This window comes from Oryza glaberrima, chromosome 9 (genome assembly GCF_000147395.1).
Source record: "Oryza glaberrima chromosome 9, OglaRS2, whole genome shotgun sequence".
Classification (NCBI taxonomy): domain Eukaryota; kingdom Viridiplantae; phylum Streptophyta; class Magnoliopsida; order Poales; family Poaceae; genus Oryza; species Oryza glaberrima.
The window spans coordinates 6,717,322-6,787,248 of NC_068334.1; the positions used below are offsets into that span (position 1 = coordinate 6,717,322).

The 69,927-nt window shown below is 42.2% G+C and overlaps 6 protein-coding genes across 9 annotated transcripts; 3 read left to right on the plus strand and 3 right to left on the minus strand.

The window, feature by feature from the left end:
- Positions 1-1,309: 1,309 nt before the first annotated feature.
- LOC127785218 (flowering time control protein FPA) lies at positions 1,310-8,826 on the minus strand. Of its 2 annotated transcripts, none has more exons than XM_052312648.1 (5): positions 8,682-8,826; positions 8,211-8,573; positions 4,486-5,696; positions 2,561-4,011; positions 1,310-1,593 (listed from the first exon to the last, which is right to left on the minus strand). In XM_052312648.1, the coding sequence occupies exons 2-4, from the start codon at positions 8,571-8,573 to the stop codon at positions 2,568-2,570; spliced, it is 3,018 nt and encodes a 1,005-aa protein (XP_052168608.1). In that variant the 5' UTR covers positions 8,682-8,826; the 3' UTR covers positions 1,310-1,593; positions 2,561-2,567. The 2 variants fall into 2 exon arrangements, with proteins under 2 accessions (XP_052168608.1, XP_052168607.1); XM_052312647.1 differs by having other exon boundaries at positions 8,675-8,826.
- A 14,953-nt stretch (positions 8,827-23,779) lies between these two features.
- Positions 23,780-29,920, plus strand: LOC127785225 (protein PHR1-LIKE 2-like). Its single transcript, XM_052312657.1, has 6 exons — positions 23,780-24,230; positions 27,060-27,136; positions 27,210-27,264; positions 28,664-28,733; positions 28,861-28,930; positions 29,328-29,920. Exons 1-6 carry the CDS (start codon positions 24,059-24,061, stop codon positions 29,634-29,636), a joined length of 753 nt encoding a protein of 250 aa, XP_052168617.1. The 5' UTR covers positions 23,780-24,058; the 3' UTR covers positions 29,637-29,920.
- A 4,382-nt stretch (positions 29,921-34,302) lies between these two features.
- LOC127785224 (myb family transcription factor PHL7-like) lies at positions 34,303-38,083 on the plus strand. Of its 2 annotated transcripts, XM_052312655.1 has the most exons (8): positions 34,303-34,577; positions 35,530-35,749; positions 35,958-36,034; positions 36,125-36,167; positions 36,255-36,312; positions 36,900-36,969; positions 37,180-37,546; positions 37,649-38,083. In XM_052312655.1, exons 2-8 carry the CDS (start codon positions 35,608-35,610, stop codon positions 37,654-37,656), a joined length of 765 nt encoding a protein of 254 aa, XP_052168615.1. In that variant the 5' UTR covers positions 34,303-34,577; positions 35,530-35,607; the 3' UTR covers positions 37,657-38,083. The 2 variants fall into 2 exon arrangements, with proteins under 2 accessions (XP_052168615.1, XP_052168614.1); XM_052312654.1 differs by having other exon boundaries at positions 34,304-34,577; positions 37,180-38,083.
- A 772-nt stretch (positions 38,084-38,855) lies between these two features.
- LOC127785323 (chromosome transmission fidelity protein 8) lies at positions 38,856-40,018 on the plus strand. The gene is made up of 3 exons (XM_052312759.1): positions 38,856-39,133; positions 39,223-39,406; positions 39,694-40,018. The coding sequence occupies exons 1-3, from the start codon at positions 38,972-38,974 to the stop codon at positions 39,765-39,767; spliced, it is 420 nt and encodes a 139-aa protein (XP_052168719.1). The 5' UTR covers positions 38,856-38,971; the 3' UTR covers positions 39,768-40,018.
- Positions 40,019-40,051: 33 nt separating this feature from the next.
- On the minus strand, positions 40,052-45,274 carry LOC127785322 (two pore potassium channel c). Its single transcript, XM_052312758.1, has 2 exons — positions 43,814-45,274; positions 40,052-41,244 (listed from the first exon to the last, which is right to left on the minus strand). Exons 1-2 carry the CDS (start codon positions 44,989-44,991, stop codon positions 41,055-41,057), a joined length of 1,368 nt encoding a protein of 455 aa, XP_052168718.1. The 5' UTR covers positions 44,992-45,274; the 3' UTR covers positions 40,052-41,054.
- A 9,857-nt stretch (positions 45,275-55,131) lies between these two features.
- LOC127785472 (transcription initiation factor TFIID subunit 15-like) lies at positions 55,132-59,555 on the minus strand. Of its 2 annotated transcripts, none has more exons than XM_052312930.1 (8): positions 59,443-59,555; positions 58,868-58,991; positions 58,416-58,753; positions 58,099-58,299; positions 57,222-57,305; positions 56,250-56,331; positions 56,054-56,177; positions 55,132-55,759 (listed from the first exon to the last, which is right to left on the minus strand). In XM_052312930.1, exons 2-8 carry the CDS (start codon positions 58,982-58,984, stop codon positions 55,527-55,529), a joined length of 1,179 nt encoding a protein of 392 aa, XP_052168890.1. In that variant the 5' UTR covers positions 58,985-58,991; positions 59,443-59,555; the 3' UTR covers positions 55,132-55,526. The 2 variants fall into 2 exon arrangements, with proteins under 2 accessions (XP_052168890.1, XP_052168888.1); XM_052312928.1 differs by having other exon boundaries at positions 55,160-55,759; positions 56,051-56,177.
- Positions 59,556-69,927: the final 10,372 nt, after the last annotated feature.

A 69,927-nucleotide genomic window follows, 5' to 3' on the forward strand; every position in this document is an offset into this window, starting at 1 on the left:
CTTTTTGGAAGACAATGCAAGAACAGTGAACATCCCTCGACACAATATTTTTTAATTTTTTTCATAATTATTTGGAAGACAATGGAACATCCCTCGAGGATTAGAATCCATTTCCGTCGTTGAGTTATGCAAGTGTATAACTGGCTCAAATCATGATATGCAAAATTAAATGGCTGTATGTATTTATAGTTGGTGTAAAGATAGAAAGCTACTCCTTATATTTCCTTGCATTATCATCGTATGAAATTCCTAGGTTTCAAACGGCCTAACATTATCAGCACAATTTGTACAAGAAAGTTTCTCGTTGATGTGTCGTCTACTCGTTCTCCTTGTTCTTTTTTTAAGGGTTTTGTACAGTATATGAAGGACGAAAAATGTCCTCCATAATTTTATATTTCTGCAAGAATCTTATATCCAGAACTTCTGGCTTGCTGCTAGGTTTCCTCTCATACCCAAGAAATAAATAAATAAAAATCCTCTCATAAAAAAAAGGACCAGGCAACAATCGCCTGAATCACCCGTACGAATTTGCCTTGCTTTCAGCAAACAAAGCAGAATTAAATAAATCTCAAAGCACTGAAGCCACACATAGGGCCATCATTGGGTTGAGACCAAGAGTACTTAAAACAATAGTACATAAAAAAAAGGAAAGTGAGAAAGATTGGCTGCTGCAATGCTGTTCCATGGAACTCTGAACTCTGATACTACAGATGAACACTTTTAACAAGCTAAAGTTTGCAGTAACAGCAAATATATAGGCTATGCACTTTAGCAGACAGACCATACATGGCAGAGAGATAAAGCTGGTGTGCACTGAAAGTAGTGAAAGAATTTACAGCACACAAAGGTTAATAAAGCTCCCACCCCTGCATCATGGGAAACCCCTTAATAAAATCTGAAGGATAGGCATCCCAGGGAGTACTCCAAATTCCATAGCAGCAAGCTTGTTTCAGTACAGTAGACAGTAGAATGGCATATGCATTTCCCTCTTCTTGCACTTCAATCTTACCTGCGGAGGACATCTTTTGGGATGCTCTGTTCACAGTCTAGTTCATAATAACTGCCCACAAAATTGTTGTATTCAATGAGATATACTACCTAGTCCCAAAATAAGTTTGCTTTTGTACATGAATCTAGACAGTGTACAAAGTAAACTTATTTTGAGACGAAGGTAGTATACACTACTAGTATTCCTCATGAATGGAGGCGTACACCACACTGTCAAAAAACATACAGGCGAACAGCGGAAACATGCAAAAGGAATTTCAGAGAGACGACACATCGATGAGACGAATGCATGATGTATGAATGCAAAAAGGGAAGTGGTATTCATGGGTCTATGCATTGATTAACACAAAAACAGAGAGAAAAGATGAACGGTGCAATCTTATACAGACAAGACAACGGAGGTGGTTGCCACCTAGGAGTAAGCTTTCAAAATTAAACTGCAATGCTAATTCATAGCAGAACCTATGTTAACAAAACATCCGGTATAGGTATGGGTGCCCACCAGCAGTTTCAGACTCTCAGGCTCTTCAGTAATAAGGAGAAAATATCACCATATGATCCTTGCAGGCTGCAAATTTCCTTAACCTGTCATGACAGGTAATATAACTGTTGTAAGTGGTGATTGCAGCAAATAAAGGTGGTTCTTGTTTCTACTACTGACATGGAATGCTGAAATTGAAGAGCGGGTTCAGACTATGGCATTTGAAAATATCATCAGCATAAGCACAAATGATGTATTGAAAATTTCTTAGTTTAAATCAAGCATACTAAATATATCTCACTAAAGTTGTCCTGCTTTTGCCACAATTACTACATAAACATGAGAAAGTAAATAAAATAGCTCCAACTCATAATTGCCCAAGTCCCACTAGTTTACGAATATATATATACTCAGACGAATTAAATGTATCACATACAGAGAGGGATTGCATCCTGCTTCTTCAACAAATATCTTTTCCCCTTAAAATTTATATGTTAATAACAGGGTTTTCACTTTTGATTTCGCTTAAAATCTCAGCCATTTCGGTAGCACTGAAATTCCAGAAAATTCGGGATTTTCGGCACTTTTTGGACTGATTTTTTTTTTTGAAAAAATTAACACAACTTGACTGAATTTGAATAAACTTTTACCAAATTAAAAAAAAGAGAGAAAAACTGGAAAAATTCGGCTGAGAGAATGACTGGCCAGGGGGTTCGAAAATAATGAAATTGTTTCTGAAATTTTGAACCGAAATTTCATTCACTGGTTAATTGACAGCCAGGGTTCCAAACATAATTCTATCTAGCAGGTGACAGAAATACAATACTTGTGTAAAGACAGGCATTAAGAGTAAAAATGATAATGCAATGTCCTTGATGTTTGATTATCATGTAAAAGTTTGGAAAACAATGACCAAACGAACAATACAAGGCAAGAGTTTCTCCTAAACAATATACAAACCATTTAGCAATTACATTGATGGCATAAACGATTTGGTTCAAATAGGACAATGATTCATATTCTTGTGTAAATGGTACAGAAATTAAAAGAGATCTTTAGGCAAACAATTACCTCGCATCTACTTCTGGCCACCAGGTTTAGATTGTTGCTGTATCTGCTGAAGTAGGGTTGCTGCCAACTGCAATGTTGCTTGAAGGCGCTTTTGAGGGTCTCCGTGATGGTCTTCCTGAGCAGACGGTTGCTGGCTAGTCTGTGGTCCAGAGGGAAGTGCAGGTTGCGCTTGTAGAGCACTTGATGTGTGCTGCCTAAGGGGTGGAGGGCCTTCAGGAAGAGGAGGGACGAACGATCTCAAAGGCATGGAAGAATGAGCTGGATTTCCCGAAGGATGCATAGGGGGTAAAGGCAAAGTGTTGTGAGAAGGCATAGGAGCATTCGGTGTATGCATAATGGATGGATTTGGTGGCACTGAACCTTGAACTGGTGGCGCATGAACCTGTAACTGTGATGCAGATGGCGGAGCAGGTGGCAATGAGTTTTGGACAGGGATAGAACCTGAGCTGTGTGGCATCATTGAAGAATGTCCATGTGGATTCCGTATGAATCCTGATTCTTTGTTTAAGCTCTCCACAGGCTCTTTTCCTGGTTGGTTTTGTTGTGCAAGAAGAGTGGCCAATTGTGCAAGTTGCTCTGGTGGAAGTGATAATGGGAGAGATGGAGGTTGTTGAGGTCTAACTACCTGCTGTGATGCAGGTTGCATGGGAGGGTAGGACATGTTTGATGCCTCATCTGCAACTGGTGCATACCCTGATGTACTCACTTTTGGTACTCCTTGAGGAGCAAATGAGTATGCCTCTGGTGTCCTATCAGTTGATGTATGTGGGATCGCACTCTCAGCCAAATAATTCAAATTTCCAGAACCTGGACTTGGATTGTAAATGTTATCTGACCATCTTGAGGGCAATACATCTGGGTGTTGCTGCTGCTTGTCATGTGCTATCTCCCTGTGGGAGTCAGGTGGATGCTTTTGATGAGCTAATTCAGATCCTAGATATGAAGGAGCATTTCCAAACTTGTAAGGCGGAACCAAATGTGCACTTGCTGGATTATAGCTTCCAGGCGACAACCCGAGATAATCTGAACCCTGAGGAAGTGGCCTGATATCTGGTGGGTTGATTCTTCTCAATGCATCTAGATCCTCATGAGCACGAACATCATGGTTCAAATGACTCACAAATGTTTCTGGTTTGCGAGTTGGCGAGGAAACTTCTGGATCTGACTGCTCAAACTTCAGAATGACTCCAGATATGCTGACTTTACCTGGAACCCTCAGTACTTGTTCAGAGAAGTCTGAGGGTGGAACAAGAAATAAGCTGCTCCTTTCTCCAAGTTTACAAACTGCTGCACGCTGCTTATCACCAAGGTAATTCATGAATTCATTATAGGCTGCCATGTCAGCATCATTTTCTGGAACAAAAAACACCACCCAGCTGCTGGCAGCTTGGTAATAGTGCTTAGAGAGCATCTCCAGGCTTGTCCTAGCAGTGCAATCCAAAAATTCGGGCCTGAAAGTATGAAATCAACAGCGGTTTAAAACTAAATGTTGAACTTAGAGATGCTCAAATCTAGAACAATAGAACAGAGCATAAACACCAAAGGCATCTCATCAGATACAACCAAAAGAATGCAGATAGAAATTGATCAACTAGATTATGTAGTTTGGACCGTGAAGGCAAACGTCTGTATTTATTAAGATTATGAGTAGAGGCAAATGGTGCAGAGATATAATTAAATCAAGAACAACGTGAACAAAACATAGCTCTACAAAAGCCTTCATCAGGTGCAAACAAAAGCATGCAGTATAAATTAGATGTAAAAGGCAAAACGATATCTATGATATATTTGCTATGTATTATATATCTTGAACCATGAAGGAAATTTTGTGATTTTTATTAAGACGATAAGCAGAGCTAATGTTGTAGATGTCAATAATGATACTCAGAATGAACAAGAAAATACAGTGAAGAACCCAGACTTACAGCATGAAGTTAAGAACCTTCCCAACAGGGAAGCATCGCGCTCGGCAAATTGGTGTGCCTCCCTTTGCTATTGTACCATCCCATTTCCATTCTTCCTTGAGAAGGGGTTCATGGTATTCAGGAGTTGATCTTTCCACTTCTACATGCCTAGAAAAGCTGTCCTGTGCATGCCCTGGTATATGCCTATCTACAAGTGGAGTTGGATTCCTTAAAGGATCAACATGATTTCTACCATGCATAGGAGCAAGTTGATAGCCTCTGGGGTGTATGTCATCATCTGGCACACCATAGAAGGGCCTCCTTGGGTAAGCAGAGCCAACCTTCCCTCGATCAAATTCAGAGAAAGGGTATTCAGGAAGTTCAGAGTCATGTGCTTCACCAGTCCTCAGCTTCTTTGAAAATGGGTATGGATCTTCCCTAGCATACCGAGAATCCTCTAATGGTAAGGCTCCCTGAGATCGCTCGAATGGAATGTTGTGCCATGGTGCATCACCAGCAGGGCTACGCCTATGCTGTTCATATGGGTCCTCAGACATCCTTCTTTCTGGACCGAGCCCTCGTATCCTAAAAGGTTCAAAATTAGATCTAGGATCAGGCTCTACTCCAGGTCCATATCGCAAATAATTATCCCTGCTGAAACCCACATCATCATGATCTCTAGAAAGTCTCTTAGGGCCATAATGTGGAGATGGCATGTACATATCTCTTGGAGGACTATCAAAAGGCCTAGCCCTAGGAAAATCTTCAAAATCTTGCTCCCTGAATATAGGTCTAACACTAGAGTTTAAATGGGGGGAATATGGGGCATCTAAGGAACCTTTTCCAAATTCTGCTGAAACACTGTCACTCCGAGAAAAGCAAATGCTAACTCGAGGGTTATTGAAAAGATTTCCCTGCAGTGTTTCCTTCGCCCTGCATGCCGCTGCAATAGTAGTGTACTGGACAAATGCATAAGTACGCCCTGGGAATGTAGTTATCTTGACAACCTCACCAAAAGGTGAAAAGGCTTCCCAGAGAGTTGCCTCATCTACCTTCAGACCAACAGGAAAACCTATCCATAATACTTCACTAGGTTCTGCTGGCCTGCTTCTTTTGGATTTATCAGTTGATTTTTCAGGACTTGATTGCTGATTCCTTCCTCGTTCAGTAAAACGTCTTTGATCAGCATGTTGTGAGTATCTGTCATCCATAGAGCTACTTGAACCTTTATCCTGTAAATTCAAATATTTCAGGTCCAGAGTAGCAAATGGATCATGATGAACACAGATACCATAAGTACTTGTATGCTCATATTGCTATTTAACTGACAAGCTCTAGGACATAAGATTGGTCTGCTCTACCTATGTCCATGCTGCTTCTGATCAATTAGCCCTACCAGATGCAGTTTAAAACAATATGAATGATAAGAAATAATCAGTCAAACAACCACATAGAACCGCAATCACAGCCTGCTGTTTCAAACTTGGAATAAGGCCACAAAAGGAGAGTTGGGATCAACTCTATCAAGTGCTAGAATCCATTTTTCATTTGATACTCATAAATCACAAGGACAACAATGTAGAAATTTGGTACTTCTGCTGTTGTGAATATCATCTGTAATAATATCATATTTGTTCTATAATTTCTATATCATGAACAAGACTTCTGTTATAGTGTTATGGCACTTTTGGGTCATCTTTAATGGCAGGTTTTTAACTAGGAGTTTTGTATGAAGTCTTTTTTTTGGGGAAAAAAAACTCAAGCCAGTTTGATATTGATGATGAAATTGGGTGAGATATAGTTCCATCATCTGAAATGAACCTTTGGCTCAATATTAGTATAACAACATAAGATTGTATGGTGTATCAAACTAGATTGTATGGTGTATCAAACTTTACGAAGGTATAGTTCCATATTTACAACATCACGAGACAGTTCAATATTGATGCTGCATTGATTAAGATATAGTTCCATCATCTGACATGAATCTTTGGCTCAGTTTTAGCATCAAGGTGGTATGGTGTATCACTGATCAAACTTTATGGAAATAGAGCTATTTACAACAATTCAACTACCCAAAAAGCTCGATTGATAACCTGTGATCAATTGCAAAACTGTCTCATACACTATGTGAATTCAAGCCACAAAGCTAGTCAAGACAAACGTATGCATTTCCATGCCACAAATAAACCAAAGCACTACTAACAAAGTAACAAACCCTGCTTTTAATAGGGATATAGATGAACCTATATATTATTGCAATGGTTAGCATGTATCGCGACATAAAGGGTGAGAAAGGTGAAGATTAATCTGTTAGATTAAGCCTGTGCAAGTGGCAACATCTCGTAGTCCTTGTCCTTCAGACCAAACTAAACATTGATAATTTCAATCAAATTTGCTGAACCACTGTTATTTTCTGTCATTTAATAGAATGCATCAGGATTCAAATGATATTATTTTCTTGTCATGACATGAAGGGTGAGAAAGGTGAAGATTGATCTGTTAGATTCAGCCATGTGCAAGTGGCAACTTCAACATGGTCCTTCAGACCAAACTAAATATTGAGCATTTCAATCACATTTCCTAAACTAGTGCTGTTATTTTCTGTCAATTAATAGAATGCCTAAGGATTTAAATGAGACTATTCTGGTTGCACAATAATAGCAAAAAGCTCTTGTGAGTGCCTGTGGTAATTTATGGAAACCAAGTCCTGCACCGGTATACCATAGCAAAGTGGTTGTCATATGCATTCTCTATTTAACCAAGCAAGGAGAGATTATCTTCTTCATAATAGAATTTGAGTTCCATCTCAAACTTAAAACATAAGCTGCAGAAGATGAGAAAGGGTACCGACTAGCCCAAAAATATTAATGTGGACATGCCAAGATTATTAAATGATCTTGACGTTCTGGGATTTCGGAAGGCCTTCATTGATGTCTCATGAGCTGTTTAAATTTGCTTATATGTGCGCAAAACTGAATATCCAGATAGTTTCATATGCAATATATTTTCCCCAAATTTTTATCACTCAGGCAGTCAGGCCACAGCAATGTACTGCATCAGATCTAAAATCCCTGTTTTTGGAGCTTTGGTGTTATGGAAGTTAACTCCTTGTAGATTCAGAGACTTGAGACATCAGCTAACTGTTGTGCTTATCACAATTAGTGAACTTTGAATATTTGATTGAGTTCGAGAACTTTAGTTCCCAGTGGGATAACAAGGGAAAACCATGTAATAGTAGTCCTAACTATCTGCAATCTGAGTTGTCAGTCTTCCTCTCTGTAGAGCATTCGACCTTTTATTGGTCGGTGATGAACAAACATAGTGGGAATGAACTATCCGTTTCAGTGAAACCAAAGGTCTGACAAGTCTCTTTGTATGAAAGACTCGTATGATAGCAAGGATGCGGATAAATGAACAAAATTAAGGTTCTGTGTTATCCGAGCATGCCTGAGAACGGAGAACTTATAGTTCATTGTTCAAGCATACTAGGTTGATCCTGTTTTGGTCTGATTTTTGACTAAGAGCAAAACTCCAAACCAATTTTAACTTATCGCGACACTTGGTCTGTTGTGAAACATAGTTTTTGCTTTATTTTTCGGCGATTCGTGTTTGCAACCATGACAAGATAAGCACAATTCATTGGTGGATACTGGTGATTTTGAGACAGGGAATATGATGAACAATTCGGTAAAAGCGCGGCAAACCGTGGCGAAGGGGGCGGGAGGAGGACGATCGACACTAACCCCCTTGGAAAATTCGATCCTAATGGGCGCCCCGCGGAGGTGGATCCCCTGCAGCTCCCGCACCGCCGCCACGGCGTCCTCCTCCCGCGCGAACGTCACGAACGCGAAGCTCCGGCCGGGGTCACGGGAGATGCCCTCGACGTCGCCGCACCGGAGGAAGAGCTCCGAGAGGTCGGCCGCGGCGACGCCCGGGGAGAGGCTGCCCACCCACAGGTGCCGCGACGGCGGTGCCACCCCCCACCCGGAGGAGGAGCGCCGCGGCGGCGGGTCATCGCGGGCGGCGGAGAAGCGGGACCCCCCGCCGCCGCCGAACCTCCCCCTCCCTCCTCCTCCTCCTCCGCCGCGGCCTCGAGGTCTCCCCATCTGCAAGAACCAAGAAGCCGAACCGCGATTTCGTCAGGGAAACCGCATTCCCGTCAACAGCAGCGGGTAGTGGATCGAGCGTGGGAGGGAGCAGAGGGCACCGTGTACTTCGGTTCGGCGGCGGATGGATTAGGGTTTTCGCCGGCGGCGATGGGTTGGATGGGTTAGGGTTTCGCCTCCGGGGAGATGGATGGGTGCTCTCTCTCTCTCTCTCTCTCTGCAATTGTTTTTCCATTTTTTTTCTTGCTGCCCTTTACTATTTTTCCCTTCCGTGTTTTTTTTCGTTTGCCGAGAAAATGGATGCAAGCATGGCTTATCACTGGACAATAATTAATGCATATCAAATCTTATAAGCTTACAATATCATATCTATACTCCATCCATCTCAAAATATAAAGAGTTTTGATTACATGAAACACATACTAGTTTATCCAGATTCGTATTACTAGAATGTGTCACATTCAACAAAAACTTCTTATGTTTTGAGATGAAGGGAGTACGATTTATTGAATACTACAAATCAACACCATTCCCACAATATTTCAACATTTCTATCTATCATATTTATAAAACTTAGAATATATCCATCCATATATTTTGGAGTTAAGCGCATGCATGCTAATATTATAGAAAGAGATTTTTTACCATCCTTGAGGGCATGCGGTACCAAATCATGGTCATCGATTTGGCAGCATCGGACGACTGGAATTTGTTCATACCGCGTGGTACCGTATACCTAGATTGAGGCGGTACTGTAGGTGGGAGGATAGAATTGTACTTTCACATTCTCTTCCGCATTAGTGCATCACCACGCGCAGCAGCGAGAGAAGGGGCTCCTCTTCCGCGTCTCTTCCGCCCGCATCTGTCTGCGTCTCTTCCTTCTCAACACACGTTGCAAATGAGAGATGGAGCCCGTTCCAAGTTCAGATCCATCTCAGATGAGGGGGAAAGCATATCTTCATCAAGCACTCCCGATCAGATCCCTCCATCCGGTCATGCTTGCTCCTCTCGTCGATCTGTGGAAGCGAATCGGCCGCACGCGGGGTGGGGATTGGGGAGGTGTGAATTTGGCGTGGTCAATGTCACCTGCTGCATCGTGATAAGTCGTCGAGCGAGCCGCTACGGCTAGGGTGCTGCCGAATAATGGAGATTGAGGGCCTACTGAATGGAGAGTGAGGCCACCGCCGAAGCTTCAGGTTCATATTTTTGCATGTTTTCGTTGCTGCTGCGGATGGAATTAGCTATAAGAAGCTGATGGTTTTAGGAGGAAGCATAGGTAAAGGTGATGATTTTAGTCTCAAGGTCTATGTTCTTAATTTGTGTGATGGATGACAGGATGAACATCATTATTTTGTCTGGTAATATGTACTGCCTCCCTTTGATGTAATCTCGTCAAAACTATATGTACTAGCAGTTTGTGCTGTTATACTATCTCCCTCTGTTCAATGGACAGTATCAAGTTTGGTTTGAAATTAGCTAATTGCATCATACCATCCAGCGGCAGCTACGGCTCCACTGGAATTTAACTTCAATTACTAATAAAATCAATTCGCATAATCACCACCCAAAGACACACGACTTCAATTATTAATAGCAGGCACCATATTGCCTAAACACAACATGCGTATTCACCAATTCCTTACTAATATCTATCCGCCGGCGGCGGCGGCGGAACTGAGAAAAGGGGTCGGCGTTGGGCTCGGGCACTCCCAGCGGTGGTGTCACCTTGCTTTTAGCAATTTGGGCGAGAACTCATGACAGACGGAAAGGGATTTGCGGCGCTCTATATCGCTATTGGTGATTTGGGTGGTGCCGATTGGAAGGACCAATGAACGATAATATTGTCTATTGACTTATTTTTCCAATCATGCCCCTGCTTAATCAATGGCTAGATTATATTGGTACCTCATGGTACCTAGTACTTCATGGTACCTCATGGTACTTCCTCAAGGATGGTAAAAGAGCTCTTATAGAAATGATGGATATGTATATCAAATGATGTGAGATGATCTGCCATGCCATGTTTACATGTTGAGTTCTAAAATATAATAAAATATAGATGATGTGCTATACTTGTATAACATTTAAAATACTTTAGGCATTAATTGCTACTGAATGATGATGTGTTACACTCATATATTGAGTTTAGTAGCTAGTGAGCATCAATTATATAGAAGATATGATTTTTTTTTTTTACAGTCTGGGTGCATTTTAGGTGGAATATTTTCAAGTTCCACTAGCCTACGGTGAAAACTCCACTAGGAGGGTTAAATTCACAAACAACCCCATATAAAAAAACACATAGTTAAATAAGATGAATGCATTCAGCGCAATTAGACTCTTGGTATTGTCATGCTACAATTTTTTTTGCAACTAAAAGAACATTTTCGGAAAAAATGTTTAGAGGAGCTTTCTTTCTTGCTTAATCCATATTTATTGGCTGCACTCTTTTTATCATTTTAACTAAATTTTGGCACCTCTTCTAACACTATCCATAATACTCCTTTTCATATGAGGCCCATATATCTTGCGATATGTAGTAAGTTCTTAGTTTAATAGAAAATTAAATGCGTTATGTGTTTTAAGGGTTATTTGTTCTTGCCAAATCAAGTTTGGCTTTAAGATCAATATTTTGTATTGTGAGGAGATATAACAATCATCTACACACAAAAGAGATATTTTTTTTAAATAAAGCCATTGCACACACTACCAATCTGTTTTGGTCCCTAATAAATGATAGCAACACATTTAGTACAGTACAATCTTACTAGTTGAATCAAGTGTTTAAAGGAATCTGCTTGTAAAAGATATAAACATATGATAGATCTAAAAAAATAGGTTGTATACACCCTAAATGATAATTATATCACACGTAGTCTACTAAAATCATGGATCTGAAGAAATGTGATTGTAAAATCCTTACACACAATAGATATAAGAGAACGGGTTGAATCCACTCTAAATGATTGTAATACCACAAACAAATCATTAATCAAATCATAGATCTAAAGGAATATGGTTGCAAATCCTAAACATAATTGATTTTGAAGAAAGTTGCATGAGTATGGTGAAGCAAAAACCTGTTCCATGATAACTTCAGCACGCATCATCCAAGTTCCTCTGCTTCACTCTGCATATATATATTCACATTAAAATTGTGATATTCAATCGATGTGCTGCAACCTATTCATGGTGATGGAAATGGGAAATGTAGGGAGGCTAGCAAGGGTGTATGCACGTGTAGTAGAGAAGGAAAGAAGGGCAAGGTTGGACATTGGACAAGGCAGTGGTGAGGGGAGATAAGGTGCTTTTAATCCCTTATGCTGTCATTGCCAGTGCATCTAACTTTGGAATCATAGATATTAACAAAAATTGTTGCCATATTAACTGATCAGTTTTTCTTTTTTCTTTAGTCACAAATAATGGTTCATTTTTGGATTTTCTTTTTTGAGGGGAAACACATGTCTTTTCATATCTAAACATAATAAGGCACATGATTCCTTACATCATGACTACTTCACAGGATTCATTTCATCACATTATATCTTGTCTGGAGAAATGACATGAAAAATAAACAGGCGATATTAGAAGATGATTCTTTGGAAATTAAGGAGCTGTCACAAGTGAATGCTACATGCATTGTGTTTGATGAATTTGGGTAAGTATGTATTTGCATGCTGAAAATGATAGGTGGCTAGGAATAAATGTCATTTATTAATATATGGCAATTTAGTGCCCCCGGCAAAGGATAAAATGAAATTATGGGCTGTTTGAAAACTGTAGTGTGATGATACACTAGTAAAGCTTTGCTTCATATAGCAACAATTATCAATGATATCAAGATACCTGAGTTTTGGCTGTGCCTTGATGTTGATTGTTGAGACCAAAAGGGAGGGGGCCAAAAAGGAAATGGTTAATTGGATCTATGTCATTGCAAATTTGGTCAATTAGGAAAAATGTCTTTTATATCTGTGATACTTGTTGCATGTCATTGTAATTTTGTAAAATTGAAACTATGTCATTGCCGTTGAATATTTTGTCAACCTCCGTCTAAGGACATGCTTTCTTCCTCCTTGGTCTTATGTGTGTCACTATAATTTTGTAAAATTGAAACCATGTCATTGTAGTTGAATATTTTGTCAGCCTCCATCTAAGAACATACTTTCTTCCTCCTTGGTCTTCTTCTTCCTTTGCAGATGGGGAGGAGATGGGCTGGCCGCAGATGTGGTCTCGTATTTGAGCACGCATGAAGGGAGGGAGGGGGAGATTGTCACGCCCTGAAGTTTCCCCCTTTTCTTGCTACAAAAAAAATTGGTTAAATAAATTGCTCGAAGAAATTGTTTAATTAACCTAGAGTTGAATCCCTAATTAATCAATGCAATTAATAATCGGAAATGGCGTGATGGAATTTTTCTTGAGTTCCCCATGTTGCAATATATTAACAGGATTTTTAGTGGAATTTTCAGAGCCTTGTAAATAATTTTTACCAATTAAAAATCACCAAAGTGCAATTTTAAATCCCAGGGAATTCATTTTTCCTTTTTCCCTTTTATTTTCCTCATTTTCCCTCTTCTTGGGACATCGGCCCAGTCCACCTCGCCTCACCCCGCGCTCGGCCTCCCCTTGTTGGGCCGGCCCATTTCCCCTTCCCCCTCCCTCCGGGACGCCAACAGGTGGGTCCCACCTGTCGGGGTCATCCCCTTCCTCCAGCCGCCCGCGCCCCGGCGGCAACCACCCACGCCGCCGCCTTTCCCTCCTCCCCGCGCCCACTCCGCGCCCCACTCCGCGCCCTACGCCCACGTCGCCGCCCCTCCCCCGCTCCTCCCGCCCTCGCACGCGCCCAAAAATGGGCGGGATTCATTTTGAATCCCACCCCACTCTCTCTCTCTCTCTCCACCCCACATCGCTGGCCAAATCGGTCACCTCCTCGGCCACGTCCGCCCCCTCCCGTACCTATAAATCACTCCCTCGAGCCCCCTCGACCTTTTTCCGCTCTTGCCGCGCTTGCCCGTGCACTCCGCCGCTCTCCCCACGCCACACCCGAGCTCCGCCGCCGCCGCCCATCTCCGGCCATGCGCCATCGCCGCTAAGGCCTCCGCCGCGCCAAGCCGCCGCCGCCGTTAGCTCCGCCGCCGTGAGTGCTACCTCGGCCACCGCTCGCTTGCCGCCAAACGTCGCCGAAGCGCCGCCTCCCTCGCACGCCGGTGAGCTCTCCATTTCCGCTCAACTCCGGCCGGCCGTTCTAGTCGCCGTGGTCATCCTTCCCTTCTCCTAACCTGGTCATCGCCTTTCCCAGGTTGTGCCCGACCCCGTCCACCGTTCTCCGAACCGCCGCCGCCGCTCGTCTCTTCCCGCGCCGATCGCCGTCATCGCCTCGGTAAGGGATCCCCTCTCCTTCTTCCTTTCCTCCCTCCCATGAGCGCCGCCACCCTCCGCGTGTGCACCGTCGCCTTCGGCTGACGCCGCCACCTTTCGCGCCGTCCGCGCCGCCTCCCGCGCCGCCGCTTGCCGTCGTCGGCGGTCGTGCGCCGTCGCCGCCTCGCCATGGCCGGCTGGCTTGAGCCGTGCCGAGCCAGCAGCCGCACCCCCTCCCCCGCCTTGTGCTGCTACCCTAGTGGGGCCCACCAACCGGTGGACCACCCCGCCCACTTTTAGCCACTGCCCGTGGGGCCCACGTGCCGGCGCCCCCTCCCTCTCCCCTTGTGCCGCTGACATGCGGGGCCCGCCTACCGAGCCGCCCCCCCTCGCTGACGTCAGCCCTAGGTAATATTGCGCAATAAAAGTTATTTAGGCTTTTCTTTATTAGTAAAAATACAGTTTATCATCTAAAATTCATAAGTAATTCATCCGAGCTCCGTTTAAGTCCATTCAAGTCTTAGTAAATTCATAAAAATCCCTAGAATCCATTAAAAATGGTTTTGTTTCCTGTTTCAGTAGTCTTATAGTGTGTTTTGCTTTTGTGCTCTGTTTGTCGCGTAGATTTCGGCCATTTCGTCGATCCGCGGTTTCTCGAAGACGTTGCTGTGGTCTCATCAGTGCGAGAGCAAGGCAAGTCATGCATTACAATTGATCATATTGTACCCAATTTACAAATATCCCGCATATATTGTTTACCTTATGCCATTGATAACTTGGGTATCAGTAAGATTAGATGTTGGTTTAGGAAATGCTTAGCCATGCCTAGTTCAACTAGTACACAAATGGGGATCACATTATTACATAGACTTTGACTAATAGCATAGTTTTGGATTGGTGCCACCGCAATGGTGTTAGTTAATTAAAATACACTAAATGGTGGGCTGTGGGTGCATGGTTTTGCTGGTCGCACCCATGGCAATTAAGGACCGGTTCACGGGAAACCCTGAGAGACTTACCGTGCTTACCACAAGCGGGAGTGGGTAACTGCTTGATCTGAAGTATAGCTTGACCCTTTCCTAGGCACCGGTGGCGAGGGTGGGCGTGATGGAGTTGGGTCGGGCGGGGTGTCCAGTTGTCCAGCTGCCGGATTTACCGCGGCACAAGAGGGGACCGCCCACTGCCCGTTGGGGGTCGGGGTGAAACCTTAGCGTGGTGTGAATGGTTAGGGGAGGGTTATGCGGAGGGTCTTATCACGATTTCCCCCTTTGCAGTATCATGGTGATACTTCGGGGCATGGTGACATGTGTGGAATCGTTTCTTCTGGGTACAGTTATACACCTCTGGCCAGAGTAAAACTATTCGAATAGTCGTGCCCGCGGTTATGGGCGATCAACCAGATTCACCGTGATTAGTCTCACCCTAGTTTAGCTTAATGAACTGGTGTAGTTCAGGTGGTTGGTTGAGCCTGTTGCAACGTGGTGTAGCGTTGGACAGTGATTGGTTAATATTGCTTAATCTACTACAATTGTTTTACTGCTTTCAACTTCTGTTTTTAAATGCATGCTTTATTGCAAAAGAACCCTTAGCCTCCTTTGGTTATATCCTGCATCATACCTCCTCTTCCGGTATGACTTGTTGAGTACAGTGGGTAGTACTCAGTCTTGCTCTCTTTTCCCCCACACCAGAGCTGAAGATCTTCCAAGTTGGAGCTGTCTTGTTAGGGTTGGTTTCGTCGCTGCCGTCAAGGGATGCCTGTGGAGTGGAGTCGCCCTGCTGTAGAAGTCAAGCGTCCAAGTTTAGTTCGTTTTATCTTTTCCGCTACATTTGTAATCTTTTCTATTTTTTGTAAGACGTGGATCTGTATGTCAACAATTGTCGTTTGTGTACCCTGGCTGGTCCTGGACAGGGATTTATTGCACATTCAGCTTAGAAATTCTGGTTCGTGAATTTCTGGGCGTGATAGAGATGAGCAGGACGGAGTCATCGAGAAGCAGCAGGGAGCAGTGGCGGTTCGACGACAAGAGGCTAGTGGTGCAGACGTCGACGATCATGTGGCATATGCACCAGAATGACGCCGACGCCATGATGAAGCTATTGGAGGAGGATTCCGTGCTCATGAATGCTCATGACTACAACAACTGCACGCCGCGCTCCGTGGCTGGCACAACATCGCCGAGTGCCTAATCGCTAACGGAGACGATGTCGTGGGTTGGATTTGGGCGTGATGTGGCTTGGGTTCTGTTTGTATGGTGTATCAAAATGATTCAGATTAGGGATTGGGTTTAGCTATTTCTGGATTTTGTTCGGATTGGATATTCTTTTTTGTTCCGCGATGATTCGATGCTTGTTTGACAAATTTGCAGCTTCTTCTTTGAAGCTATGCTTAGTTATCAAATGAGTGTTCCTACAATGAATCCATTGTCGAGTTTTAGCCTTGTTTGCTGATGAGGACATCACTTCATCGGATACACACATAACTTCACAAGTTCCAATAACAAGTCAAAATCTGGTTCGGCCTCCAAAGGCAGAGACAACATTGACTTCGAACGGACCTAACGCCTTCATACCAACTCCGATTTGGGTGATCTAGTACTTGTTGGAAAGCCTATCTCCTCACCTTTCAAACCCATCTGATATCATATCAAAATTCATCCTAAATCAATGGGAATTGTCAAAATAATATTGTGTTATTGCTGAAACCGAACTTGTGCCTTGGGCCTTGTAATAGACTAGTCCCATCTCAGAAGTGTCTCTATCCACCTCCACGAACCAACACCTATCTCTAGCTTTATTTTCATCTATAAATAGCTTTGTACACCTAAAAACAATTGGGTTTTATTTAGTTGAATTTTTCCAAGTGCCATTTACCTTGTCTCTAATCCTTGTTCGATTAGTTGGCGACTATAGATTCAGAGACCCCAATAGTTGGTGTGTTGATTTGCCGGGTAGATTATATCTACCACTTCAATTGCAACTACTTCGTTGTGCTTAATTATCTATTCGCAATATTTAGATCGTATATTATCTTGTTCTTGCACTGTTCTCTCGTTTGCATTGCAGGGATTATCAACCACGCGTCACGGTTGGTATGACATCGTTTGTGGTGTAGTGATTGCACGACGTCCTGAACCTGTTCTGGTTGGTAGCCACGTCGCAAATATCACATTCGATAAAAGCGAGAGTTATCCTCTCACCAGAAGATCAGGCCCGAGAGAGAGTGTCATCGGTTGGTATCAGATCGTCAATTGCTTGGTGAGGATTATGTGCTGGGTGTTGTTCTACAGTGTTTCTAGATGAGCTCATCTATGTGCCTATCATTGAGATTAGATTGATATCTCTACTGACAGCCAGACATGATGTGCACATGAAAAATAGAAGATCAGCCTTCTATACGGTGGTTTTGTTTCTGAAATCTTGAAATTGTTGCGTGACCATTTCCTTCCTGCCGAGATTTCCTTTGATCGCTATCTCGTTTGATTTGGTACCAACCTCTCCTTCCATATCAACCAACGGATGAATATTTCCGTAGCAGTACACATGCGCATGCATTCCACTATGTCCACCGAGTAGCCGCTTTTCTTTTCGGTTTTCTTTAAATTGGTTTGTAATTTTATAAGCCGATTGTTGGCTTCTCCTTGCGCACAACAGCTGCTTGTAAAAAAAAGAGAGAAACAAAAAGAAAAGAAAAGGCAGAAGGTGAAAAAAAGAAGAAAGAAAGAAAAGAGCTGCACCAAAATTTTCAGTAAAAAGAAAAATTAATAAAAAAGCGTGGAATTTTTTTCAAGTTGTTGGATTTCCTAGAGGGAGTTATTTAATATAATCGGCTTGTTATAGTCCGAGTGTTGATCAGTTGCTTTTTTTGAGCTAGGGTTGAGTGTAGACCAGGGCCGTTCCTAGGCCATGGCGAGAGGGGCGACGGAGGCCTCCAAACCATGTATATGTGTATGTTTTGTTTGAGACCCATTAGAGACTAGGGCAGCAGTCAACACAAGAGTATGCACGTAATCCTCGCGTATCTTGCAGTCTTGCCTCCATTCCTCGTCTTCTCGTTCCTCTCACAACCCCAGCTCCCCAAGCGACTGCACTAAATCCAGAAATGAAGAATAATAGCCCAATTTCGAACAAGTTTGTCTTTAATTTCTTCAATGTGCAATGGAACTTTCTCTCGTGCGCGATTAAAACAGTATGGCTTATTAGCGCATAATTAATTAGAAGTATCAGCTATAAAAACTTACATAAATGACAAATATATATTTTTAAATAACTTTCATGTACAAAGCTCGAAAAACATACATATAAAAAATGAGGGATTATAAATTACAAACATTACCCACCCCAAAGAGTGTAGACAGCCAATAGCACTTACCTGTAGTATGGCAGTGTTTAGTAACACAGGCTCTATTTTCTATCCTCCTACGACTGAGCCACTCATCAGCATCACCCAAAATTTTTAAATGCAAACTTATAGTCCGTTCTAAGTTCCACTAGTTGTTGGTACGGTATCATTACTCGATCTCATTTTGTTTTGTCTTGAAGAAACTCCAAACTTTATCTAATTAATTAATCAAACAAGAATCCTACGATGAATTAAGCCCATGAATCCTGGAGTGATAATTCGTCCCGATACAGTGATATATATTATCGGATAATCATTTTTTTTATTGCATCATTAATTAAACCACTTCGATGCTCATTGGAGCTGTAGCCTGTAGACCCCAATTTTTTTATTTATAGTAATTAATAATTTACAAATTAAATATGTGGTAAATAAGAGCTCCTATTTAGTAAAATAGGATGGACGCTAACTCTAATAGCGTCCAGGAGTGGACGCTGTTCACCTCGACGTCCACCTCTGGACGTTGTTCATCTCAGCGTCCACTGCCTGGCGCCGCCTCCTAACCTATATTCCATAAAATACAAAAAGAAAAAACTACGTATACCCATATATCTCGTCGTTAACACAAACAACTGGAGTATTTGGTAGGCGACGCTCGCCTCCCAGGCAGGATCGGACTAAGCGGCAGCCCTTGAAATTTTCCGTTTGTCGCCTGCCGCCCTCGGCATCTCGCTGTAATGAAGGCATGAAGCTTCCGTCCATGAAGCTTTCGTTTCCGTCGTTCACCTGTGCCGTCGATGGCAGGCCCAGGCTGGGAACAGGCACAATGAGTTCTTGTGCGTTAATCGTTATTGAAGAAGCTCACGCACTGCCTCGCAACTCAGATGAAATACAGATGTAACTATTTTTGTGGGTATTCACATGAAGCAGAAGAAAAATAAGTCCATTCATATAATTGAGTATTTCGGATTTCAGAATACGTGCATGCTTCCAAACTTCACACTACAGAAGAATATCACAACAGTACCAAACAATAGATCATATGACTATGGGCGTGTAAGTAATTCAGTACTAGTACACATAGAACCAATCAAACAGAAAAGAGTCATAGAAGGTCTGAAACTCTCATGAATACACATACATATGCTTCTAAACTAAAACACATCTTTGAGCTACAACAGCACCATTAACTACAACCCCAGGCAAAAATTATAACTTAGATTTCCACTACTAATCCTAAAATTACTTGTCGTTTCCAAAAGAACTGATAGATATGGTTCTTGTGTCCTTGGCGGATATCGCCATATCAGGCTCCCGACAAGGCGGGGACGGCAGCGGCTTCCCACTTCCCAGTCTCCTGTTGGATCGGCGGCAGTAAGCCAATAACTGCCCTAGGCCATAGCCTCGAATCCTCGATGCCGCACCAGTTCTCCCTACAGGGATTCCTCGCTTCTATTTCTCGTATATAGAATGGATATGGCTTTGGGATAGTTAGGCTGCACAACATAGCTGGACGCTGAGGTGAACGACGTCCAGACCTGGTCGCTATGGAAAGCAACGTCCTTTTTTGGATGCTATTAGAATTAGCGTCCATCCTATTTTGCTAAATATAGGATATTTGCTAAATACCAGTCGTTCGTAAGAATATTTTATCCTCTGTATCAAGAGAGAAATATTATTTCCGCTCTAAAGTAAATAAAGGACTTACGTAAGAATTTCATATGATTTAAATCCTATAGGAAATTTTTCTATTAGCCCTTTGATTCAAAGGATTGAAGTTTTTCAAATCCTATGTAATGACACATTGCATGTGGATTTTAGAGGAAACTTAGCAAGAGCTCCAACCTCTTGAAAAATTTCCTTTGAGTCTATCTCCCGCATCTAATTCCTGTGTTTTTTCTTGCGGTCTAATCAAATGATCATTCCTGAGTTTTTTATGTGTTTTGCAATCCTCTGTTTTACACTTCAATTCCTATCAGAATCATGTGTTTCTCCCTTTTTCTCTGTTTTTTCAACCCTACGATTCAAAGGGATCCTAAAAAAAGCAATTTTTACATTTGAAAAACATATCTTCTACGCTATACGCATAGTTGATCATAAGTAACTACGTTTTGAAACAGAGAGGGAGTAGTGGCCGATGATATACGCTTAGAAATATACAAGGCCGACGGTTTTTATAGGTGGCCGATGGTATAAACACCTAGGTAAAAATTAGGATCTTGTAGGGTACGAATTTTTATTATTTTTAAACTTTTTAATGATTTAATTTACAAAATAGATCATTACTTATTTCTAAATCATCTTTTTGGCCACACAACCCCAAAACAATAACAGCAATTTGTCTTACCACGTGGCGTGACCAAAAGTTTAAGATTTGAAAATAAGTTTAGAATTGGTTTATTTTTTAATTGAAAATTAAAAAGGTTCAAGAAAATATAAATAGAAAATCGTAGTGTGCTACCTTCTTTCACATTCTCTTTCTGTCTATGATTTTGATAACGTGACAATGTTAGGAGACTGCATGTGACACTGTTGACATACAAAATGGTTTTTTTGGTTTGTTAAGTTCATAGAAAAATCTATGCATCAATCATTAATTATATCTTTTTTAAAAGGGCAAAAGCTTTGCATCGTTTGTATTGATAGGGAAGGATAATATATGCAAAACACATCAAATTTTAATAAGCTTATTATTTTGTCTTTTGTATATATTTCCCTGGTCGAGTCAATCTCCTGTAAAAAAATATGACATCAGCATCTTTGGCATATATTCTCTTCTAAATATTTCTAACTCAACTTTAGCTCTATATATACGTAGTTTGTGTTCTTCCCTTCTTTTCCAACTCACCTATCTCTTTTTTCCGCGTGCACATTTTTCAAACAGCTAAACAGTTTTTTTTAAGTTTCCTATAAAAAAGTTGCTTTAAAAATCATATTAATCTATTTTTTAAAAAAAATAGTTAATATTTAATTAATCATGTGCTAATGAGTCGTTCTGTTCTGTGTGCCTGGGAGATGAGTTCCCAACTCATCGAGAAGAATATAGCCGTAGAGTCAGCCCATCGAACTTAATTTGGAGCTTAGCTCCCATCCTCAATTGTCTACATACCACCTCTATCATATATAGCTAGAGGCATCACCGTACAAGCAATCTTCACAAAATAGTGGTCCCTAACAAAATATCCATAATTTGCATTTTGTACATTTTCCATTTTCATACCAGTCTCACCTGGACTACATACATCCTCCCAACAATCATATACTTGATTCTTTTCTCATGGTTTGACCCCAACACCCAAGTACCCAACACAAATTAAGACAACACAATCGGAAGCTCACACGTTGTTTGTCACACATTGTTTACCGTTTAGCAGTTTAAAAAGCGTGCGTGCGAAAATGAGAGAGATAAGTTAAAAACCCCATGGCAACACAGCTTTTAGTCGACACGACAAACAAATTCCGATGTAATCAGGCTGATAGCTTTATTACTAATTTAGGTCTATTGTATATACACTCTTAGCAAGGTGAAAGAGACCATTTGAAGCACCACATTTCCTGCATTTGTACGCGTTGAAACACACATGACGTCTGGATATGGACATTGAGCATGTGCAAAGCCGATGTAAGCAAGGGTTTTTACAAATTAAATAACACGCGAAAGAAAATTAAACAAATGGAGAAGGGCCACTCAGCTGTCTGTTCAGCTCTCACATGATCCTCCACCCACTAGCTTTTTTTCTAAGCAAAAAGGGCACAAAAAAACCCCAATTAAACTAATCCCATTTGTCAATTTGCTAGCATCACCAAACGCCACACACACACACACAGATAGAGATTGGGAGATGGTAGACAGATAAGAGAGGCCAGGCTGAATTTTCCATGCACCAATCATTTGCCCAGCTCCCAATACCTACCTCAGCACCAAAGTGCAAGAAACCCAATTATTATATATTTTCTACAATTAATTGACTTGTGTTTGTGTTAGAGCAAGGATAATGGTGAGCTATAAGCAAGCTAAATGCTTATGTGAAAGAGAGAGATAAAAAAATGGAGAGTGTTGGCTCTCATGCAAGAGCTAACTCCACACAAGTTCCAAGAAATAAGCATTAAATTCATAGAGAGATAAAGAGAGATGATGAAAAAAATAAATTTTACTCCCTCCATCTACTCTTGATAGTCATATTTCATCTTGGCACACAGACCAAGGATAAGTAATTCTACTTATCATCCATATAAACATGCTACTAGTCATTCCTCGTAAACAAGCGATTCATTGATATTTACGTTTCTCAATGCCCATGTAGCCAATCATGTGTGGAAGAATGGAGAGTCATGCATTAAATCTGAGAAAGTCATTAAAATGATAGGTTGTTGAAGTGAAATATGCTTATCAAAAATAAAATTTTTAGATTTGGAAATATGACTATCAAAAGTAGATGGAGGGAGTATCTTATGATGAAAACATAGCTATTATATATGTTAGCTTTAACATTGGCTTATAGTAAGTAGTGGGCTATACTACTAAACTTGCTCTTAATGCTATGATAGTTTGATATAGTGCTAACAAATCAGTGGAAAAATAAACTAAACACCTATAAATTATCATGGATAAAACTTCTATGTGTGCTGTTATCGATTTAAAAGCCAAGAAGACTAAAAATAAGTTGATAAAAAAAATCTCAAAATTAACTTTAAAAATTAAGTTTTAAAAGCGAGTATAATAAATGATGAAAGCAGACTCTAAAAATTACCAAATCAAATTTATGCTTAGGTTAAGAATGGAGAAGAGGAGAGAGAAAAAAAATCAGGTTATAGATTTAAGATGAAAATCAGGTTACAATATATCATATATTTATAACATGGATAGACTATTAAACTGGTTGAAAATGACGCGTTAATTTTTAGAGCGTGCTCTAAAACAGCAAGCAAACGACCAGATTCTAATGTTTTCATGATTTAAGCCGAGCTAGGAGAGCATAATTGAGACGTTGTACTTTAATTCCATACTAAACGAGTTAATTAATAAGAGTTGAACTCAATTAGAGCAAGTTTAATAGTATAGCCAACTAATAGCTCCAATTAATATATAGTCAATCTAATAGCTTATCAATAGTTATATAATACACTATTAATGTATGATCTCACATCTCATACACACATAATGCATTGGATTCTGTGCTGCAGCTGGCTATAAATCCCGTTTTCTTTCTCTCTTATCTTCTATCCTCCACATGTGCTTACAGCCGACTCAACTTTTAGCCTGCTATTATACTCGCTACTATACGTCGAGGGGGAGGGAGGGAGGGTGGCTGTAGTGTGCTAATCACAAATAATTATCACCCACTCCTAGCTCTGATGACAGTAGTAAGTTAGGGCGTAATAATCTAACAACAGTAAGAAAATGACGTTGCTCTGCAGTCTGCACTAGTAGTAACACGCATCATTATGGCCACTGCTGTTCCCATCCATCTCCAGATTATACTACAACCCTCCAATCTATAAACACAGAAGTTGAAGAGAGAGAAAGAAGCAATAGAGGAGAGAGAAGAGAAGAGGTCAAGAAGAGAAGCAAGAGGAGAGAGAGAGAAGAGAGAAGAGAATCGCTGCCTCTGCCACTGGAAAGCAGCAGCGGCAGGCAGCAGCAGAGGAGAAGCAAGAAGCAAGAAAGAGAGAGAAAGCGTTGGGACTTTTCATTGGATCCTCCGCTTTTGGGAGGAGCAGCAAAGGTCTCGTCTTTCCTCTCTTCTTCTCTTCCTTGTTGCCGGCGAGGAGGAAGAAGAAAGAGGAGGAGATGTTCCCGCCTGGGCTGATCCACCACCGGCCGGACGGCGGCGAGGCGGGGCGTGCGGCGGGGGGAGGGCCCAGCCTGGTGCTGACCGCCGATCCCAAGCCCCGCCTCCGGTGGACGGCCGACCTCCACGAGCGCTTCGTCGACGCCGTCGCCCAGCTCGGCGGCCCCGAGAGTGAGATTTCCCCCTTGCTTCTCTCCCCCCCATTCTCTCCGATCTCCGGTAGCTTAGCTCCCCCATTGGAGAGGCGGCGCATTGGCGTTGCGCTTGCGCGGTTGGTTGGTGGGTGGGTGGGTTGCTCCTTCGTTCTTGGTGGTGGTGGTGGTGGTTCGCGCCAAAGCTCGGATTGGGAGCGGAGATTTCGGCGCGGGATTTGGGGGGCATTGTTTTGTTTGTTCGGAGATTCAGGAAATGCTTTGGATCTTTTCGTTTGGTTATAATAAGTCTTCGATTTTGGCAAGGAGAGAAATGCCCGCTTGGCCAGCGCTTAGGGAAGCGGATTTAGCCCGCTCTAGGCTGGTTTTGGTGTGATTTGGAGGGGAAACTTGTACCCATTAATTGTTTACAAATTACAAGTTTGGGGGGTTTACTGATTGGAGGTGAAAAATCGAGGTCGGCTACTGATTTGAGCTGCTTGCTTGTCCTGTACTTTAACGAATTCTGCACCGGTAGCAATCAAGAGTGTTTTGTTAATACGAAATTGGTGGCGGTGGGTGTTAGAATTGGGACAAGGATGAGGGAGAAGTTTCTGCTCATTTTGGGTTTATTTCAGTGGTTTGTAAGTGAACGCAGTGGGATAAATACAGCGATTTCGCAATTTCCCACATGATGAGGTGCAGTATCTCACATTGGCACAGGCATAGAGCAGATCAGTATTTGGAGAAAATGGCTCATTCGGTTTAAAGGATTTTCATAGGATTATTGTAGGAATTGAATCCTTAGGAATTTTTCCTATATGCATCATTCGTTTCATAGGAATGGATCCTACCAAATTCCTAAGGATTGTAGTCTTTCAAGCTAATTCTGTAGGATTCTTAGCATGAGGTGAGACCTCTTAACTTTACCTATTCCTTTGATTTGGAATTCCTATGAACCGAATAAGCCCTAAGGTAGCGGCTTGATTGTTGCCACCAACACGGTTCACCTGCTATGCTTAGTACTTCAGAAAGACATCTGCCTAGCTTGCATAGGTGTGCAACTCCCGCCTCACCTGTATAGCCAATCGTTCCACCTAGAGCCACCTGATTGGTGATTAGGCGTTAGGCGCTTGCCACCGTATATAATCAACCTAGAGTATGCATTGAATGTTTTATCATATAATCATGTTTTTGGTGGCAAAGGGTATTCAGAAGCAGAAGTTATAAAGGATTGATTACTCTAGCATCTGATGTATGAATCTTGGTTCAACACGTAACCATGGAGCTGTTTGCACTGGTGAACAGTAATCCCTGCACACATCATATTTTTAACCTGACTATGTTACATAGTTGACTGATAGGGTTTGTGCATAAGTGTTTTCGTTCATGTTTGAATTTTGTGAGATGGGTGCTATGCATTGTCTGTGCTAGTCTATGCCTAAAACTTTGTAATGACTAATCACTAATGGTTGATGCATGACTTATGCAGAGGCCGGAATAAAGGCATTCATTTATCTTAAAAACAACATAGTTGTTCAAAGATGATACTGTTTGATTTTTCTTGGGTGCAGTCTAGGCATTTTTGGTGTATTTCTTAGAATCTGGTGCTTACATGCCAAAATGCTTAACTTATGGTATAGAGCTATAATAGTTCTATACTGATTTAGTTTAGCTTGATGCTTTGATTTTAGTGGACTGTGGTGTCTGCAAGAAGTCTTTGATTCAATCATTAAAATTTATTAAGGACATACAGTGAATAGAAGTGGCTGTATTTTTCTCCTTTGAGGTCTTACTCAATTTTGTTGACATGAGTTTAGTTCAATTTACTACTGTCAATTTTCTTGGGACTTGTTTCAAATTTCACAGAACTATGCAAATTTACATATTTAAGCCACAATATCACCAAACTATAGATTTAACACCAAATTTATCACAAATTTTGGCCTGTAGTTTTCTGTAATTTACTCTATTTTCTTTATAAAAATTCAAGGATTCACTTTTACCTTTAGGTTCTAATTATTTTGATGAACCATTTAAATCTCAGACCAACATTACAAGTGCTTCTGTGATTACTACCTCCGTCCATAAAAGGCCTTAGGTTTAGCTATGCACCTGGACAACTGTCTATACAAAGAAAAGCGTGAATTGTACTGTTCCTTATTTTCTTGTAGGAGGTATAATCAGTAGCACAGCGAAACTCACACTAGATCAAAATTCTAAATCTTAATTGAATCATGTAGGTAGTCTAAAAAAGGTTGTGCCTGTGGCTTTGTGCACCTTCTAGTGCAGTCCCTGGGACAGTTATTCCATTATCTAAAAAAGTAAATGTTGGCACTCTAAATTGCTGGTGCAGTGCCTGGGATAATTATTCCATTATCTAAAAAAAGTAAATGTTGGCACTCTAAATTGCTGGTTTATCATTAGTCAATTGCTAAGGGAATCAAGATGGATTTTTTTACATTTTAGACCTTTCTAAAAACTTATTTTACAAATAGACCCCTAAAAAACTTATTCCAGGAATAGACTCTTTTCGCGACACCAATGTCATTGGCGCCGTGGTCCAACATAATGATGCCAAAGATATTACCGCCGTCCCCCTTTACATTAGTGAGTTAGCTTCTGTGGGGATGCTAGGGGGATGGTGCCAATGTCATTGGCGCCATCATGTTGGACTACAGCGTCAATGATGTTGGCACCGCGAAAAGGGTCTATTCCTGGAGTAAGTTTTTTTTGGGGTCTATTTGTAAAATAAGTTTCGCAAAAGGTCTAAAATGTGAAAAATCCAGGGGAATCCAGTAAAACAGTTTAAGATTTGATTTCATTATATATTTTTAAATTGAGTACTCAATGCATGATTATCTTGCAGAAGCAACACCTAAAACTATCTTGAGGACAATGGGTGTGAAGGGGCTCACTCTTTTCCACTTGAAGAGTCATCTTCAGGTAATTCATAATACTTTTGCATGTCTTGCAAAGTTTGAAATACAGCTATTTAAGTTTGATCTTCCTCGACCAGAAATATAGACTGGGGAAACAATCTGGAAAAGAGGCATCGGAGCAATCTAAAGATGGTAAGTTACACAAAGCAATCTACTGACCTCACTGTTAATTTCGATTAATATTCCAACTTCCAAGTCTTGCTGCAACAATTCCAATTTGTTCACATTGTGGAAGTTCATTCTGAAGTCATGCAACTATCCTACCATTGATCTGTGGACATGTTAAATACGGCTCTGCTCATGAACTGGTGTCTTATGAAGTTGGTTGATCATCGATTGCAATTTGATCAATATTGATGTATTGCAAGGAAGCACTATGTAGCTAACTTCTTGAAAAGATTGGAGATTGCTTGAAGTTATATGATTTGGAGATGGTAGCTTGGGTTTACTGGTGTTAAGTTTGGATGCATCTTGGGAGGAATCAATTGGTAGCAACTTCTTAAAAGACCAGGGATTGCTGGAATCGTATGGATTGGAGATGGCAGCTATGTTAACAGTGTTATGAATTTCCTTTAAGCTTACCATAAATCTCTGTTCTGGGGCACCAGTCTGTAGGGACATGAAGGAATAGAGTGGACCTGATGTGGGAAATAATGGGAGGATTCGTAGTTGAGTGGTCTGCAGGCAACCAAGGACTGAATGGTGAGAGGGAATCTGTATGTGGAGGAGTATTTTACGTCAGTGGACAAGCTTTTCTTTTTCAGGGACTAGCTATATTTTTGACGTCACATTTTTCACCATAAAATAGTCAATTGTTTTTTACATTGTAAATTACATATATTTACACTGTATTACACAAATTTACACTGTAGTTTTCAAAACTTACATTGTAAATTCCAATATTTACACCATAATTTTTATATAGGATTTACAGTGTAGTAGAAGAAAACCAGAAATCGACTGATAGGTAAACACCCATGTACCTGCAAAACTAGCACTAACAGGTGCGCTGTGTACAAATACCAAAGACTCCATGCATAAAAAACTGACTAAAATCTATCAATATTTGTGTCGCCACAAATATAGCGATTCCATATGGGTATATGCAAATTCGTAGTGGCACACATGCTGATCCAGAAGCTATAGGTCCTGTCCAGTAGGGAGAATTTGTGGGTTGTACTTTTGCCTTGTGTAGAAAAAGTTCAGTCTTGAGTTAAATTTAGCCCCAGTAATAATTGCATATTGCTAAGTAGGAGTACTAACATGAATAATCACATCAAGGTTCATCAGTGGGAAATGGAAGAGAAATTATACACAAAATGTTGGCAATATTAAGCGTAGTGTTGGTACATGTATCGTTGAATTGCAGTTTATTGTAATTGTTTCAAATGGAAACGTTTGTAGATTGAATTTGCTCATCTAGTCAAATTCTGGACTTTGTTATGCAGATATGTCTTTTTGACTTGAAAACCACACTTTTAAGAGTTCTTTTGACTTTCTACTAACCTCTGACCTCTGCTATGGTTTGCAGCATCCTATCTTCTAGATGCCCAAGGTGGAATGAGTGTGTCGCCTAGAGTTTCTACTCAAGATGTTAAAGAGTAAGCTCCATGGGATACTCATCCTGGACATTTGTTTCTCCATTCTGGCAAATATGAATATTTTAATAATAGTGCTCGTGTTGTGCTAGTTTAAAAAGAGTTAAAATGTCACATGTACTTGTTACAGAAATCAAGAGGTCAAGGAAGCATTGCGAGCTCAGATGGAAATGCAACGAAGACTGCATGAACAAGTGGAGGTAACTTTGAAAGCTTGATCCGTCATAATATTCTTTGGTTTTTATACATGCCATTAGCAAGAAAGAAGAGCTAGTGCTCACCAACTTCAGTATTTGCTACATAAGAATAAAGCCCTCAAGCTTTAAAACAAATGATATACCGTGAGGCTGATACTTCACCAATATTCAGAACAGCCGGTCCTTCAGGATTTGTGCGCTGCATCTCGTGTTACCGAAAAATGTGGAACACACTTGTTCATTATCATTTCTACAACTGCACTTTTAACACTTAGCATGCCACACAATATGTCAACATGAAAAGCTCTATTGAAGATCTGTTAGTTTTAAGATTTTCATTGTAATCAGGAATACATTGTCCAACACACAATAGTTGACTATTTCATTTTCCCATGATCAGGTCCAGAAGCATGTGCAGATCAGAATGGAAGCCTACCAGAAGTACATCGACACTTTACTAGAGAAGGCATGCAAGATCGTCTCCGAGCAGCTTGCCTCAAGCGGCTTCAGCATCTCGGACAATGATCTCCCGGAGCTCTCTGGTGGTGTCATGTGCGGCTCCGCTGACACATTGAGCTCCTCCATCTTCCACCAGCTCTCTGTCAGCCCAATCAACCTGCATAGTCCTGAGGGCAAGCCGACGCCCTCGGGCATCGAAGGCCAAATGATCCTCCAGAAGTCACCTGAGCTTAAGCGCAAGTCTTGCTGAGCCGTGTCGTTCGACGCAATCTGGATGTGCAAACACCAGTTTTCTTGTCATGGGAGTAGTCATGTCGAATTTCGGAATTCGAATTTCGGTAAGAAGGGGGGATGCTCTGCCAATCTTGTAGAGGCCATCTTGTTCTCTGGCTAATGCATGCCAACATTGTCAAGTAGCAAGGTTTTCTCTCTTATGTTATCAATCCAATCAGCATATCTTATATAAAATGCCTAATGTGCTAGATCAAGTGCCTTCCTTGATAAATAATATTATTACCGTGAGATTTGGGTTCTGACATGATTAACTGATATATCCATCTGAAACAATTTCGAATATCAGTTCCTAGCTTTCTATGCAAATAGGGGAATGCAAAATGCTCCTGTCGTTTTTGTCTACACATGTACCACATAGAGTCATCATTGTCTAAACTGCTTCAGAAAACACTTCATTTCTTAGAATCAGCAAATAAAATTTGATCAATATCCAAATACTGTATGCACCATCAATAATAAAAAAAATATTTGAATTTGTAAGTCAACAGGAACAAATTATTTCTTTTATAGTTGAAAGCAGTAGCATTTCGTAGGCTACAGCATCTTTCTTAAACATGACTTGCAAATTGAATGGCTCTTGCCACTTGGTATATTCAATTATTGTCCTTCTAAATTTCATTTCTTCCTCAAAATTTCAGTCGTAAGTTGTACATCACCATCATCATTTTCACTTGGTATATTGCTGTGTTTGGTCACCTACATGATCTCCAAGATGAAACCATACTACTTTGAATCATAACATGTTGGAATAAATACACAGAAAAGTATACTGGAGTTTTTTTTTTTTTTGCAAATTACAATTTATAAACATTATTTGCACACGACCAATCTAAACACTTCTTGGAACACCCATGCAGAGCTGAAAGTTGCTACTACCTTCTACATATTATATCATCAGGCCAAAGTTAGAGATCATGGTCTCACACTCACTAAAACAAAAACAATACAAAAGGTTCCAACAAGGAAAGCTTTGTCCTCGTCTTCACCTTAATCCCCATTTGTTTATGCCCTAATGCCCAATTAACCCCTTCCAGCACATACTAAGCATTACAGAAACGAAGAAGAGACAGAGAAACCATTTCTCACAAGTGATGACTAGCCCTAGGGACAACCTCGAAGGAATATTCCGGGCATCTTTTTCTAAAGATTCCTGCAACGGATGCCTCCAAATCCAAAAAATACTATAATTTCGGGCAACTTTCGACAACGACCAGCTCATTTACAATTTGCAAACCAGTAGTGAATTAGGTGTCTAAGATTTAAAGATGAAATCGATGCCTCTCCCATGCAAGTGATCTCTTTAGCTTGCAACAGATGTCATGCATGGCTCCAACGAGCAGTACAAGATAGTAGAAAACTAGAAATTAATATTGCACCGGATATACCTTAGTTTCAAGATTTTGCATGGACAATTCCAATTCTTGTTCCTCTCCAACCTTGTTGAGGGTTTCGCATTTGTACGACTTTCTCGATTCTAACTACTTTCGAGTTCTGGCATGTGCATCAATAGACGATAAGGGCTTTGCTGGAATGCTCGGAATTTGAGGATTTTTATCGGAATTATGCAAAAAGAAAATCCTTTAAATTTCCTGGATATATGGTTTGAATTTTTTTGGAAGCTTTATGATCCTACGTGATTTTTTTTAACGCAGAATTCCTACATGACTATTGTGAAGCCATGAAAGAAATTTGAAAATATACTTTATTTTTTCATATCTTGCGTTTATATACCTAGCTGTGATTAATTTGCAAAAATATATCTAATCCGCGGAACGGATGCGTGGGAGCGAGGACGAACCGCATACTGGGGATGTGGGAGCGGAATCCGAGCCGGTCGCGCGGAACTGGGATGCGCGACCGAGCCGGTCCCACATGACTGGATTGCGGGACTGAGTCGGTACCGCGGCTCCGATGTGCGGGAGCGATGAAGCCTGTGGGATAGCGAGTGAACGCGGCGGTGCCGCAGAACGGTGGCGCGGGACCGACGCTATCCCGCGTTTCCAACGCGCGGAACCGAGCAGGCCGCGTGTTGTTTGAGATGTGTTCTTCCCCTAATTTTTCCTACTCATCCACGCGCACGCTTTTCAAACTCCTAAATGGTGTATTTTTTAAAAAAAGTTTATATACGAAAGTTGTTTAAAAAATCATATTAATATATTTTTGAAAAAAAAGCTAATACTTAATTAATTATGTGGTAATGGTCTGCTCCGTTTTTCGTGCATAGGAGATCGGATCCAATTCGGGAACCGAGATAGGGGGCGGCATGTGGGAGAGCCAGTCCCGCACATTCGACATGCGGGAGCGTTGCCGCGCTCACCCAGTCCATGGGACCGGCGCGGTTCTGCATCCCCGGCCTGCGGGACCGGCTGGTTCGTCCTCGCTCCCGCACAACCGTTCCGCGGATTGGGTATATTTTTGGAAATTAATCACAGCCAGGTATATAAACGCAAAATATGAGAAAATAAAGTATATTTTCAAATTTCTTTCGTGAAGCAGTATTCTACACATATGGATACGATGTACTTCAGTATACATGTTCTCCATATTAAAATCTGCTGACATGGAAATTAAAAGGGAAAATAAACAAAATCAACTTGATCATGGGCCATTTCAGAACGCAAAACTTTTATGAGGAACAACATATAACTCATTTATCCCTAATATTTGCATCGACCTTTTCTTTAGTTGAATAAAAATCCATAACATCATTACCATGGCAGAAAAGAAAACGTAACCATAAAAGTGGTAGAGAATTGTAGCTCGGAACACATGTGCAAAAAAACTATGGATCTTCCATCGAGCAACCATGTTGTGCTCCTATTTTGAAAAGAAAATGCTATGATTCAGCTGACCATTTAGCCTATATTAGAAAAGAAGAAATTTCCCCAATTCTTACAGCCATTGAAGATGCCTTTTAGTTTTCTTATATGTAAATAGCACATATGAGGAAAAACAGTTGTGGAGCGATTGCTCGGCTATCCTTGGCAACAGCCTAGGCTTGTCAGCAAATGCACAATAGAATTTTTTTTAATGTTAATATTAAAATTGAAAATAGAATTTCCCTAATAACTACTCCAACAAACTTAAATTTGTATGAACTCTAAAAAGGCCATGGCTCTGCCATTAAGGAAAAGCGATTTACGGTGGCCAGCAAGTCGTTGAAATGAGTTCTTTTAATAAATAAGTTTTTCCTAAAAAATGTGAAATAATCTTGTTATACTATATTATTTCCAATATTACTGGTGTGATAAAATAATACTACGACACTAGTGAAATACTATTTGTGGCTAAGGTTTAATAATATATGCGGTGTTTGTCAACATTATGGCTAAAACATTTATTTAAAAATAGTAGAGAATCCAATTTAAAATTTTATTAAATATGTTCAAAAAATAAAAACTCCCATTCAAAGTGCGCGTTCTCTTGAAAGTGTTCATAGAAAAGCCACTCGGTAGTCGGTACCCTTCCTAGCAGCAAGCTTTGACCATTTACTACTTTGGACTTATACAGATCTTCCACGTGGCACAATCCAACGGCCTGCACGCCGAGAGGAGACGCCATGGCCCATTGGCCAGCGAGTCGAGACTCGAGAGCAGGTGTGCTCGTTGTCTCCTTCCTGCGTATGAAAATTCAGCTTGCACCCATTAAAATCGCCATATTATGAACATTGATGATTAATCATGTCCAGGTTCATGGAAGGCCTCTCGTTGCATCAGGTTTGTCTATGTTCATGATGCATCAGGTTATGAACATGTCTATGTTCATGAGGCATCATATCAGGTTTAAACTTATACAATGTCAAAAGCTTGATCTTATTTGTTGGTCTGTTGAGTTGAGCAGCTCAAGGCCAGCCTTTAAACCATTGTTAATCTACTTAGAGCAAGTTTAATAGTAGAGATAACTATGAGTTTATAGCTCATATTAGAGTTTAATACAACTTTATATCACATTTATTACCGATGTTTCGCTATGGATCACCTTTTAACCAATATTTTTTACTTTGAACCAGATATTTTTACCTTTGTGGCATTTTAGACCACCCTCAACTCTTTTATTCATTTACATCCAACTCGTCGTATGCTAAAAAATGTCTTACATATAACTATGAGAGTTCATTGATGAGTAGGTGTCGACATACCTGAGATCGTTCATATGGTTGAGAAGAGAGACGAGTGGTCCAAAGTAAAAACATAGGAAATAAAAATATGGCTCAAGGTAAAATTTACTCAATAAACAATTCGACTTGGCATAAGTGCTCGCATTTACGACTTGTAGGCGATGAATCCGTCAATGCGATGACATGACAGTAAGACGTCTATAGTTCCTTCGTCAATATCAAAATATGATGGTCCAGCCTCTTAGAGATGCTCATAGAGATAGAGCATGCACATACATGTTCATAGAGGTAGGTGTGTACTCATGTGAGCACCTGTGTTATACCCTATTTCTTTTATAAAAAAAATACTACTACCTCCGTTCCAAAATATAACAAATTCTATTTTGGGAGGAGTAGATTTGCCGACCCAATGATAATATACAAAAACCCAGGGTCCAAACCGAAAAAAAAGGTGTATCATGTTTTTTAACTATGGGCAGGTCATTCTATAGCGTAGTAGGCCCAGGTAGAAAGGCTGGCACAGGCACCCAGCAGCAGAGGGCCACACACACCTACGCCCTCCGCCTACGCCTACGCGGGGAAGAGAAGACGAGACAAGAAGAGGAGAGGAGAGAAGAGAATCTCGTGGAATTCTCTCCCCCTCTCCTCGCCTCTCCAAGAATCCACCAATCCTCTCCCCCCCCACACTCCACTGGCGCCGCCCAGCTCCGATCTTGCCTCCGCCGCCGCCTTCTTCCGCTCCCAATTCGGGCCCGAATTCGGTCCGGGGGGGGTTTCTTGGTGCGTCAGCGTTTCCCCCCCCCCCCCCCCCCCCCCAAAAAAAAAAATTACTTTGCCTCTGTAGAGAGAATTCCCGGTAAATTTGTGCGTGTTTTTTTGCTTTCCGTGTTGAGATGTTATTGCTCTCGCTTTTGTTCCCCCAATGGAAAAGGGAAAAAATGGAAGCGAGGAGAGGAAAAAAAAAAGGGCTTCCTGAGGCTGACAGGTCGGGCCCACCTCCGCCGGAGATGGCGTGTGGCTTGCGCTGTTTGTGATGAGTTCTCTGGTGGTAGTAGGTTGGCATATACGGGGTGCTCTTTGCTTTGAGCATGGAGCTGCAATTCGCTTTGCTTTGATTTCATCTTTTTCTACTGTGCAATTGAAGGGCATCAAGAACATCATGTATCAAAGCTAATTTCATATGTCTGGCGATAGGTTGTGTGGGTTGCTCCCATGGAGCTCTTTACCTTTTTTTTGCCTGGTTATAAATTGAGAGCAAAATAAATAAATACTAATGGATGATAATTCGATTGATGCACCATGCAAGCTGTGGATGCAAGTATTCGCCTTAACTATGTATGCTGGCTGGTTTTCTGTTAGAGCTTTGCATCTACCATTTTTATGGGTCACTCTATTTGCCTAACCTTCCATGTAAAGCAGTATGGTATGAGGAATCAAATTGGATAGATGTATTGGACAGCGTTGCACACGCTAGTTTTCTTGGTACAAATGGCATTTTCCTTGTCTATACTAGTCTTAGTAGTTCTTTCCTCTGTCAACAATGAAAACTTCCCTATGTAGTTAAGCTCACAAATTCTAGAAACACTTGTGACTGTCTTAGAGATGGACAGAAAACTGCCACTGCAACTTTGCACTGATTAGTTGTGTTTTTGTACTTTTATCACCGGCAAACATTGTTTGTGATTGCTGTTTGTAAAACTGATATCTGGCTCTCTGATGTATTTTTTCCCAGGTGATGATCATTGTATTAACCAAAACCTGAACCTAGTGTTGGCCCTACTGTAATAATTCGGTCACTTATCAGCAGCATATGGAATTAGGTGGCAACAATATGGGTTCAGATAATGGAGCAAACAACAATTCCAACTTGGCTGCAAGGCAACGCTTACGGTGGACAAATGAGCTGCACGAACGATTTGTTGAGGCTGTTACTCAACTTGGTGGTCCTGATAGTATGTATTCATACTGCAATTGTTGCAATTATGTTTTCATTTATTCATTTATTTGATTTTATCAAACTTATATAGAGACTGTTCTGTATGATGCTTTTCTTGGAGACAATAACTTTACTGCATGCATGTAATCATGCTCTCTTACCATTGAACTTATTAACTGTAAATTTCTGCTTCTGCTAACACTTGAATTCCTCAAATGCAACAGGAGCAACTCCGAAAGGAGTTCTAAGAATTATGGGTGTACAAGGGTTGACGATATACCATGTGAAAAGTCATTTGCAGGTACATCTTGTTACAGTGTGTCACTTTCCCTTTAATATTTTTTGTAGCTAGTATTTTTTTTATCCTATTTAATTCCCCTCCTGTTTCTAGAAATACAGGCTTGCAAAGTACATTCCCGACTCTTCAGCTGATGGTACGCGGACAATCTCTTCATCATGCATTGCATTTTTTAGTACTCTGGCATTCTTTTAGCTTATCCTAATTTTTGTCTCCTTGGTAGGTAACAAGGCTGAAAACAAAGACCCTGGAGATTTGCTTGCTGGACTTGAGGGATCCTCGTAAGTATACATAAGCCTAATTATTTCTCCGATATCATATCAGTCGTTTTGTAAAAAGAAAAAAGAAATGCTACTGACATACTGTTATGGTATGAAATGGAAGTATGCCGGTTTGCCACATTTTACCATTTACCAGTAAATCTACCATGACCAACTATTGAAATTATTACCATTGTTGTTTGCATGCTGCCATGCTGCTCGGCAAATATCGCTTTCTAGATTGTAGTCCCTCTGTAGTTGAAAGTATCAAGGAATAATAGGCTGCTGCTGGATTGAGATTGAAACTACTACTAGTATTTTACACATAATTTCTTCTGCCCACCATTTTTGGCTTTCAACATCCTCAAGAACATAAATCCTAGATACTAGAAAACAACAAAATATGTGAAATAACTTAAGTCTGATTAATATGCCTTTTCCTTTTAGTTGAAAAAATTAAGTCATTTGTTATTGTGCTTTCTATTTATCTTCTGTAAGATTTCAATGCCTATTTATCTTTTCAATGGACAGTTCCATTATGTTACTGTTCGATTGGTGCTGTTCTCCACCTCAATAGTCAATATTCATCGTGATATTTTTTTGTACAGTGGCTTACAGATATCTGAAGCTCTGAAGCTGCAGATGGAGGTCCAAAAGCGTCTACATGAACAGTTAGAAGTAAGTTTTTGTGGAAGTTCCTTTCAGCATAAAATTGTTAGCTTCTAACATTTGTACTCCATCCTTATATATTTATTAAGCCTATTCCGAAGTTACTAAAATATTCCAAATCTATGCAAAGAAATTGTTCTGGATGCACATATTCTTCAAATCTTTGTGAAATATCCAGCAAAGAGCAGGCCCTAATGATATGATAAACATTCTCTTCAGGTACAAAGGCAGCTGCAGTTGCGCATTGAGGCGCAGGGCAAGTACCTCAAGAAGATCATTGAGGAGCAGCAGCGTCTCGGTGGAGTGAAATCTGAAACACCTGCTGCTGGTGCTTCCGTCACATTGCCAAGCGATCAGTTCCCTGATTCCGAAAGAACTGACCCCTCTACTCCTGCACCTACATCTGAATCTCCAACTCAAGGTGTACCTTCGAATAGGGACAATGGAGGACAAAACGAAGCAACCAAGAGCCCCCAGCGCGATGATTCTCTGTCCCGCCATGAACCACTAACCCCTGATTCCAACTGTCAGCCTGGTTCTCCTACCGCTAGTCCAAAGCATGAGAGGGCAGCAAAGAGGCAACGAGGTAATGGTGCAGAGTTCTCGGAAACTGACTTCGCCCTTCCTCATTCTATCTTCGAGTCGAGTTCGGGGTCAGAGTTCCAACAATGTTCCATGTCCTACTCAGGTCATTAGCATCTGGTGATACTCCTCACAGCATCTTCGCTAGCTTGTTCGAGACGAAGTAATGATCTAAGATCCGTGTTGTAGCTCTCAGTAGTATATTTCTAAGTCCCAATGGAGATGTTGGTAGACAAAAATGTTGTAGGTGTTCAGATGATTGTTTACATGATACTACATATGACAGCTATTTAAGCTTGTAATTTCGTGGCCTGTAAATTTTATTATCAGCTGTTGAGTTGGGAAGTTTGAAGGTTGCGCTTTGTCGCGGCGTCGACTTCTGCTCATCTGGGTAAATCTTTATTGACAAAAGTGTTTAACATGAACAATTTTTCGCGTGTAATTTGTTGTAAACTTGTAATGGTCAGTGGTCAGAAGCACAAGCTGTTGATGTTATGCTGTTACACTTGGATGTTACTATCATGGTTACTTTTCTCCATAATTTCTTGTGTTCTGTCCATAATTTCTGTGTGATTACTGGAAGCTTCTATTATGTGCTGATGGCATGTACTTCTTTTCGTCCTTAAAAAACAAACCTAGTATATAATATGACACATTCCAATATTACGAATCTAGATAGAGATATAATGGGGTATTCGAGAAAAGAGAAACAAAAGATATTCTTTACATCCTAAAATAAGCCAACCTAAAATAAAACAAAATATTACTTAGCATAAGTAACGTTGTTCAGATTCTTAGGACAAGTACAAAGGTAGAGACCGAAATGGTCTCTACGTTAATTAGAGGCTATCACGTTACAATAGTTAAGACAATACGGTCTCTAATCATTAATGTACCAAAATACTTTCTTACTAGTCATCTTTCCTTTATTAGACTCAATACAATAAAAAATTTCCTAATAAATGCTAAGAGTCGACACTATGTTGTTGTCATGCGTAGCAACCATATTTCTCTTTTCTTTTTTCTCTCTCTTCCACATCACTAAATATGTTTGCATGACAATAAAGAGAGACCGCTAATAAAGACCATTGTACATGTCCTTACTACTAATATATCTTATTCTAAGTTGATTTATTTTAGAATGGAGGAGTAGAGATATTGAATACCATTTCTGGGCTGGTTATCCTAAACTCCGGAGCCCAATTCGAATTCTCCTAAGAAATCCTATTTTTCTTGTTTTGGCGCGAAGCAAAGAAATATTGTTTTTCGGGGGGAGAAATGGCGGGAAGGGACCAACTTAGCACGCCATTTTGGCGCCAATCGCCCAGAAAAAAAAAAAAATCTCTCCTCTCTTCCTCCTTCGCTTTCGCCTTCGCCTTCGCCTCCACCCGCGGCCGGCGGAGAGAAGAAGGCGGCGGGCCGGCGGGCGATGCAGATCCGCGTGCGGTGCGGGTGCGGCGAGGCGGGGTGCCCGGAGTGGGCCATCGTGGAGGTGCAGGGCGTGGTGCAGCCGCAGCCGTGCTTCTCCGGCCGCATCCAGGGCCTCCACATCGGCCGCCTCTGCGCCGCCGCCGCCGCCCCGTCTTCCAAGGCAAGAACCCACCTCCGCCGGCGGCGGTCTTCCACCCCACTCCCTCCCGGTCCCGGCCATCTCACGTTTCGATTGATTCGGATGTGCAGGCGGCGTTCACCTTCACCGTGGGGTACCATGAGCTCGCCGGCACCAAGGTGGCGCTCAAGAAGCCTCTCCTCGTGCTGAGGAAGAAGAAGACGACGGCGGTGGCGGCGGAGACGGAGCTGGAGGTGATCGGCGTGATCCGGCACAAGATCCTCTTCAAGGACCGGCCCAAGGCTCTCATCTCAAGTAATCGATCTACTACTAATCCTTCGATCCATTTTGAGCGTTGGAATATAAATTGAATTTTCCGTCTTTTATCATCAACTTAAGCTTCAGGGTAGGACTAATCGTGCACGCAACACAACTCAACATGGTATTACAACCGGAGGTCTTGAGTTTGAATTCTGACTAGTACGCAATTAAATAATAATTATAGTCCATTTTGATTCCAAACTAGAGGACTATTCGATGCATACAACTCAATACTGATGGAAGTTGATTTCTTTTTTTTTCTTTTCTTTTTTCTTTTACAGAACCGCAGGTGAAGGAGAAGAAGACTCTGCCGCTACCGGCGCCGGCGGCGGCGCCACCACCCCAATCATCGTAGCACCTGTCCACCTGACGCCGATGCGATCAAGAATTCAAGATCAATCAAAACCGTCGCCTTTGCTGCTGCTGCTGCTGCTGCAGATTTAGGGTGAATGGTACACTAGTCATTATGGTTCTTCGTTTGTGTTCTTGGGAAATCAATCTTTGGATTAGCATTGTGATCGTTCTTTCTCTGTACCATATGCCTCTCTCTCTTTCTTTGAAGCGCATCCCAAAACTGAAACGATAATATCATCGTCCGATTTCTCATCCTACGTGGTGATTTATGATTGTTACCTTGTTGTCGATGTTAGCTTCAGAATCACGATTTGCTGTCGATGAAATTCTCGATCATGGACCAGACGATCCTAATCAGAGCAAGTTTAATAGTATAGCTGAGTACTAGCTCTAATTAATCTATAGCTAATTTAATAGCTCATTCATACAATAGTTACATATTACACTATTAACACCTGGTTCCACATGTCATACACACACTATGTCTTAAAGTTCGTGCTACAACTGGCTATAGATCTATAGGCTTATAGCCTGCTATTGTACCTGCTCTCGTACCCACTGGCCACTAAATGTCGGAAACTGTCATCCAAAATTTCACTCAATTAACACTTCACTTTCCAATTAATTACCTAATCCTTTCATGCCACGTGGCGTGGCAGAAAGCCCCATAATTCTACGTCCAATATAATGTCCACAAACAAATAAATTATTATGCTATTAATTTCATGTCCATGAATTCAGGGAAAGTCCGAAAGAATTCTCAATCAGAGCAAAAGAATACAAAACAGGTTTGATGACAAAGGCTAATGTCGCCTTCCTAGTGTCAGCAGCAGAAACGTCTTAATCAAATCATAAAGAAAAAAAATGTCTGGTGTCTACTATATTGTATGCATATAAACAGAAATGGCGTGCTCATCTTTCTTGTCTCACCAACCAACCACAACTTTGGTCATGATAATTTTCAGAAGAACTTGAAAAGCCAAATGGCCACCAGCCAACCCCTCCATATAATATATATTTATAAAGAATCTGAATAAATGTCCTTGTATTATCCTTCCTATTTACAGCTTCTATTCACAGCAGTGATCTTCTCACCCTTTCTAGGGTACAATCATAGCTGGAGAGCAGTAAACTACTTTTCCTGAAGCTATCCTACCATCAATGGATGCTTTCTGAATTCAGCGTAGGAGAAAGCCTCCTAGCTCTTCTACCATTGATGATTCTGCATATCTTACATGAGCAAAATGCTACTACCCTACGATTTTTTTTTTCTGCGTCTTGTGATGTATTATGATTTCTTCCCCTTTTTCTTTTCGTTAAGGTCAGTGACCAGCTGATGACTCTCGAGAAGATCTGAAAGTGTAATCTTCCCACAGTTTCCTGAGTCCATTCTTTGGAATTGGTCACAGATCATCATTATGTCTTTTTCTGAAATTTTGCCCATCTCCTTGAGCTTGTAAACTACAAATTCCGATTTCCTGAACAGAAAAAGTGATGGTTAGAACAATAATCCATACAGCTAGAAGAAGCTGTATTCTTCAGAGATTATGACAAGCAATAAAATTCCATGCTATTACAAGAAGATAGCACTCAACTATTGTGGCAAATCCAGTGATGATCAATACATAGCATTGCTAACATTCTATTAAGCTATTATCTAACTAAAAGTGATTGCAACCTATGTGTCGATGTGGATTGTGAACACATTTATACCGCAGGCTTGTAGCAATAATATGTGTAAAAAGTGCTATAAAATAAAATGCTATGCAAAATTTAAGTGAACGAACTATTTTTAGGCTTGTGGTTGCATGCTGTAGCTACTCCCTAATAAGTCTGGTAGTGGAGATTAGAGTGATCATTCTAAGTGAGATAAATTTGTGCAGATAACCTCGTAAGCATTTCAAGAAAAAAAACTGCCTTTTGCATCCGCACTAAATTAAAAGCACATGCTGTCAACATATGTAATCAAATGCCACTTTAAGAGAGCTGATCAGTCTGGCACAATCAATGTACTATGAAAATGTTTTTTTATTAGCTTATATTTAGTTCTCACAGGCTATGTGCAACTGATGTATTATTGTTATCTTGGGTTGCTAAACAAGGCTAAGTGCCAACCTTTTTGTGAAACCACACTAAAAAGTTTTTGTTTTCTGGATATTTGTAAATACAAATTAGTTTGATGCAAATATTTCATTAATCTCCAGAAACTCAATCTAACACATCAAGCAAAATACTCCCTCCGTCCCTAAATATAAGGGATTTTGGTCAGATGTGATGTATTCTAGTACAACAAATCTGAACATAGGATGTGTCATATCCAACCAAAATCCCTTATATTTAGGGACGGAGGGAGTAGCAGCTAAATATGGTTCAAATCAATGAGCTAAAAAGTCTTTATAACAGTAGCTATTCAGGCATCAGAGGCTAGCTGTACATGCAACTGATTTATTATTGTGGTCTAAAATGTTGTGTTGGAATAGCAACTGAAATCCTGGGTTGCTAGAGAAGGCAAAGTCCCCACATTTTCTTTTATGAAACCACAGTAAAAGGTTTGCTTTTTCAAGGTATTTGTAAACACAAATCGATTTAATGCACATATCTTATTAATATCCATAAACTCAATAGAGTATTGTTAACACATCAAGCAAAAGACCAACAAAATACAGTTCAAATCAATGAGCCAAAAAGTGTTCCATCTGTTTCACAATATTTGTCCAGCCACCTTCTGGACACAGAGGAGAAATATAAGATCATGAAAGAAGCAGGTTCTACCTTATTATTTATTAATTCAAATGCTCTCCTACACAACACATTCTTACAACTTCAGATGTTAGAATTTCTAATCATCGAATGTCATAATCCTGTATTGACAAATTGTCAAGCTCTTTCGATTTGGCATATTTTAAGTTTTAATAGCCATATAATTGCACAATATATTTTCATTGCTCATACTGAGATGTATCAAGAAACAAGAAAAAGAAGATTCCATTCCACTGATGGGCTACACAATCGAATTTGTTAGTCATTCATTTTGTATGCCATCAGAAAAGAAGTTGCATGAATTCATGATCAACATAAATGGTACTGCTTCTGTCCGGTGTTCCCGAATACATGCCAGTTAAATGCACATGATCAAAATTTTAGAACTAGCTACTTTACATTCAGAAAGGTAATTCTTTTCAGAGCACATTTTAATTTCTCTTGTAGTATGACATATCCATGTATCTAAAACAGTACCCAGTCTCCAAGCACAAAAATCTTCAACACTTCTCATACCTACAATTTCAGTAAATTCAAAATTCCAATACTATAAAACTCACATATCCAGTACTAAGCCAAGAGTTTCTTTCCCAGTTTCCCCATTCTGATTTCTTATTTATCTTATGAACAGGCGTTCTGAATTCCCAAATGCAATGTACAATCCACACAACCCAATAATCAACCATGCAAATTGTGAGCCTGAAAAAAAAATCAATACCCACATATACTAGAATCTCAGGCATACGCAGATCGAAAAGACTACATTTGTAGTGAAAAGAAAGTATTCTACAACTATACATAAGGAAGATAAGGTAAAGCCTACGTAATGAGACATAGTGTTCAAAAGAAAGCATACAGAACTAAGATGCTAAGTTCCTTTAAGAGACCTTATTAATTCTAAACCGAAAGTCCTTGCTCACTATTCCATTTGTTCCTCCAATAAATTAGGTTTCTGTTCCACCTTACATTAGTTGTAACAAAATTGCATCATACTAAAATGAACCATAGTATACTCCAAGAACTAGAGAGCAGCAGACACAATATGTCAACACCCAACAACCTAGTGAACAAGCAGTGTTAATGATTGATTCTCCAACTAGCACATGTTGCTTAATGTTCGGAAATCCTATACCTTGCAAAGTCTCTAATTTGGATGTTCAAACATCTATTTCAGTTGTAAATTGCTAGATCATCATCAGCAAGGACTAAGAAGTATCTGTGCACATATTTTCTAAAAATCAGGTAAATGCAGGCAGGTAAAGAATAGCTAAGGTATCGGAGACTTACGTGACATAACCGTTGTTGTCGATATCCGCAGCAAGAAACTCTGACACGGTCATGTCTCTCGACAGCACCCAGTTAGCCATAGCGCGGTGCCTCTTGTCAATCCTCATCTCCGCTAAGTAGAGGAATGCCCTTGCAACAGCAAGAGTCGACACGAGCAGCCACGCGGATGCAAAGAGCCGTCCAGCCAGTGTCTGGAACGCGTGATCGCCATACCCGACGGTGGTCACCGACATCACAGCAAGGTAAACGGCATCGAGCCACCCCAAATTCTCGACCCTCTTGAGCACCGCGGCACCGACCCCCACGCAGATGGCCACCACGGTGAGCGCAAGTGCAACCTTCATGCGCACACGCATCCGGCCCTTCTTAAGATCAAAGATGTAATTGTGCCGGTGCTTGCGCACAGAGCGGGGGTTCTTGAGCGCCGTGATGAGGAGGTGCTCCTGGAGGTCAAGCACATAGGACACCATGCCGGATAGGAGGATGTCAACAAAGCCAAACCCGATGAGGACGAAGGAGATTGAGAAGAGCTTCGCGGCGGGGGTCGCCGGTGTGATGTCACCGTAGCCGATGGTGCAGAGAGTCACTATGCAGAAGTAGAGCGCGTCGGCGACGGGGTGGGTAGGGCCGGCCGAGGAGGTGAAGTTGCCCGGCAAGGCGGCGTAGAAGGTGACGCCCATGGCGAGGTAGGCGAGCAGGAAGAGGAACGCGTGCAGCACGATGGCCGGCCGCCGTGGGGGAGGCGGCGGGTTCCGGCTGTCCCCCGAGGCGGCGGCCGCGGCGATAGCCGCCGCGTTGAGCGGCGCCATGGCCGGCGCGGTGCGCGAGCGGTGGAGGTTCGTGCGCCCCCCGATGAAGTCGAACAGCGACGGCGGGTTCGGCGGCGGGTTCTCCTCGTCGGAGGGAGGGGAAGGCGAGGACGAACACGACGGCACGTCGAGGTCATCCCCGGACACACGCCGGTAGTACCGCCTCCCCCGCGGCGGGGGCGGAGGCGGCGGCGGCGGCGGCGGCGGCGGCGGGTGCGCGCCGAAGATGATCCGCTCCTTGTACGAGGACGCCGGGGAAGGGCAGGGCGAGAGGGGCGGCGAGAAGGTGGACACCTCCGCGTGCTCCGGCAGCGGGTGGAGCAGGTGCGGCGACGGCGACAGCGGCGACAGCAGCGGCTCCGTGTCCATGGACGAACACCTTGCGGGGGTTTCTTGATTCTCCACGGAATCCGGCGGTTTCTTCGAATCCGGCAGCGAGATTTCCTCGCAAGATTCTCGCGGGCCTAGGGAGAAGCAGACTGGGGATCGGATTGGTCGGATTCTTGGGGTCCCCGGTGGCCTCCGGCGATGCGAGGAGGAGGAAGACGATGAGATGGGGGAGTGGCTGGCTGCGGAAGACGGCGACGTCTACTTGACGACGGCGAAGTATTTTTCGCTTTCTTTTTTTTTTGACTGAATTTTTCGCCTTCCCTTTTCGGTTTGATTTGATTTTGATTGTGATAAATCGATATAAGTAATAAATATATTTTGAAACGATATCGATGGATGAAATAATTTAATATTCCGTGTGCGGCTGGAGATACGAGGAAATAAATAATGAGAGGGATGGGATAATGGATCATCAGCGGCGTGCGGCTCCGGGACATCAGATCAGATGGATGGCAATGCTTTATTTTCTGAAATTTGTTTAAACGGCACGAGACGAAATGTGGGATGTTTGTCTGCAAGTTTTGAAATTTCCAATGGTTTTTGTTGTTAAAATCTTGAGTTGTACATCGTCCGAAGTCAAATATGCCATAGTAAATCCTTTGGAGATTTTAGTGTTTTTATGAAACGCGGAAAATCAAAAGTTCATTTTAAATACCTCCAAAAATCTTTAATTTTAAAAGCGATATCATTCTCCCCATTAGTACATATCTCTACTGTTTAAAACTTCTTTCCTTCTTACCCTAATTCCACATATTAAAAAAAAGTAAAAATAGCTAATTGACACTTAAAATTTATATAATCTTGCTGGTACACATTATAAAAACACGTCAAGGGTAAAAGACATTTTAAATAATTGATAATTTTCTGGAGCATATTTCCGACTCAATTGGAGAGAAAATTATTCAAAAACATGAGAATACCCCTAGGGTAAAAAACTTTTGAGCTAAGCCTAAAGTGAAAATGAAATATGATGTATATTAGTGATGTATTTAGGGTGATGATACATGATTTCTAAATTTTTACAAGCAAGTGGTTTTAGGGCATTCTCGTATTTATTTAAGATTTTATCTCTCCAACTGGCCCGAAAGTGTCCTTTAGCAAATCACTAATTTTAAGATGTCTTTTAACCACGTTTTTTCTATGTTTATCCGCACATTAAAAAAAAACTGGGTGCTCTATAGTAAAATTTACCTATAAAAATCTGCTAAAATGATGCAAAATAAACTAACCAACCGAGAGAAGATAAATGGGAGAAAACAAAATAAAAATTGAATCATGTTCACCATATCTCACCCCATTGCAACGCAAGTGCATATGACTAATGTTACATAAACAGATCTTATATGAGCTAATTTCCGTTTTCCCTTTCCCCCTCTGTTTCTATTGGCTAGAATTTAGATCTCAAATTATCATAACCCATTAACCAGGTTGGATACATCTTAGCATCGACGCAACATTACCTAACATGTGGTTTTGAATGGGACAACAGTTCAAATGGACCACATAGGTCTAGGAGCTTGCAATAAAAGAAAATTAAGTGTACTCATTATATCTAAGTAATGTTAAAACTTAATTTTGAAGATGATTTTAAGATATTTTCAACTCACCTTTTATTTTACATTGCTTTTGAAGTTATTAAAATTTTGACACACAAATTTTTTTTCTTGCTAATAAGCCGTGATGGCTTAGTACCAAATTTTGGCAACCCGCGGAGAATTTAGACTATTTACCCAATTCGCATGCCTTAACTTTTTTACCACCCAATTCGCGTGCCCTCTATAATATGTCATTAGGACTGCTAATTGCTCTACTTGGTACCACTTTCTTAGTATTTCATTTATTTCTCATTTCTTAATTCCATTTGTATTTTTTGTCAAACTTTGTGGACTGTTTTGCCCCTGGGCCCACTGTCAGATGAAAGGAAGAGAAATCCTCTTCTCTGGATCGAGATCCCTCTAGTCTCGTCTCCGTCTTCGCTCGGCTTGGCCGTGAGCGCCAACCTCGTCGCCGCCGTTCGCCGTCGGGCGCTGCCAACCCCGCCGCCGGGCACCGCCACCAAGCGCCGCCGCCGGCACTCGACGCCCCCGCAGCCAGGTGCTGCCACAAAGTGCCGACGCCGGCAGTCGACGCCACCGCCCCCAACACCCTGCCGCCAAGCTGCGCCACCATTCTGCTGTCGTGCGCTGTCGCCGCTGTTGGGGGCCCAGAACGGACACCCCACCATCCCCAGCTGCCCTAGCCAGCCCCTGGGACTTTGTATTGTCCCCAGCTGCTGCCATAGCCGATCCCTGGTCCCTGGGACCTTGTATTTACAGGACAGAGAGCTGGGGGCGGCGCCAGGGTGCGGTGGTCGGCAGCGGGGTGGTGGCGCTCGGCGGCGTGGGGGCGATGCTCGGGGGCGCGGTGGTGGCGCCCGGCGACGGAGGTGCTCGGCGGCGGAGGAGCTCGTCGCGCTCGGGCTAGCGCTACAGCGAGAGATCGATCAATCCAGAGAAGAGGATTTCTCTTCCTTTCATTTGACAGTGGGCCCAGGGACAAAACAGTCCATAAAGTTTGAGAAAAAATACAAATGGGATTAAGAAATGAGAAATAAATGAAAAACTGAGAAAGTGGTACCAAATAGAGCAATTAGCAGTCCTAATGACATATTATAGAGGGCACGCGAATTGGGTGGTAAAAAAGTTGAGGCACGTGAATTAGGTGGTAGATAATCTAAATTCTCCAACCGAACCGGTGAGGCCTTAAATCTGGTGACCTTGGGCATGCCTATTTGTGATATGACTGATTTTGAATTCATAACATAATTTAGAATTACTTTAGTGTTTTTATCTGAACTGAACAAACAAATCTTTCATCACTACTTTTTTTTAAAGATAATGGAATAACCGGCCTCTACATCTAGAGACGGACGTATACAACCAACCAAACTTACAATAGTTCTTAGACTCATCCCTTACATAAGGAGAAAGACAACCAAAATTTTCACACAAGTACTTAGACTCAACTAACAACAAGACCACATAACATCTTGCACAATGCAACAAAAAGCATAAAAGGCAACATCCAAAGAAAGAAAAGTCTTAAACTTCCAATCTTCCTCTTTGATTCCACCCATATTTAGCGAAGAAATCTAACATTGTCAATTCCAGCTTCCTACACGCGTCTTTCACAAGTTGACCATCTCCTATTGAATAGTCACACATTGGTTATGAAAGAGCAAAGGACTTAAGATATAAGTGGGGGAATCCCTTACCTCAATGGTTAGCTTTTGGGGTGGGAAAGGCCCTTTACGATCCTACAATTGGTATTAGAGTTTGACTAATTTAACATCTCTAGCCTAATGGACACAGTGTGTCAAGGCCTGATGGACCGTGGGTGTCTGCGGGGCCCGTATACCTGATGGACCGTGGGCGGGGCCCATATACAGTGAAGGGGCGATGAAGGGCTGAGGGACACCAATGTGTGAAGGAAGAGATTGTTGAATAGTCCCACGTTAGTTGTGGAAGGGCAAAGGACCTAAGATATAAGTGGGGGAGCTCTCACCTCAATGGCTAGCTTTTGGGGTGGGAAATGCCCTTTACGATCCTACATCTCCCTCTTTAAGAAGCAAGGACCATTCCCGCGCCCAGAATGTCTCCCTGAAAATTACCTGCAAAAATGAGTTAGCTTTGAAGCCATTAAAGACCACATTATTTCTACATAACCAAACCGCCCAACATAAAGCCGCAACACCAACAAGTATTTGAGCTCTAAGCCTAGGAAGAACTCCATAAAACCAATTACCCAAAAGATTAGCGACATTAGTAGGCAGGTGGATTCCAAAAGCTATAAAAATAGCATTCCAAACAATCTAGCCAAAGGGCAATCAAAGAAAAGATGTTGAATTGTTTCATTTGAATTACAAAAGCAACACTTAGTGCTATCCTCCCATCCTCTCCTAGCCAAATTGTCCTTTGTTGGAATGACCTCTTTCCTTAGGTGCCATAAATTTCTTTTTGATTTTCTATGGCAACATTAACTTCTATATCACCTCTTTTCTTGGTACAACATCACGATATATGATGGCCTTGTACATCAAATTAACAGATAACACACCTTTTTTATGTACCTCCCAAACAAAAGAGTCATTTTGTTATGTCTATGTAACCATCAAAACTTTTGCCACTACCTCCAACCAATCCTTAAGGTTAACCACCACAGTAGCCCTTCTAAAAGACACATTAAGCGGTCTTTTTCCCATGAGTACTGCCACATAAGCGTTTTTATTTCTCACTGGTTATACGACCTAGGGTATTCATTGGCCAAAGAGATGTTCCTACACCAACTGTCCTCCAAAAATCTCACTTGGGTGCCATTGTGAACCTTTAAGGATCCACATGAAAGAAAAGCGTTCTTAGACGCCACAAGTCATGATCAAAAGGGAGAGTCCCTGGGTTGTTTTTTCACTTGAGTGAAAGTTGTTTTTCATCAAATATTTCCTTTTCAATAAATTCTGCCAAATCACATCCTCATTCAAAAGCCTGTACAACCATTTACTAAGTAGACATTTGTTTTGCAATTCTAAATCTTGTATCCCTAAACCTCCACATTCCTTAAGTTGGCATAAATGCTCCACCTAGCCAACCTATATCTTTTCCCGTGTTCATCACATTGCCAGAAAAAAAAAGGGAATCTATAATAGTCCAATTTCTTGAGAATACCTTTAGGAACCTCAAAGAAAGACAACATGAACATAGCTATCCCACTTAAAACGGAATTGATTAAAACCATCCCCCCCCCCCCCCCCCCCCCCCCCGAAAGATGTTTTACTTTCATAACTACTTAACTTTTGCTATTCTAAGAGAAGTATTAAAAGTTTTATTCTTTTTTTCTTCAATCATATATCATGTTTGCATGAATCTCCAATCGTTTAAATTGAACTCTTGGTCTTAAATAGGGATTCTATAGTCACACGATCGACTCCTTTTCGTTTGTTATAAACTAATCAGCAATATAACTCTTTGCTCATGTCACCACTTTACCTACTGTATCTACAATCTTACACCAAAATTTTGATATATAAAATCAGTGACATTTGTGATTCGTGACCAATCAACTTTTCACAGTACTGTGGAATTGGCTGTCCAACAATCTGGCTACTGTTGTTGATGTCAAGATTCCAAGTTTCCAACCCAACACAAAACGAAAGCTCCTGATCCAATGAAGGTTCCAAGCATGGAAGACAGAAAAAAATAAACCGTGTGGTTGTGTGCATCACAGCACATGACTACTCATGCTGTCATCCAACAGTTTAAGGACGCATTAGAGAATCTAATTCCTATCATTAAGCAGAAACTCTCGGCGTTATTATGATTTAAGAATTTGCTGATGATGCCGGTGATGGCGATGGCATGTGTGCATGATGGCTGTTTTTTGCTTGTGCACTTGAGCAAGCTGGACAAAGACACAAAAAAGTGTTGGCATGTGAGTGGATGGGGAACTGTTGCCTATTGTCTTGGAACGTCCAGCGAAGGTGTGGGTTTCTGTCTTATGTATGATGAAATGAGACCTTTAAATTGTTAAGTATATTTTGAGGTAATATTAGTTGTGTCTCATGGTAGATTCGTAGAGGGCTTGAGATATAAACCACTTTCATTATTAAAGAAATACAATACAGGGGCAGTACGTTCTATTTTTTTTCTCTAGGAAAGGATGCTTGGAAATGTCTTGTTAATTATGATTTATTGTGCAGCTCCCTGGATGGAAAGATTGTTAGCCATTGTAGGGATTATCTATTTGATTATAGAGATAGATTAAATATTTCAAATTATAAACTTCATAAGTAGCTTAAAACAAGTGGTCAAAATTGAGTAGAACTTCTTTAAAAAAACATATTTTTTTTGAAGCTTTAGAGCAAATAATTTAAATTTCAATAACCCGATGAAATAATATGAAAAGAATAGGGCGTATATTGGGACATATACACAGATTCAACAAATAATGTTATAATCAAACTTTATTAACTTTGAACAAAACAATACCAAAAATAGTATTTGGAATTGTGGTATTTTTCAAATTGTTTTATATAATTATTTTTTACTAAAATATGTACATAAAAAAACAAAGGTCAACAATGCTTTTTAAGATCATCTAGATATATAATATTTATATACAGGATTATTTTCCGTGAATCATGCTAGATTTTCTTATGCGTATGCAAGTTGGCGATTTCGGAATGTAGGAACATAGAGGTCATCATGCAGTAGTTCTCTACTTTTGAACTGTTCAAGCACAAATCACAAATCACGATCGTGGCATCAGGAAACTGACGTAACATGGCCTAAAAAACCCTTGTTTGTATTTAACCCTCATTTGGCAATAGGAGGTGTAATTATCCGTTCTCCGAGCAGTTTGGTTTGCCAAGTGTAATTTGGATATGATAGGAGCCGTGATAGACGAAGAACCAACCAATCAATTCAGATTCTACTGCTGACAAGGACACAAACCATTGGAAACGTCAATGCATGATGATGGTTCTAGTGACTAGTGTCATATTATTCATTTCCTGTTTTCTCTCCAAGATTGTGACTCCAATAACAACAAAACAAAAGGGAAAAGTAACAACTCGCGGTTGAATTGGCTAATTGTTGACAACTAGTAATTTGTCCGTGCTAACGCTACGGTGATATTGATAATGTAATTCAAACATCCAAAGTATAATATATACGTTTTGGCAATCAAAACTATAACACATATAGTTTTATAAGATTCATAAAAATAGAACAAGAGAGATAATTATATCGTTTAAGCATTTATCACTCCATAATGTGCATAAACAGGTAAAAAAGATATGCACTCAGTACAATAAAAAAAATCCAGCAACTAATCAACATGTCTCATCCTTTCAGCAAAGCACAGAACCTTCATATAGACAATCAAACTATAGATAAATAGCACGACAATATATTGCGTATACTTCACAGTTGTAACCCGATCCATTCTACCAGACATGGTCAATGCAACCCCGTACAATGTCAGTGCAAAGGGCTAATTTGTATTGATCTTCAGAAAGCATTTGCACAGCCTCATAAATATAGAACATGTTCATAATGTGATGTCAAACATTTATCTTAAAGTAAAAAGGAGATAAAAGAAATTTAATTGTTCTGTGAATTTGGAGTAGTGGTGCGAAAGCTGCTGCAACTTAAAGCATTGAAGCCCTTGATGTTCCTCCTCCATCGTCCACTAAAATAAAGAGCACAATCCCAACATTGTAGTTATGTGCTTCCAAGGACGTGACAAAAAAATGAGCAATACCAGGTATTAGTACTTCTTGGAGTACTACAGAAAGCAATTCTTAAATCTGTACTTCTTGGCCATTTCAAAATAAAAAAAACTGTACTTGGGCTTCCACAGAAAGTAGATAACTTGTAAAACAAACCACAGGAAGTACATTTGCCCAATGACAAACAAAACTGGATGATGAGAACTGCTAAGTGCTACTACTACATTAAGTAGTGTCTCAGATGTATAACGGTATAATAGCAACTGCGTGTTGGTGTCTTCAGAAACTTGTACAATCAATGTGAAACAGTTCAAATTATAAAACTTGTGGAGCTCTTCATATAAAAAAATAGAAAATCCTACACCAAAGGACCCAGGAATTAATATCAAAATCCCAGTAATTAATGAGAATGTAGAGAACAATATAGGATCAGCAATTTTGTGCCCTATTTTTTTCCCACTGTACCAAACAATATTGTAATTATTATGTTGAAAATTAAGCAGGAATAATATCTCAAAAAGCTAACCTCAAATTTTTTAAAAAAATTGGTGAAGTGGATCTGTTCAGCACCTTTGATAACTGGATTTTAGGTTACACTGGACGTTTTGCATTAATTTAAAAACAAAATAGATATAAATAAATATCATATAAGGGATTAATATGTATGATGAAAATGAAATCACTAAAATATTTTGTCAAATCTCAATTTTTAAAACTCTAAAGGAAATATAAACCAAGGAAATTTCTCAATCTGAAATGACTTGGGAGATGCAAAATCAAGTTCTTATATACTCAGATTTTGCTGCAGAACCTTGGAGATATTTTGTTGAGCAGTTCCACCAGCAGAGTTTCTTTGGGCAATACCATGACATAAACAATATGTCAAGTTATCCCAGTTTTGTTCCAATTCCCAGCAAATGTAAATATATGGCTAAAAGGACGTAGAACCTGCAACATACATATAGGAAATGGATCAATCCCAGCATACAATCATTGGATCAGTCAAGTTTTTTCCGTCCCAGCAGAGGCGTTATGAGCAATTAGGAGAATGCTGAGAAACAGATAGGCTGGATATAACTGAAAACATGTCTCCAAGGCACAAATCTCTGCCAAATTGCGTATTTAAGCTCAGAAATGACCAAATGATGAGCAATATAAAAGAAAAAGTGAAAAAACATGGAAAATGCTAACTGATAACATCGAAGGAAATTTATAGCTTAGTTATTCTGGAAACAAAATTTAGCAATGAACCTAGCAGGACACCCAAACCATCCTGGAAATTCTTCTGCTCTATAAATAATAAGCAATAAGAAATATTACCTTTGTAGAATGGATAACAAAAAGAACTCTTCCCGTTCTCGTTTGCTGAAACTTAAAGAATGGCTTAACTTACCATTAAAAAAGAGCATGTTCGACTAACTCATCTTGCGCTGAATGTTGAAAACTTCACTGTGTTGAAAAAACGATCTTCCTCAGAGCAGGGTCAAGTTGTGCAAAGCACATGTCCCCTATAGTAATGAATTCCCAGAACTGAAAAAGGTACCAAACACAACTAAATTATGGTAATTCATATGTTCTACCCAACTCCGACTGAAGATCATATGTTCAATCTGGCAATTGAACCAACCAAGCGCATGGCCAGACAAAAAAGGGAAAAATAGTAATTTGTCAACATCGATGGAATGAATAGTACCTACTATTCTTAGTTTTTTTCATTAAAAAGATCAAAATCCTACTGAATAATACTGGCTATGTAAAAGCTTTGCAATGTTCACCTTAAAGATCCAAAATACTTATAGAAACACTGTGTCCATAATTACAGGATGTGAAGCTAGAGAAAAACATTCCCCAATGGTTCCACAACTGGCTATGGCCATAGTTTTGTCAGAACTCGGATGATTTCCTTGCATTAGACTGTTATTAGATATATAAAAAGTATGAACCAACGTTTCTTAACCGGAACTGCAGTATCTGTATACCAACTTTAGTACAACCTGTCAACACGCATGATAATTAATTGGCCACACAATGTTCTATCCCAACATAATCGGTAACTTGATATGAAAGAATCATCATCCACGCATCTTTAGCGTATTTATGTATACTATCCAATGACTCATGTGTGAGGCTGAGTGAAATCAATAACTAATCTACAAAATTGTTCTCAGGGACGTCTGCTGTTATTGCCTACAATCCACCCCCTTTTGCTCGGTTAGACCATCAACCGAATGATCAGGAGCCGCGGGGGTCGCGGGATGCGACGACGGCGGAGAGGCGGGATGCGGCGCGACATGACGATTACCTAGCAGCGGGTGTGATGGGCGCCGCCAGCAGCGTCGATCTGGAGGCTCGTCGGCGTCCCCGATCGGAAATAGGTGGCGGCGGCCCGGTTGGCGTTGTGGCAGTGCGATGGAGCAGAAGGGAAGGGGAGCGACGCTGCAGACGCGGATGGGAGCGGAAAGGGATGGGCGCGTAGGGTTTGACGGGGGAAGAGGGCTGGCACGGTCGATCGCGATGGTGGTTCGAGGCGACGGCGGCGGCAGGGCGGCGGGGCGCGAGAGTGAGGAAGGGAGAGGCTGGGCGAGGCGACGACGTATTGGGGAGGCGAGGGCGGCGGCGTCTGGGGTAGGCGGTGCGAGACAGCGAGAGAGAGAGAGAGAGAGAGGATGGGAGGAGATGCGGCGCGGGATTGGCGGAGACGTCGCGTTCGGGAGGGGATGCGGCGCAGGATTGGAGGAGATGACGCGTTCGGTGGAGGTGGGAGGCTGCTAATCGATCCTGAGCGTTGGTTTTTACACAAAGATGATCCGGACCGTTCCATGAAGAATGAAAGAATGAGTAATGAGTGAAACCATTTATTGAACTATAGGGTACATATGTTAATCCACTAGACCAAAGCCCAAATTACCAGTAAAATTAAGTCTTGCATGATATACCCAACAACCGGTGAGACGAGTTGGATTCCAAACCAATATCCTTAAAATAAATTCCCAGTTCCAGGTGGACAGCATTCACGGTAAAATCTTACATGAAAAATACTCCCAAGGTACATAGCACATTTAATCAGAAGCTTAGTGGTCTAGTTCATCGAGAAGTCCGAAGATAATAAACTGTCATCAGACTAAGACAGACAATGTGCAACCACATCTAACAGAAATAGCTGAAGCAGCATAGCTATCCAGCAACAAAACATAAGTATCGGAAAACCAAAAATCGGCATGCAGCGTGTGATGATCCTGGCATGAAGTATTCACCCATAGCGATCACGGTCACGCTCGGCTCCTCGCTCCCAGCTCCTCTCATAGCTGTGGTCCCTCCCCCTGTTCCTCCCCCTTTCCTTCTCACGGTCTCTACTTCTACTTCGGCTTCGGCGCCGCTCCCTCCCATGACTGCCTCTATCTCTGTTCCTGCTATCCCGTTCATCGTAGTCATGTTCTCTGCCTCGATCTCTGCTCCTTTCCCTGCCTTCTCTTCCAGTTGAACCTATAATGATGATGGACAAATATTATTATGTACAATACAAAAAGGGGGTAAATCAGATTTCTGTGCCAGAAAGTAATTTGTTTGTCCAGAAATATGTGTATCTATTTTGTGATTTGTTGAAGTGCACAAGTACAAATCATAAAGTAGGTGTAGTTTGAACTTATCCTATGTTAATAAGCATAGCAAATGTTTAGTCTTCTACAATAATAATTTACCAAGAACATGTGATAGGACTACACACAAATTCAAACGGAATTAATTAACAAAAAAAATGAAATGAGCATGTAATACCACGTTGCTCAACCTCCCATCCAGCCCGTCCAGACCCAGGAAGGGTTGGTGCATTTTCAGTTTGCTGTGTTTTAGCACGGAATTTCTTTTTGAGGTTGCCAAATTCATCATACATCTCCCCGTCATCCTATAACAGGAAAAAAACATTTAGATGAAAACTCATGACTTGACACATGGGGCATCAAATAACATGTCCCACCTCTTCAGCCTCTTTGCGGCGCCTTTTAACTTCCTCTAGTTCTTCTTCATCAAGTTCTTTATACCCACCACCCCGGCCTCCTCTGCAAATAAATGTAATTGGTGAGAAAAGTCTCATGATTGAAAGACTTACAATTTCATGTATAATAATTACCAATTACATGAGTTGATTTTATGGGTAATGCAACCACATGCACTTCTCATTTTATCATGCCTTTTTGTACAATTTCGTGTTAAAAATTCTATGTTGAGTGTAAAGATTAACAGAAAGGAAGTCAATCAAAAGTAAATGAAAAATTTTACATCATAATAATCTTCCTTTTCATGTTTATTTCAACACTTGAGTTTGAAGTTGAATTTCAAAGGTGCTAAATCATCAATAAATGGGGAACGTTTCCACTGATGGTGCCCCAACTATGTTGTCATAACAACATACTGCAGTACTGCACCCAATTGTGTTGTCACAACTCTATATTACAACTGGCAAAAGGTGCACCGTGTGACTGTCAGCTAGGTGCACTAATTGTCATCACCACAGGTTCACAGACAGTCATGCCAAACAAATGGGATAAAATGCCACAGCATATCGCTCTTATTTGTGTCTAGTGTTGCTCAAATGAGACCAAAAGCCCAAAACTGTTTACAAGAAAACAGAGTAGCACTGTAGTTACCATGCTATTCGTATGTGCCAAAAATGAATAAAAAATGAATGCCAATGAGTAACTGCGTAACCAGTTCTTGAGGCAACTACAGTCCAAAGTCTGCCAAATTATAGCCAAAAATCAGTCATCACAAACCAGGGTGTGATGAGTGTACTCTAATTTAGACATGAGCAGGACAGGTAAATGTAGTGCTTTGCTTTACATAAATTGCTCACCATAGTTCATGCCAAAGCAAAGGCAAATAATACATTTCGACTATTTAACTGGCAAAGCAATGAACATGCCACATGCAGGTTGTGCATATGTCTTACCTCACACCACCTTCATTGTGACCTGGCTTAGTGGTGTTACAGATATTACATTTCATCCGCTTTGCCCAATTTATGTTGCCACACCTGGAAAACATTAAATTATTTATCATCACATATGCGGTTCTATAATATAGTACATGGTACAACCATGATGCTTTTTATTACTGTTGATCAATTTAGTCAATACATAATATTAGTACTACAATCCCATAGGACTGAGGAGACACCAACAGGTCATCATCCTAATGAAGTTACAAAATACTTGTGTTAATGGAAATAACGGTTTGACGAAACATTATTGAAAAGCTTAGACCCCGTAGTAGGTTAGTAACAAGAATGATAGATTACAAGGTCGCCATTCACTAATAACTACCCCCTCCATCCCACAAAGACATCATTTCTAGCGATCTTCAGACAAATTTAGGGAGAAAAAATGTCTATGGTACCCCTCATTAATACTCTTGGTTGTATTTCCTAGGCTCCAATTAAATGTGCATGCGTTAGCTTGATTGGCTGCAACATATAGAAATGAAGTCTTTGTGGGACAAATTTTGAATGCTAGAAATAAAGCATTTGTGGGACGGAGGGAGTATATTGCAAAATTGATTTTCAGTCACTAAAGTTTAAGATGATTGAGTTACAACACCAATGAAATTTAAATTTCTAACAGCTCGATTACCAACATTAAGTGCTTCTCCAAAATTCCTGCATAAACACAGGGTAGAAATAATATTGAAGATTTGAACAGGCATAAATAGTCATAGAGAGCACAGCACAATTGGGTTCATCAAGCAGGCATGCAACAGCTAATAACAAATACAAATAAGGTAAGGACAGAAGAAGTCATGAAACAGCAAACTTATGTGGGTATTCTTACATTGGGCATGACCAATCATTTGGACCAAACAGTCCAGGAGGACCACCAACAGCAGCAGCACGGCTGCCTCCTTTTGCATCGTCATTTCCACGGCCTCTACCCCTACCACCACCACCGGCACTTGATCCACTAACACCAGCAGGGCGAGCAGCTCCACAGCGATTACAGACACCACGAAAGGCAAAGTTTACATTGCCACAACTGGGAGAGGAAGCAATATCAGACAGGATTTTGAATACACGGTGATGACCATACTACTATACTAGTCAGCAAAAGAAATTAAGTGACAGGGAAGCCTCTTACCAATCAAAACAGACCTTGTATTTGGGCACAGCCAATCCCCATCTTGCTGCCAGGCTTTTCCTGGACCATCACCGTGCCCTCTCCCTCTGCCTGCCCCGTTGTCCAATTCATCTTGTCCACCAAGGCCAGCAGAGTTGTTCAAACTCGCCGAGTTGTCATACGTGTCTTTGTTTTTTGACTCAGCTATATGGACCTGAATGGTGCTTCCATGGAAATCCTTGTTATTGAACCATTCTACTGCAGCTGAAGCAGCATGTGGGTCTTCATAGGTGACTGTCGCGTCACCCTTTGGTTCATTGGTAACCTTGTCCCTGTATATCCAGATTTTTGGACGACCGGTCCTTTTATCCTTCTGTTGAGATCAACAACAGAAAATGACTAATTACCATGAAAATGAAGCTACAAAGGCTTGAAGAATCTTTTAATCAGCTATAAAAATGTTGCCTGGGAAGACCCCCATCCATACCTTCAGCAACCCTATGGTGCCAAAATAATCGGCCAGCATGGTCTCATCGGTTCCAGGAGGCAGATTGCAAACATAAACAGAGCCATTTGGGGGGCCTCTTGACATATACCCAGCCATCTCCCAACTGATAGCCCAATTACAGAAAATAAGTACCATTATTATTTAAATCGAGCCACTGATCCTTGATGCAATATTACTAATAATCAACAGTGAACTAAACAGGGTAAGTACTACAAACTAATCCAACAATAAAAGGTCATACATATGAACAATCAGTAATAAGGAGTATAACTTGAAACGAAGCATCGAAGGGCCTTATATTTCATCACGAACTAGTCCAAGTGTAATAACTTCAACCACACACATCATATCAGCTGTCGACTAGCAGGACCCCCTAACAGAATAAAATTTCGCGCAGCTCAGAGCCGCCCTAGCCACAAACCCTAGATCGCGGAGAGCACGGTCGACCAACCCAACCCCCCACGCGAGAACCCTAGCGCACCAGAACACCAGATCGCTCGGGCCCTAGAGTTAGGTGAAGGAAGGGCGGGGGACGGGGGGACTCTCTGGCTCACCTGCGGCGCTCCGGCTCGAGGCGCGAGCCCGGAGGAGGGGATCCGGCGGCGGAGGTGAACCACGCGGCGGCGGCGGCGGGTGGTGGTGGTGGGAGAGGAGAGGAGAGGAGGCCAGGAGGGGTGAAATGCGGAGGGTGGTGGGGTGGGTTGGGCCTTATGAGGCCAACTAGGGCGAATTGGGCCGTCTCAATGGCAGCTGTCAAAAGGAATAAGCTTACTTTGGGTCCCTTTATTTGTTGCCCAGTCCGATTTTCGTCCCTTAATCACAAAACCAGGCACGACGGATCCTCCAACTTATGAAACCGTTTAAATAAGGTCCCTCGGCAGTATTTGACTCCAGTTTTGGTTGAGGTGGCGCTGACGTGGCTTCTTTTAATTAGGTCTTTGTCCAACGTGTTATTGACGTGGCGCTGATGTTGCAATCAGATCCGAAAAAAATAATAAAACTTGTGGGACCCACATGTCAGGTGCATACACAAATAATAAAAAAGGTGGGCCCATGTGGACCCACACGTCATCCTCACTACCTCTTCTCTCTGACCCCTCTCTCTCTCCCTCTTATCTCTCTCCCGCTCCTGGGCGGCGGAGCGACGAGGAGGCCAGCTCCTGCTCGAACGCCAGGTCGCCGTCGGCGAGGAGGCGGTGGACGAGCACCAGCATCTTGAGCGTGACGCCCAGGCGGCGCGACAGCGACGCGATGCAGGCGCGGGAGTGGAGCGTGAGCGCAATCACCTCCCGGACGTGGCGCTCATCGGCGGGGAAGCCATGGACGGTGTGGGAGAGATCACGCTTGACCTCTTGACACATGGATACTCTCGTTTAATTATCTCGTTATTACAAACATGGTTAATTACAACTTGCAAATAAAGATTAAAGCAGGCATATTATGTTAAACTTGTGTCTGCAAAAGCTGTTTTATTCAGTTAGGATAGTTTCCTTTCATGCACGTTATGTGTTTTAGGCTAGCTAACATTATTACTTGTAGTACTAGAACACATGCAGGAAATCTTAGCCGATTGCATGCTACTGAGCTACTCGATCGCTCATGGATCGATCGAGACGCCAGAGCTACACCTTGGTGTCCGCCTTGCCGCCGGTTGTCGAGTCGTCGGCGCTGCCGCCGTCGGCGACCTTGTTGTTCCTCCAATCCCGTCGGCCATCTCCACGTCGTTGTCGCCGGCCTGCTTGCCGCGGTTGCTGCGGCGGCGGCGGCGGCAAGGAGGAAGACAAAGATGCAGGCGGTGATGACGGAGGAGGAAGACGAAGATGCTGGCGGTAGCGGGGGCGGCGAGGAGGAAGACGAAGGTGCCGGCAGTGGCGGTGCGCTGGGTGTGGTGTCGGTGTGGGGATGGTCCCGTCGCCTCGCCTCCTTCCCCCTGCGCACATGAAGAAGAGAGGACGATGAATATGAGAGAGAAGGGAGGGGGAAGAAGGGAGGAGTAGCTGACATGTGGGGCCACCATTTTAAAATTATTTTTTTTAGCTGACATGTGGATCCCATGTTTTTTATTATTTTTTCAAGATATAATTGCTACGTAAGCGCCACGTCAATGCCACGTGGGACGAAGACTTAGTCAAACAAGCCACGTAGGCGCCACATTAGCCAAAACCACCTTCAAAACCACTGAGGGATCTCGTCTGCACGGTTTTCATAAGTTGGGGGACGGGTCATACCCGGTTTTGCGGTAAAGGGACGAAAATCGGACTAGGTGACAAATAGAGGGACTCAAAGTGAACTTATTCCCTATCAAAATAGGGTTGGAATGGAAAGTTCACTTTAGGTTCCTCTATTTGTCGCTCAGTCCGATTTTCATCCCTTGATCGTAAAACCGGGTACGACAGGTCCCCAACTTACTAAACCGTTTAAATAAGGTCCCTTGGCAATATTTGACCCCGGTTTTGGCTGAGGTGGCGCCTACGTGGCTAATTTGACCCGGTCTTCATCTGACGTGGTATTGACGTGGCGCTTACGTGGCAATTCGATCCGAAAAATAATAAAACCTATGGGACCCACATGCTAGTTTCACACACAATAATAAAAAAAGGTAGGGCCCATGTAGACCCCACCTGTCATCCTCACTACCCCTTCTCTCTATCCCCCTCTCTCTCCCCTGAGAATGGCGAGAGGGACTGGCATTGCCTTCTGAGCGCTCGCATCCCGTCGCAGGGTTTCTTCCCCACGTCTTGAGTAGATGATTCTTTCCCTGGCTGGGATAAGGGGAAAACACCGGGATGGGCCTGGTTAGAATCTCGACTGGACTGAACCGAACACGAAATTTTTATGTGGGCCTTGATTCATTCTGCGTCAGGCAAGATCCACAGGGTTACGGCCCAATCCTGGCCGTTCCCGGCCCAACCGAACAAGGCCTCAAAGGGAACAGGCCTCAAAGGGAACCCACTACTAGAAAAAATGTATTTGCAGAAAGGCCAAATCCATCTTTTTAGGCGGATAGGCATTCCACCTGCAAGGAAAGGCCTGCGAAAATGCCCGCTTTTCGTAGGTGAGCGACATCTTCGCAGGCGGTAGATTCACCTGCCTACAAAATTCATTTCAGCACATAAAAAAAAGATGCACCGCCACCATCGGCCTCCCCCTCCGGCCGACGATGGCTCTCCTCCTCAGTCCGCTGCCGCCCCTGAGGCATCGGCGCCGTCGTCGCGGTAGTCATCGTCATTGTCGTCGCGTCATGGTGGCGGCAGCCGTCGTCGTCGTCGTGTCGGCCCTGTCGGTCGTCGGAAGTCGCACATCGTCGGGAGAGGAGCTGCCGCCTCCCTTCCCCTCCCCTCCCTGACTGGCTGGCGGCGGCCATCGTCGTCGCGGCCTGGGGAAGCCGGCGGCGGATCCAGCCGCGGTCGTCGTCGAGGAGGGAGTCGGCGGCGGATCAAACGTCGTGGTCATCGTCGTCGAGGAGGGAGCCGGCAGCGGAGCCAGTGTCGCGGTCGTCGTCGTCGAGGAGGGAGCCAGCGGAGCGGAGGGAGCCGGTGGCGGAGGTGGGGAGGAGGGAGCCGGTGGCGGAGGTGGGGAGGAGGGAGCCGACGGCGAGGAGGGGAGCCGGCAGCGGAGGCGGGAAGGAGGGGAGCCGGCGATGGATCCACAACAAGCAGCGTCGCGGTCATCGTTGTCATCGAGGAAGGGAACCGGCGGCGGAGGCGGCGAGGAGGGGAGCCGGCGGCGAGGCGGGATGGAGGCGGAGGATTTCTGCTGAGAGAGAGAGAGAGAGAGAGAGGAGGGGAGGGAAATGAGTGGTGGAGAGGAGAGGATAAGGATCGTGGAGGAGATGATAAGATAAAACTTAGATATTTTTTTGGGTGGCATGATTTTTGCGGGCGGACCATATATGGTTCCGCCTGAAAAACCATAGTTTTTCAGGTGGATCACTTAAGAGACCCGCTTGTATTATAAAGGTATTTTAACAGGCGGACATCGTAAGTGGTTCACGTGAAAAAATTGATTATCACAGGCGGACAACAAGATTCACCCTGGTTTATATTTTTGTAGGCAGTCATTTGGCTCCGAGGGCCATATCCGTCTGGAAAAATAAAACCCGACATCTGAAAAATGCTTTTTCTAGTAGTGACCTATCCACAAAGGGGTTGAGTGGATCCCTACCACGTCACCCAAACCATCAGAGGATGAATCCCTTCCTAACCTCTAATCCTCATCATAAATCCATGTGTTCGGTTTCATCAGGTTCCTCTTGAAAATGATGGTAAACAATTATGCTTGAAAGAACTGTTAGCTAGTAGCCTAATATGATTACTGCTAATTTATTGAGCATCAACCAATGGAAGTTAAGCTGCACAATTAACTTTGGATAATGAATAAATTTCTTTAGATAATAGGATAATGAATCAATGACTTTCATGTTTAGTTTAATCCATAGCCTGTGATGCCAACAGAATCAACCTGGTCACAACAAGTTGCAGCTCTGAACTATCAAGAGCCGTAGGTCGCAGTAAATTGCCGAACTGAGTCTCTCGACGCATGGAACAGGAGTTTTAGAATAGAGTAGAGAGAAAAGAAAATTTCTTGGCAAATCTAGAGACAAGAGTAAAAGGTGATCACAACCTGTTATGTTCTTTCATGGGGCATTCGAATTCAACAACCGGCACAAAATGTTCAACAACCGGGTGAGAAGGTGCCACCGAAGGGAAGCCGCCGGAGGGGAGAGCGTTGCGTCCTCGCCGTCATCGGGCGTAGCCTTTGAGTAGTAGCGCTGCTGCAGCGTCCCAGGCGGCGTTGCCTCCCGTTGCGAGCTTTTCTTCGACACGTCTTGGGACGAGGGGAAAACGATAGGGTGGGCTGGGTTATAATCCCTAGCCTACTACTAGGCTTAACTGAACACATTTTCTTGTAGGCCTCGATTCAATCCGCACTGGGGTGATTGTTTGGAGAGAAAATTAAACTCAAATCTCTCCGCCCAGCGAAATAAAATAAAATAAAATATACGGGTGTGTCAGTGTACTAAATACACAAAAATAAAATAAACAAAGAAAAATACATTTTATTATAATTCTCAAGAAATTAAAAAATACAAAATCCTTAGTCGAATGCGCTCCACAGCCCATCGGCGAGGTGGATCTGACTTGGCGATTGTGTTCTCCTGGTTCATGGGGTCTCGGAAAACACCTGGTTAATTATTCTCGCGGGATAGATCGCGAGACACATTCGATTAAGCTGCGTTGGTTGTCGTCGCCGGTCTTCACTTCACGTTCTCCCATGCATGATTGTGATGGTGATGATGGTAGTGGTGCTGAGCTCGAGTATGTCGGTAGAGATGTCAAGCTTGTGGTCCCTGGCGATGGGGTATGATCGCCTTTCTAGTCTCCATGGCACTGGCCAATCATCATCATGGTACAGGAGTCAGCCTTCTGATCACTGCAGCACATACTTAGTATCGAGGGGTTTTAGGGGATGTTAGGGTGTAGCGAAACCTAGGAGCGATGGATAACACTCCAGGTGTCGGTGGCCATGTGTTTACAAGAATTTAGACTATTTACCATCAAATTCGCGTGCCTCAACTTTTTTACCACCCAATACGCATGCCCTCTATAATATGTCATTAGAACTGCTAATTAGTCTATTTGGTACCACTATGTATGTTTTTCATGTATTTCTCATTTTATAATCCCATTTGTATTTTTTTCAAGCTTTGTGGACTGTTTTGCCCCTGGGCCCACTATCAGATCGAAGAAGAGATTTCCTCTTCTCTAGATCGATCGATTCCTTCAATCCCCAGGCGTCGCTCGGCACGGCCGTCAGCGCCACCACCTTGGTGCCGTTCGCTGCCAGCCCCGCCGCAGGGCGCCGCCACCAAGCCGCCGGGCGCCGCCAGCCTCGCCACCGGGCGCCGCCCCCACCACCTCGCTGCTGCCAGGGTGCGCAAGCTCGCCGCCCCAACCGCCGAGCGCTGCCGCCGCCGCAGCTGACTCGACGCCACACCGCCCCCACCGCCGAGCGCCACCACCCCGCCGAGCGCCGGCGGCGCCACTGTGCGCCCCCGCCGCCCCAACTCGACGGCCCCACCGCACGATCTGTGGCGCTGTGGCTACACAAACATCACTGTGTTAGTAGCAGTAGATGAACAATGGAAGCTAGCAGGGTGTTGCTACCTGCTACCTAACACATGATTGACTGGAAGAGTTGCTGACCAAAGTCCCAAACGAATTAAGGTTTCTTTCTACAGCAATATATCTTGATATCTTAACACATTATGTGTGTTAATTATCTATATGCTTCATTTTACCCAAAAAGGATAGCTTCATTTTACTCTCTATATATTGCAAACACTGTACATTGTCTGAAAAATTTTATTGGGAAGCAGGCAGAGGATTACATGTCAGTTCTGTACATGGGTCAAATTGACGTTCGTTACTCTGATCATATCTGCACTGGTTGCGATCCGTGTTTAATGTTGATGTTGTTTGGGTTAGGAAAGTTAATCTCTCGGCTAAGGAAATCAGGAGAAAATCACGCATTTCCATTTTCCACCCGTTAACCAGCGTGATTAGCTAAATCAAATCGTGATTAAATTTCCTTAATTACACGCGCAATAATCGGTAGCGCTTCCAACGTTTCCTTTTGAAGCAGCCCCCGATTCCCTCAGCGCAAAGTAAAAGGGGAGACCAGCCCGTGAGAAAGATGACGATCTCACTCACGGTTCCAATCTCCCCGACATCCCAAAGCCCTAATTTCCCGATTCTCAGTTGCGCTGGAAGGGATTCGTAGTACTATTCCGGGACAGTGTAGGTGGCGACCGGAAGGCTGCCGCTACCCCGCAGGTGATCGCCGGCGACCTCTTCGGGATCAAGCCGGTGTACTCACTGCTACGACCACTTCTCCTACACCGACAATTCGTGAGGTGGTTCGAGGTTCTGCATCCTCTACATTCACTCCGGACCAAGCGAGAACAATTGCAATGGCTTCAAACAACGGTCAGTAATCCTAAATTCCGTATTAGGGTGATCATGTTAGGCTTAGCACTTATGTCTTAGTAGATCGCAATATCTACAGTTTGCCCCCCCTCCTCACACGGAATATGAACTCATTATCTGATGATTGTGACATTGCGAATCTGACGTCTTTTTTGAGAATACGATGATGTGTTGTTGCATCCGAGTTCAATCCAGTTGGCAGATTAAAACTTGTTGAATGCCTGACAACCTCACAAATGCGCTCGGCCTACGCGGCGGCACGGTAGGCGGCGATCTCGGTGTTGGGGCGGCGCTCGGTCCGGCGGGGTTGGCGGCTTCCGGCGGCTTGGTGGCGGCGCCCGGCGGCGGGGCTGGTGGCGAGCGACGCCGAGGTGGTGGCGCTGACGGCCGTACCGACTGCCGAGCAACGTCTGGAGAAGAGGAAATCTCTTCTTCGAATTGACAGTGGGTCCAGGGGCAAAACAGTCTATCAAGCTTGGAAAAAAATACAAATGGGACTATAAAATGAGAAATACATGAAAAACATACATAGTGGTACCAAATACACTAATTAGCAGTCCTAATGACATATTATAGAGGACATGTGTATTGGGTGGTAAAAAAGTTGAGGCAAATAAATTGAATGGTAAATAGTCTAAATTCTCTCTGCTGTGCACGTATGTATGTCACAACTCACATGTACATGGCTGGCCAGCTGCTTCCTTCCTGTCCGTATCAATCAATTCCTTCTACAGGCAAATCTTCCATTTGGCCAAGATTACACATGGCTAATTCCTTTTGCTTGTGATATGATGAGATGACTTTCCAATCGACTTTGGCGCAAATAGGGGCGGAGGCAGAGTATATTAGAGGGTGCCCACGAACCCGGTCAAGAAAATTTTTTAGCTATACCTTACCTATTTTCACCATCTGTGCACCACCCTCAATATAATTTAGGCACCCGTATCAGCTAATCTAAACTAAAGTAAAGCAAGTGATACCCTCCTCTAGCTCCGCTCCTAGGCGCAAAGAGAGCATTTCCTTGTATTTGTATTCAAACGTACGTACGTCCCAGCCACGCGGACATATATAGCAAGGATCTTTGGCAAAACAATATTATCCACTGTATCTATTTTAATTCCATGCAAATGCATATTCAAAATCTCCTGTTGATTCCAAATGAGTTAGAGCCTGCTAACTATCCAACTAAAGAGGATATTGTGATGGAATGCTTCCACTCCGAAATTTTCTAGCATGGAATGGGATCATGTGCTTTTTCCATATTTGCTATATATACCCATTGTATTGACCAGCAGATAGCACGCATAGCTGCCGATCGATTCTCCCATATATATTGCCATTCATCGTCAGGCTGACTTGTGGGCCCAGGTGATCAAGTATATGTATATGCAATGGCACTGATAAAGCTGTGCGACAAGCAACCCCTGTTACTCTCTGGTGCATTCGTGCGTCCTTGTCCGTAATCACTTCAATTAAGACTAATTACCGTGTTTAACTAGGTCCTGTTTGGTTCTATGGACTAATTATTAGCCCCCACCTTTTAGCCCTAAATTAGCCCCCAAAGATCCAAATAGGTGGGCTAATTTGGACCTAAAGTGAATTAACCCCCTCAAAACATTAGCCCCTCCAAGAAATGCTAATGGGGCTAATTTTGTGTGGGGACCAATGGCGGATACAAAGGGTGGTCCGGGTGGTCCCGGGACCAAAAAAAAAAAAAAAAAGGGCGATGGAACCCCCTATTAATTATAAAAAAAAGAAAATAGCGACAATCGAAAAGAAAAAAAAGAAGAAAAAGAAGGTGATATAATCCCTATTCCCTAATCCCGACGCGCTATTCCCTAATGACGGCTCCAGAGACCCCACTCACGCGTATGGAATCGATCTGATCGACGCGATCACTACTCTCTCTGTCTCTCTCCTCATCGCCGCCCTAGCCCGTAGCAACTGCCCTAGCCTGGCTAGCGACGAGCCGACGAGACGAGAGACGACGCGTCGACGCCGCGACGGCGCGACCACGCGTCGCGACACGCGAGCAGCCCCCACGCGGCCACGCCCACGCCGCCGCGCGCGACGCCGCGACCGGCGACCTGCTGCTGTCCTGCTGTCTGCTGTTTAATAGTGTTCGTGTGCCGCTGGCTGCCGCCGCGAGGAGCCGTCGTCGAGCCGATCAGCCACCTGCGCCAACACAAGGTAACAATTTTAGTTTTAGGTTTTCTAATAGTCTACCTTTTTCAATTTTTAGTTTTAAAATCTTAAACTCTTGTGCATTGTGAGATTAAATTGTAGTATTATATTGTAGATTGTTGATTGTTGAATCATGAAGAAAGATGGAGATATTGTATCGCTTTTTCGAAAACATGCAGAAAAGAAGAATGCTTCTAAAGTGCCTTCTTCCCCCGGTTGTGATTGAGGAGCACACTCAAGAACAAGATGTTGAGGAAGATGCCTCGCCGCCGCCGCCGTCACCACCGCCACCACCACCGCCTCCACCACCGCCACCGCCACCGCCACCGCCGGTTTATAACATTGACCGCCTTCCACATGATCTAGGGGAAAGACTACCCATTGTAAGTTATCCTGCCAACGATCAAGATGCGGTTCGGAGAGCATACATTCTTAAAGGCCCATTTCAACCTTATGCGCATGATTTTAAGAAAAGAAAAATTGGAAATAGAGATCGGCAATTCAATGCTTTATGGTTTCATAAGTATCATTGGCTTGAGTATAGTATCAAGAATGAATCTGCATTTTGCTTTGTATGTTACTTGTTTAAAAGAGAACAAGGCAAGGGTAGTAGAACTGATGCATTTACTAGTGATGGTTGGAGAAGTTGGAATAGAGATGATGCTCTTAATAAACATGTGGGTGGAGTAGGAAGTGTGCACAATGCAACTCAAGAGGTACACTTTATATTTGAATCCTACTGCAGCAATTGATGATAGAATTGAGACTTGGAGTAGTGAGGAATTACGTCTCTACAAGATCAGATTAACTTATTCACTTATATGTTTAAAGTTTCTTTTGCATCAAGGGTTGGCTTTTCGTGGACATGATGAAAGTGAACAGTCTAGCAATAGAGGAAACTTCATTGAACTTTTGAAATGGCTTGCATCAAATAGTAAAGAGGTGGATAAGTTTGTTTTGAAGAATGCCCCGGGTAATTGCACCTTGACATGTCCAGAAATACAAAAGCAAATTATTCATTGTTGTGCCATAGAAACTAGAAAAAAAATTATTGAAGAACTTGGTGATGAGCACTATGCAATTCTAGCTGATGAGTCTAGTGATGTATCTCATAAAGAACAATTAGCTCTTTGCTTGCGTTATATTGATAATTTGGGAAGGCCATGTGAGCACTTTCTAGGAGTTGTCCATGTAGAAAGTACCACTTCTTCATCACTTAAGGAGGCAATTCAGGAATTACTAGTTAGTCAGCATTTGACTCTAAGTCAAATTCGTGGCCAAGGTTATGATGGGGCTAGCAGCATGAAAGGAGAGATTAAAGGGCTGAAAACATTGATAATGCAAGATTCACCTTCTTCTTATTATGTCCACTGTTTTGCACATCAACTCCAACTTGTTCTTGTTGTTGTTGCCAAGGGGAATGATGATTGTGTGTGGTTTTTCACCCAAGTATCTCTCTTGCTAAATATTGTTGGGGTTTCTAGTAAGCGACATGACATGCTTAGAAATGCTAGACTTCAAGATATTGTCAAAGCAATTGAATGTGGTGAACTAGAAACTGGTAGTGGACAAAATCAAGAGATGGGGTTATCTAGGCCTGGTGAGACTCGATGGGGGTCTCACTACAGAAGCATTGTCAATATTATTGCTATGTATCCTGCAATTCGTGATGTTCTTATAAACCTTGGAAAAGATACTTCACAAAGGACTGAATGGCCAAAAATACATGCTATAGTTGGAGTTTTTGAGTCATTTGATTTTATATTCAGTGCACACTTGATGCTTGTTATTCTTGGACACACAAATGATTTGTCTGAGTGTTTGCAAAGAAGAGAGCAAGATATTCTTAATGCAATGACACTAGTT

What these genes read in the sequence shown, in the direction of transcription:
- LOC127785218 (XM_052312648.1), bottom strand. Translation starts at nt 8,573, where the DNA reads ATGGGGAGACCTCGAGGCCGCGGCGGAGGAGGAGGAGGAGGGAGGGGG. An exon ending in GGATCGAATTTTCCAAGGGG is followed by an intron (nt 5,697 to 8,210) that starts GTTAGTGTCGAT and finishes TTGAATTTACAG; the next exon opens with GATAAAGGTTCAAGTAGCTC. An exon ending in AAGGTTCTTAACTTCATGCT is followed by an intron (nt 4,012 to 4,485) that starts GTAAGTCTGGGT and finishes TCATACTTTCAG; the next exon opens with GCCCGAATTTTTGGATTGCA.
- LOC127785225 (XM_052312657.1), top strand. Translation starts at nt 24,059, where the DNA reads ATGTTCCCGCCTGGGCTGATCCACCACCGGCCGGACGGCGGCGAGGCG. An exon ending in ACTTGAAGAGTCATCTTCAG is followed by an intron (nt 27,137 to 27,209) that starts GTAATTCATAAT and finishes TTCCTCGACCAG; the next exon opens with AAATATAGACTGGGGAAACA. An exon ending in TCTACTCAAGATGTTAAAGA is followed by an intron (nt 28,734 to 28,860) that starts GTAAGCTCCATG and finishes TACTTGTTACAG; the next exon opens with AAATCAAGAGGTCAAGGAAG.
- LOC127785224 (XM_052312654.1), top strand. Translation starts at nt 35,608, where the DNA reads ATGGAATTAGGTGGCAACAATATGGGTTCAGATAATGGAGCAAACAAC. An exon ending in TCCCGACTCTTCAGCTGATG is followed by an intron (nt 36,168 to 36,254) that starts GTACGCGGACAA and finishes TCTCCTTGGTAG; the next exon opens with GTAACAAGGCTGAAAACAAA. An exon ending in GTCTACATGAACAGTTAGAA is followed by an intron (nt 36,970 to 37,179) that starts GTAAGTTTTTGT and finishes CATTCTCTTCAG; the next exon opens with GTACAAAGGCAGCTGCAGTT.
- LOC127785323 (XM_052312759.1), top strand. Translation starts at nt 38,972, where the DNA reads ATGCAGATCCGCGTGCGGTGCGGGTGCGGCGAGGCGGGGTGCCCGGAG. An exon ending in CCGCCGCCCCGTCTTCCAAG is followed by an intron (nt 39,134 to 39,222) that starts GCAAGAACCCAC and finishes TCGGATGTGCAG; the next exon opens with GCGGCGTTCACCTTCACCGT. An exon ending in GCCCAAGGCTCTCATCTCAA is followed by an intron (nt 39,407 to 39,693) that starts GTAATCGATCTA and finishes TTTCTTTTACAG; the next exon opens with AACCGCAGGTGAAGGAGAAG.
- LOC127785322 (XM_052312758.1), bottom strand. Translation starts at nt 44,991, where the DNA reads ATGGACACGGAGCCGCTGCTGTCGCCGCTGTCGCCGTCGCCGCACCTG. An exon ending in GACAACAACGGTTATGTCAC is followed by an intron (nt 41,245 to 43,813) that starts GTAAGTCTCCGA and finishes TTTTCTGTTCAG; the next exon opens with GAAATCGGAATTTGTAGTTT.
- LOC127785472 (XM_052312928.1), bottom strand. Translation starts at nt 58,984, where the DNA reads ATGGCTGGGTATATGTCAAGAGGCCCCCCAAATGGCTCTGTTTATGTT. An exon ending in AATGATTGGTCATGCCCAAT is followed by an intron (nt 57,306 to 58,098) that starts GTAAGAATACCC and finishes AATGTTTTCCAG; the next exon opens with GTGTGGCAACATAAATTGGG. An exon ending in CACAATGAAGGTGGTGTGAG is followed by an intron (nt 56,332 to 57,221) that starts GTAAGACATATG and finishes ATTTATTTGCAG; the next exon opens with AGGAGGCCGGGGTGGTGGGT.